At 51.2% G+C, this 71,064-nt stretch overlaps 1 protein-coding gene and 1 long non-coding RNA gene across 5 annotated transcripts; one reads left to right on the top strand and one right to left on the bottom strand.

Annotated features, from left to right (window-relative positions):
- Positions 1 to 32,471: 32,471 nt before the first annotated feature.
- SMUG1 (single-strand-selective monofunctional uracil-DNA glycosylase 1) lies at positions 32,472 to 51,907 on the bottom strand. Of its 3 annotated transcripts, none has more exons than XM_084610822.1 (3): positions 51,860 to 51,907; positions 41,057 to 41,343; positions 32,472 to 35,285 (listed from the first exon to the last, which is right to left on the bottom strand). In XM_084610822.1, the coding sequence occupies exons 2-3, from the start codon at positions 41,330 to 41,332 to the stop codon at positions 34,758 to 34,760; spliced, it is 804 nt and encodes a 267-aa protein (XP_084466948.1). In that variant the 5' UTR covers positions 41,333 to 41,343; positions 51,860 to 51,907; the 3' UTR covers positions 32,472 to 34,757. The 3 variants fall into 3 exon arrangements, with proteins under 3 accessions (XP_084466948.1, XP_084466947.1, XP_084466946.1); XM_084610821.1 differs by having other exon boundaries at positions 41,108 to 41,343; positions 51,856 to 51,907; XM_084610820.1 differs by having other exon boundaries at positions 51,856 to 51,907.
- A 158-nt stretch (positions 51,908 to 52,065) lies between these two features.
- LOC311510304 lies at positions 52,066 to 58,722 on the top strand. 2 transcript variants are annotated; one of them, XR_014709071.1, is made up of 3 exons: positions 52,066 to 52,113; positions 56,326 to 57,208; positions 58,197 to 58,722. It is a non-coding gene; the product is annotated as an uncharacterized lncRNA (long non-coding RNA). The 2 variants fall into 2 exon arrangements; XR_014709072.1 differs by having other exon boundaries at positions 58,200 to 58,722.
- The last annotated feature ends 12,342 nt before the right edge of the window (positions 58,723 to 71,064 follow it).

Below are 71,064 nucleotides of genomic sequence, written 5' to 3' on the forward strand. Positions count from 1 at the left end.
GTCCCACCATGTTGCTCTTTTGTTTGGTTTCTGGGCCATGGAGGCCTTTGTCATCATTATACAGCACCTAGCACATTCTGGATGCAACCGGAAACAAATACGTAGCTGTCCAGCCCAGGTGGGTAGTTACCAGTTGTTTCCAGCTGGTGGCCCCTGATGGAATGAGCTTGGCAGGTCTCAGGCTGGCCTCGTGTGGTCCAGTGGTGAAAGCACCAGCATGGGAGTGAGATGCCTAGGTTAGAATCATAGAATCATAGAATATCAGGGTTGGAAGGGACCTCAGGAGGTCATCTAGTCCAACCCCCTGCTCAAAGCAGGACCGATCCCCGACTAAATCATCCCAGCCAGGGCTTTGTCAAGCCTGACCTTAAAAATATCTAAGGAAGGAGATTCCACCACCTCCCTAGGTAACGCATTCCAGTGTTTCACCACCCTCCTAGTGAAAAAGATTTTCCTAATATCCAACCGAAACCTCCCCCACTGCAACTTGAGACCATTACTCCTTGTTCTGTCTTCTGCTACCACTGAGAACAGTCTAGAGCCATCCTCTTTGGAACCTCCTTTCAGGTAGTTGAAAGCAGCTATCAAATCCCCCCTCATTCTTCTCTTCCGAAGACTAAACATCCCCAGTTCCCTCAGCCTCTCCTCATAAGTCATGTGTTCCAGACCCCTAATCATTTTTGTTGCCCTTCGCTGGACTCTTTCAAATTTTTCCACATCCTTCTTGTAGTGTGGGGCCCAAAACTGGACACAGTACTCCAGATGAGGCCTCACCAATGTCGAATAGAGGGGAACAATCACGTCTCTCAATGTGCTGGCAATGCCCCTACTTATACATCCCAAAATGCCATTGGCCTTCTTGGCAACAAGGGCACACTGTTGACTTATACCCAGCTTCTCGTCCACTGTAACCCCTAGGTCCTTTTCTGAAGAACTGCTGCTGAGCCATTCGGTCCCTAGTCTGTAGCGGTGCATGGGATTCTTCCGTCCTAAGTGCAGGACTCTGCACTTGTCCTTGTTGAACCTCATCGGATTTCTTTTGGCCCAATCCTCCAATTTGTCTAGGTCCCTCTGTATCCTATCCATACCCTCCAGCGTATCTACCACTCCTCCCAGTTTAGTGTCATCTGCAAACTTGCTAAGGGTGCAATCCACACCATCCACCAGATCATTTATGAAGATATTGAACAAAACCGGCCCCAGGACTGACCCCTGGGGCACTCCGCTTGATACTGGCTGCCAACTAGACATGGAGCCATTGATCACTACCCGTTGAGCCTGACAATCTAGCCAGCTTTCTATCCACCTTATAGTCCATTCATCCAGCCCATACTTCTTTAACTTGCTGGCAAGAATACTGTGGGAGACAGTGTCAAAAGCTTTGCTAAAGTCAAAGAACAACACGTCCACCTTTTTCCCTTCATCCACAGGTTCTATTCCCAGCTCTACCATGGACCTGCTGGGTGACCTCGGGCAAACGCTTCCCCGCTCTGTGCCTCAGTTTATCCACACTCTGTCTGTTCAGACGCCGAGCTCTTTATGGCAGGGTTGGCATCCGTGCAGGGACAGGACCCTGATCGCAGCTGGGGCCTCAAAATGGTACTGGAATAAGAACTGGCAGCTTTGGAAATCTCACACAGGACTGGGGCCCTGTGGCAGTACTGGTGAAGTGTGTCTGGGGGGGTTGTTTGCGGGTGGAAGGGCCCCCTACCCCCTGAGCAGCTGGGAATTCTCCCCACGTGGCACAGCGCCCCCTGGGGGAGAGTGCAGGAAGCACGGCCTGAGCAGCCGTGGAACACATAGTGATAAATGTGCTGTCTCCAACATTAGAGTGGCCATGAGGGAGGCCCTGAGAAGACCCATGGGGAGGCAGGCGTCACAGGTCCAAGGCTTGAGCTCTACTGCAGGACAGGAGAGGGAAGGGGGGGAGGCCTGGGGCAGGGAGGGGAGTTCCAGCAGGAGGAAGGGCTGGAGAGGACACAAAGGGATAGAACCCAGGAGTCCTGACTCCCTGCTCTAACCCACTCAACCCCACTCCCTTCCCTGAGTCATGGAGTTTAAGGCCAGAAGGGGACTCCCAGATCATCTAGTCTGACCTCCTGTATATCTCAGGCCACCGACACCACACATAGGGGCCGACTTCTACGGGCGCCGGTGGGTGCTCGACCCCCCTCTGCCCCCGGCCCCAGCCCAACTCCACCCCTGCCCCCATTCCAACGCCTTCCCCAAAGTCCCCGCCCCAACTCCGTCCCCTCCCTGCCCCTATTCCGACTCCTTCCCCAAATCCCCACCCCTTCCCCACCTCCTCCCCTGAGCACGCCACATTCCCGCTCCTCCCTCTCCTTCCTGGAGCTTGCTACAGCTGTTTGGTGGTGGCAAGAGCTGGGAGGTAGGAGGAGGAGCAGGGATGTGGTGCGCTCAGGGGAGGAGGCGGAGGTGAGGTGGGGTGAGGCAGGGTGGGGAGCTTGGCTGCCAGTGGGTGCAGAGCACCCACTAATTTTTCCCTGCGGGAGCTCCAGCCCTGGAGCACCCACGGAGTCGGTGCCTATGACGCCACCCAGCACCCAACGACCTAAATGAGACCAAAGCATCACGAGCTCAAGGAGTGTGCCACAGGCTGAGAACAGGAAGGACTCTGAGATCAGAGAACCATAGAACCATAGAACCATAGAGTCTCAGGGCTGGAAGGGACCTCAGGAGGTCATCTAGTCCAACCCCCTGCTCCAAGCAGGACCAACCCCAACTAAATCATCCCAGCCAGGGCTTTGTCAAGCCTGACCTTAAAAACTTCTAAGGAAGGAGATTCTACCACCTCCCTAGGTAACGCATTCCAGTGTTTCACCACCCTCCTAGTGAAAAAGTTTTTCCTAATATCCAACCGAAACCTCCCCCACGGCAACTTGAGACCATTACTCCTTGTTCTGTCTTCTGCTACCACTGAGAAAAGTCTAGAGCCATCCTCTTTGGAACCTCCTTTCAGGTAGTTGAAAGCAGCTATCAAATCCCCCCTCATTCTTCTCTTCTGCAGACTAAACAATCCCAGTTCCCTCAGCCTCTCCTCATAAGTCATGTGTTCCAGACCCCTAATCATTTTTGTTGCCCTTCGCTGGACTCTCTCCAATTTATCCACATCCTTCTTGTAGTGTGGGGCCCAAAACTGGACACAGTACCCCAGATGAGGCCTCACCAATGTCGAATAGAGGGGGACGATCACGTCCCTCAATCTGCTCGCTATGCCCCTACTTATACATCCCAAAATGCCATTGGCCTTCTTGGCAACAAGGGCACACTGCTGACTCATATCCAGCTTCTTGTCCACTGTAACCCCTAGGTCCTTTTCCGCAGAACTGCTGCCTAGCCATTCGGTCCCTAGTCTGTAACGGTGCATTGGGTTCTTCCGTCCTAAGTGCAGGACCCTGCACTTATCCTTATGGAACCTCATCAGATTTCTTTTGGCCCAATCCTCCAATTTGTCTAGGTCCCTCTGTATCCTATCCCTGCCCTCCAGCATATCTACCACTCCTCCCAGTTTAGTATCATCTGCAAATTTGCTGAGAGTGCAATCCACACCATCCTCCAGATCATTTATGAAGATATTGAACAAAACCGGTCCAGGACCGACCCCTGGGGCACTCCACTTGACACCGGCTGCCAACTAGACATGGAGGCATTTATCACTACCCGTTGAGCCCGACAATCTAGCCAACTTTCTACCCACCTTATAGTGCATTCATCCAGCCCATACTTCTTTAACTTGCTGACAAGAATACTGTGGGAGACTGTGTCAAAAGCTTTGCTAAAGTCAAGAAACAATACATCCACTGCTTTCCCTTCATCCACAGAACCAGTAATCTCATCATAGAAGGCGATTAGAGATGCACTGTGCCCCTGCAACGTAAGGAAATGATTAAATGAGAGACACCCCAATAATCCCTGCCCAATGTGCCATTTCCAGCTGTGGCCATCCCTGAGGCTGCAGAGGAAGGAGATCTCCCCAGCAGTCAGGACTCCATGTTCCCTCTACTCTAACCACTAGATATCCCGCTCCCCTTCCCAAGCCGGGCATAGAAACAAGGAATCCAGAAACCCGGTTTCCTGCTCTAACCACTAGAGCCCATTCCCTCCCTGAGCTGGGAATAGAACCCAGGAGTCCTGACTCAGTCTGTTTCCATCCAGGCCAGGCGGCCCTGGTTCTGTCCTAGGACTGGTGGCACAGTGACAACTCCCCATAAGAGGGGTGAGCAGAGGGGTAGCAAAACAGCCAGAAGAGGTGCCGTGATTTAGGTGAGCCAAGTCCAAAGAAGGCTGCGAGGAACCTCAGGGGGACCTAAGCAAGTTAGGACTGGAAGGGACCTGCTGTGTCATCGAAACCAGTCAACCCCGTCTTAGAACCCCAATCAGAAATGTGGCAAGCTCCATCTCAGAATCAGTCTCCCCCGCCCCAATGGCTAGAAACCTTCTCATTTCCAGCCTCAGTTTACTCCTGGTCTGTTTATCCCCATGTACCAACACTTTCCTTGGGCTGCAATAGCTCTTCTCCCTCCCCGGTGTTCATCCCCCCACCCCACCTGTATTAGAGAGAGCAGTGAGACCCCTCTCAGCCTGCCTTTGGCCAGGCGAAGCACGCCGAACTCCGGAGCCAGGGGAATGGGGAAGATGCCGGCGGGTGGAGTTCAGAGCTGAGCCATGCAAAGAAGAAACCACGGAGCCCCACACAGGGTTCTAAATTGGCTGCATGATCTCAGCAAGCGACTCAGGGGTCACCATGGGCAGCTCGGTGGATGCCTCTGCTCCATGCGCAGCTGAGATCTAGAAAGCGAAGGCAATGTTAGGAGGCACCAGGTCGGGGGTGGAGAATAACGGCAAAAGGCCGATAAAGCCTATGAATCAGTGCCGTGGCGTCATGGCCTCTTGTGGAAACTATGTGCAGCCCAGGTCACCCAGTCTCTAAAAAGGAGCTTGCAGAACTAGAGGGGTGGTCAGAGGAGGACGATGAGGATGATCAAAGGCCTCACGAAGCTCTCACGTGACGGGAGATTGACAAGCATGGGCTTGTGACCTTGGCAAGGACACAAGTAAGAGGGGCCAGGCCAACCGTCTGTAAAACCATGGGGCGTTCGTGAAAAGAGAGATCAGGAGTTTGTGTTCTTCCCATCTCAGATTTAAAGGAGACATTCAGTGAAACTGAAAAGCGGCAACTTCGAAAAGCCATCTAAGGAAAATTATTTTTTCACGCCAGATGGAGTTAGCCTGTGGAACTCATAGCCACTTGAAGTTGCTGAAGCCAAGAGCTGAGCTGGGCATCAAAGAGGAATTGACTGTTTCTGTGGCTAACAAGAAGATCCCGAGTTGAAATTGTTAATGTTACAAAGAGCCTTGGAAGGGAGGTGCTTGGGGGAGATAAGCCAAATTCTAACTGCTAGAGTTCTGGGTGAGGCCTCATGAAGCCGATTATCCTCCTGTGAGGCCCTTACACTTTTCTCTGACACAGCTGGTACCAGTCACTGCCCAAGACAGGATACTAGATGGCTGGAGCAGAGGCAGAAGCAGACATTCAGAGAACTCACTACAGTTTTGACTGGATTTTGTCTGTCCTGTGCTGATGGGCTCCAATCCACTCCCTCACAGTCTCTTCGCTTCAACTTCATCCCTCACCTGCCCGCCCCCTTCTCTTCCCCGGCCCCTGACACCCCCTTTCCCTTCCCTTTTCATTTAGCTGAGTCCCCACCCACCCCATCTAAACAAACCATGGAACTAACATGCCATTTGCTGCCATATTGTTCACCCTTCTGGTGTGTTCTATGCTTTCCCCCATCAAGGTGTGTCTGGTCTATTTCCATGGACCATGGACTGCTATGTTTGTGGAGCTCAGGTGTGATCCATTCTCTCTGGTGAATCTGAGGCTATAATCCGGGCCTGAGTCTCAGGGGAAATTTCCAGCTCTCCTGGAGGGGTTGGCACCTGGAGAGTTAATGGGGAATGCGTGGCTAATGGGGGACCTGAGTTATGGTGATGACTGATGGACAGGAGGCAGCGAGTGAACAGGCCTGAGATGGAAATCTCCTCTGATACCCCAGCTAATAGATGCAGTCTTAGCGCCGAGTGACTTAGCAGCACTAAAGAGGGCATCCTTCAAGCTACACGGCACGCTGGAGACATCACCTGCAGCGGCCCTGCCAGAGCCGTGCCTGGGACTTGCTCTCCCCCATGACTCACAGCCATCAATATCATCCCCGTGCTAATGGTGCACTGCCATCCCCCCCCGGCCAAGAGCCGCTGCAATGCGGCCACCTCTGGGCTGGGGGAGCAGCCGGCAAGGGGGCACAGAAGAACAGCCATGGGCAAGGGGAATCGAGCGGCTTTCTTTGAATCGTCAGTGATCCCAACACAGAGCAGAGGGCTCCACACACATGTCCCAGTGGTGTGGCGGGACAAAAGGTCCTTTGCTTTGGTTCAGTGGCCAGGACATTAGCTTTGGTCTTAAGAGACCTTGGTTCTATTTTCACTTCTGCTGGTGACCTTGGGCAAGTCACTGGCTCCATAGCCTCAGATTCCCCTCCCACCTTTGGCCTGCTCAGATTGCAGGCTCTCATAGGGCAGGGAGCGTGTTGCCAGTTCTAGAGCTAGACACCTCAGCCCCAAAAACTGTTCCTGCATTTCTTGCCTCTTTGTTCACCGGGGCCCATTGCTGTGACATTTGCATCGACCCCACAGGCTATTTCAGGTCCATTCTGGATGCTGGGGTGGCCCCACAAAAATCCTGATAGCAGAACTCTAATTATCTAGACAGCAGCACCCAAGGGCATCCAGCCCTATTGTCCAGAAGTGGCAGGGGGCTGTATTCACCCCATCCTCTGTTGGCTGGAATTGCTCATGTTATAGACTCCACACTGCCAGCACTGAAGAGGGATTCTCCTTTGGCTCAGGGACCTGGGCTTTTGTAGCAGGATGACCTGGGTTGGAGCCCACCATGAAGGCCCCAAATTCAGGAGGGTCGGAAGCTCCCTACTTATAGGATGGGGAGTGAAGGGAGGTACAGAGAATCGGCAGGGGACAGCTGGCTCCAGGTGAGGAAGGAAGGTCCTGGAGTTCCTACCCTCTCCTAGACCCATTCCAGCCCCTCCAGGCCCCACTCTCACCTCTCCATCCCCCATCATGCAGGAGTTTACACAAGGGCAGAGCCCTCCAGGAGCACCAGATCGCCCTGTGCCCCTGGTTCCACTACCCCTGCCCAGGTTTGCTTCAATATACGAAGAGGAGACTGGGTCAGCCCTGCCCGTCCCAGAAACCCTGGGCATCACTCCCCGCTATGCAAGGTCAACCAAGGAGCACCTGCTTATCCTGTTATCTGTAACCTCATCCCAGATCCGGGCCGCTGTTGCACCAGGTGCTGCAGAGCCAGAGCAAGAGACAGCCCCTGTCCCAAGGCACTCACAGTCTGAACAGACAAAGGAAGAGGGGAAACTGAGGCACAGAGTGGGAATGTGACTTTCCCAAGGTCACCCAGTGGCAGAGATGGGAAAAGGGCAGAGGTGTTTGATTCCCCAGTCCACTGGTTTATCTGCTAGACCTGCCTGGAACCGGTTTTGCCACAGACTTTGCACTAGCCAAGGCCTTGCCGCATGCGGGTCCCACAGTCCCAGCTCTCTGCACCCCTGATTTCTGGATCAGTGTTTATTTAATGCTTGGGACCCTCTGCAGGCCTTGGCTAGCAGGGGGGCTGGGTGTCCCTAGTCAGCATGCCTGGAAGGGAGGGGGACCCTGGAGCAGGCCCATCAATACCCCAGCCCGCTACCACGACGATTACTGTGCCATGGCAGCTCATTCCGTCGCCTGTCTGAGGCTGTGATGCAGGGCCGGCCACTTGAGAGGGGATTTATGGCAGCAAAGGGAGCAGGGAGTAAATCCCCGACCCGTCGAGGTAAATCACTGCGGGTGACGCACCGGAATGAGGCGGCTGATGGGGGACGGGAGGGGCTGGCGTGTTGGGACCAGGCCACTGAAGTGTTTTACATACTCATCCATCAATCCACGAGGCGGGGGGGGGGGGAGCACAAATCCACGGAGACGGGGGGAGCACTGGGAGTTGTGGGAAGGGGAATTGGGGGCACATAAAGGGGTCTCCTTGTCTGGCTGTTGGGGGGGGATGCATGGGGTGGGGATCTGGATTGGTCCAAACGAGGAATGTCCATTTTACTGGAAAGTTCAACTTTCCACCATATGATTTCTGTCCCAAACAGAAAATACTTCGCAAATTTCCCGTGAAACAGACACTCCGGGAAAACCCCAGGGGGGGAATATTTCGAAATCCTGCTGACACTATTTTTTCCCCCCTCACTTTGAAGTTTCGTACCCCAGTGGGAATGTGGGTCAAAACCGATACGATTTCGTGAGAAATTGTGGTTTTGTCAAAACAACCTTTGCTGGCGGAAAGTTGTTCCCCCAAAAATTTCCCAACCAGGTCTGGAGGGGGTAACGTTAGGCCCGATCCTGCAGTCCAGCCCCGCCTGCACCCAATGCTGCTCTGCATTGGGCCACCCTGGGAACTGAAGATTGCACAATCCCCTCCAACTCCGCTGAGGATTGGGCCGCACAGGGAGAGCTATTATTATTCATTATTAATATATCCTAATAAAGGAATAATCAAGCAATTAAAGGCTGTGGAGTCATAAATAACAGTGATGGTAGAGAATAAATCACAATAAGGGAACAAACTTATACAATAATATCACCAAACATGCCTGAAAGAATCAAATCTAATTGCCCTCCCCCGAAAAACGATTGTTGTTATTACGTTACTGTAGGAACTTGAGGATGCAACGGAGATCAGAGCCCCCATTCATAGATTCATAGATATTAAGGTCAGAAGGGACCATTATGATCATCTAGTCCAACCTCCTGCACAATGCAGGCCACAGAATCTCACCCACCCACTCCTGCAAAAAACCTCACTTGTGCCAGGCACTGCACAGATACAGAGCAAGAGGCAGTCCCTACTCTGCAGAGCTCAGAGTCTGAAGAGACACAGGGGGTGTGAGGGGAAACTGAGGCACCGAGAGCCGAAGCCATTTGAGCCGGAAAAAGAACTCAGGTTTCCTAGCCAGCGGGCCAGGCATTCTGCCTCACTAGGCTGCTTGCACTGCAATAAAAATATCCCCTGAATGTGTTTCTGCTCCTCGGAAAAAACCCCTTTGATTTAGTCTCTGACCAGCTGTAAATGTTGCTCCTGACCTGCCAGCGCTCCTCGCCCCCACAGCCCACTCCCCTAAATAGCTGGGCGGGCAGCACTTGTTCCTATGTCTCCACTACTGAGTCAATCCCATGTGGGACTCAGTGGAAGAAAACAGAGCCCTGTGCTGAACAGCCTGAGTCCCAGGGACCCCAGTGCTCTGTGCTGTGGCCAGAGTGAAACTGATCTGGCTGCACAGAGAAAGACAGGCCCCTTGCAAAGGAAAAGCTAGTCTAGTCCTGGGGCTTCTCTGCCCCAAAGGGTGATGGGAGGCAGGGGAAATAAATCAGCCCAGGGGGAAACTGAGATCATGCCCTGTTCCCCCCACCCCAGCCAGTGCCTTTGGAGCAGAACCACACTCACTGCCCCAGTGGAGTTTGTGCTAGCAGAGACTTAATTCAAGTGGTGTAAATCTGCCAACTGGGGTGTAAAATAACACAGCCCTGCAAGATGAGAGGCTACCGTTGGCGCTGCAGGGGGCTGAGCCATCCTCTCCCGCAGTGCCTGGTGGGGGTCTGAGTGGGACATTCCCCCTCTCCTATCTGCTCCCCAGCTCAAAGCTTCCAATAATGACCCTCCTCATCCTGGATTACCCAGTGGCTTGTTCCGTAAGGAACTGAGTAGTGTGGGTGCACTGCTGCTCTCTGCTGGATGGAATCGGCTCTGTTCAGCTATGTGCCCTAGGCCCTGTAGTGCAATGCGCTGATGGGGATTCACCCTTACCTTTTGGAGCAGGAGGATCTAGTTTCTCTCCTTACTACTGAGAAGTTCTGAGTGGCTGCAAGTTTGTTATATTGTCACTAGGGCTCCAGGGCAATAGCTGGTCTAGTGTACTCTTCGGGGTGGAGTTGGGGGGGGTGGAGATGAGAGGAGCCGGGTCCTTTCAGAATCGGAGATAGGCAGGGAGATCATGGGAAAGCTGATGCCATCCCCACTCACACACACAGTCAAGAGCCACCCTTGCTGGGCTCAGCCTCATTGGCAACCTGTGCCTCGGTGTTAGGTGCAGTTCGGCTCCTGCCCATCCTCCAGCCTTGTAACTTTAGCCAGAGATCTTCTTTCAAAGCCCAGGCCCCTGAGCCAAGGGAGAATTTGTCCGGAGACCGGGTCATAGACGGTCATGCCTAATGGTTGGAGTCCAAATGCCAGAGCCCAAATGCCTGGTTCCAAGGCAGAGACTAGAAGATGGCTGGCTGCAGGGCAGGGTCTAGGCTGGGGCAAGGCAGGAGCAAGGCTTGGAGCAGGGTGAGCCGAGAGAGAGAATCCCCAGGCATGTGCACTGAGCGGCCCCCGATCCCCTGCAGCTGCTGGGCGTAAGAGCAATCCCCCTGGCCTTAGCCTGTCAGGCGGTTGTGCTGCGGCCCAGGCACACTCACTGGCTGCCTGACGACTGGGCAGCTGCAGCTGCAGGCCCTCGTTCCTCACAGAACTCCCATCAGCACGTGGGCACTGCAGGGCCTATGGCACACAGCTGAGCAGCGCCAATTCCAGCCAGCAGAGGGCAGCGGCCCACCCGCCTTGGGAGATGTCTACACTGCAGCTGGGAGCGATGGCCCAGATAGGTAGACTTGTGCTAGCTCACGCGAGCGCACTAATAATAGCAGCGTGGTGCTGCAGCATGGGCGGTGGCCCAGGCTGGCCACCTGAGCTTGGACCCGGGGGTCCAGTGGGCTTGGAGTCGGGTGGCCAGTCCCAGCCGCAGTATCCACATCGATATACCTGCCCATGGCTGTGCAGAAGGACTCTAACACCAGGGGGGAGCTGAACCTTTTGCATATGGCAAAGTCCAGTTCCATGATATTTACACTCCGAAGCATATCTCCATAAACACATGGAGTGCAACATCACAGCAGTGATCTACCCCATGGCCAGAGCTGGGGCTGCCTCCTTCGTACACTTCAGATATAGGACATCCCAGTTTAATTCCCCCCTCTGCCTGCTGTAGAGGAGAGATTTGCACTTGGGTCTCCCACATTGCAGGAGACTTCCTGAACTAGGGATGTTCCACAGTAGAAATCTCTCTTCTTGCAGCTGTTCTGCTTTTTATAACTAATTGAAGAGCCAAGGAACCACAGACTTGAACTTGGGCCTCCCATAGCCCTAGCAAGTACCCGGACTACCAGGCTATAATGACAAACCATTGTCATCATGAACGACTAGCTATGAATGACAATGGACCATCCCATATAACCCCAGTAGCTAGGGCATGCTCCTGAGGAGTGTGCTGGAAGTGGAGTGGGGGTGGAAGGGGGTAAGTGGATGTGTTTTGAAGCCCCAATGGGGTGCTTAGAGTTTGCAATACAAGATTCAGCATATCAGATCTGGGTCCAATTTATCCAAATCCCACAATGTTGGATGGGATCATTTCTGGTCATCTGTCAAGTTTGGTGTGTGACGTGCGTGCACAGACCGACAGATAGATTGGTGAGTATAGAGATAGAAAGCAGAAAGAATAAATGGACAATTTTAGAAAAGAATCCAATATGCCAGCTTTTCCAAAGTAATTAGCAAAGCACCAGATGATCTTCAAAGCTACGTGCCCCTGCCACCCCCACCCCCCCAAAATAAAAACCAACAACAACGCTGGACTATAAAAGCTGTCACGTTCCCTCGCTGAGAAATTGCTGCCGGAATCGCTGAGGTGCACAAAACCCAGGGCTGGCAGAGGATTACACTTTGCTAGCTCACAATTTTCATCATCATTGGATGTTCACTGGATTGTTATGCATTTAAATGTTATTTAATTGGATTGCAGAGTAGCTGCAGGCCAGTGCGCCAGCCGTAAAGTTGATAGCCACTAACTGGTAATCGAAATTCCCAAATAGCAACGCATCCTGTCTGACTGGGGACATTTTTCTTCCCAGCAAGTGAATTTTTCTTTTCTTTAAGTCACAAGTTCTTTTTTTCCTTTTAATGCTGCCTCCCTCGGTCTTAAACTCACACCACACACTCAGACACGCAACACACATTCACACAGAGAAAAATACACAACTCTCAGATAGAATACACAACACGCTGTCAGAGATGCACAACAGAAAAATACACAACACACACAGAATACACAACATACGCTCAGAGATCCACACAACATTGCACAAGCACAGAAACACACAACACTCTCACAAACACACACACACACACACACACAAAGGCACTCCCACCTGCAGTGTAACTCACACAGCTGCATACACAGACCCAGCAAACCATCCTCCCACTCCCCACTGTGTCTCACTGGACAGGGAGGCTGTTTGGACAGATGAAGCCATGGCCTACCAGGTGCTGGGATCCAGCCCCGAGCGACCCTTTCAAAACCTCAGACAGCTGCCCTCTTGCTCTGTCCCCGGGGCTTCCAGATAGGCTCACAGACACCAGCCAGACAACAGTGGGCAGGAGGGCTTTACAAACCCAGAGCCAGGGCAGAGCCTGTTCCCCACCCCAGGAGTTAGGGGGAGCATGAAGTGAGCCCCCAGGGGCTGGCAGGGTCACTGCAACAGGGGGGATACAGCTGATCCCCAAAGATGCCCTGCATGTTTCAGGGGCTTGGTCTCCCAGGCCTGCTAGATGGGGTCACCCAGCTACCCTGTTCTGACACTAATCCAGGGGTAGAAGTCGACTTACACGCCCATCTACTGATCGACTCATGCCCACCAATTGCTTCTCCTTGGGCTGCCCCTGGAGGGACTCCCTCCTCTGGCTTTAGCAGAGTGTCAGAGTGTTCTCTGCTTCAGAACCCTGTTCTGGGCCGAAACAGCCCAGGTCTGTCCAACTTTCAAGTATGCTGCATGGAGCGTCCCTTTGCTCAGCAGAGTGGGCACTGATGGGATCAGACCTGCCTGGGGTGGGAGGTCTGCCTGCCACAGGGGGAGCAAGTTTGGTAGGTGTGGGGCTAGCTGCAAATGGAACTTGTCCCTCATGCCTGTGTGAGACGCAGAGAGGGACACACCCCAAGAGATGATCTGAAGTGCTTTGAAATCTGCCCAGATCTATAGGAGGAAGACCCTGGTAAGCCTCGACCTCCACCTGAGCTATTTACTGTTTCCAGGATCTGGTTTCTCTGTAATGCTTTTGTTCTAATTACAATTGTACTTTGCTTTAGGAAGGCTGGTCGCTGGTTAACCCTGTCATTGCCCCTGAGAGAACAGGATGGCAGGTGCTTAAATGAAGTCAGACCCACTGAGAGGATCACAGCCTAAATTGCAGCCTAAATTCCTGGTTTAGAGAGAGAGTCAATGGACTCTGCCCTGAGAAAGGTGGTCACTAGAGACCTGACACCTAAGTGTGTGCCCTCAACGAGAGCATGAGGGGCTCAGAGGAGCAGTTACTCAGGATCTAGTGGGCATCTAGGCCAGCGGGTTGACATTTTCCCATTAAAACAAAATTTCAATGAAAAATAGCTTTTTTGGAAGAAGAAGAAAAAAAAAAGAAAAGAAAAAAGGGGGGGGGGACAGTTTTATGGGAACATTTCATATTTGATGAAATTTTCTAAAAAACAGAAATAAAAAAACAGATTTTTTTTTACTGAGAACACTAATTTTTATCAAAAACCAAAATGTTACCAAAAATCAACACATTTTGACTGAAACCTGAAATGGTCTTACTGAAAATAGCGCACAAGAACCAAATATAGTTACCAAAGGCTGATTATTATTTTTTTAACCTAAAACAGTTCAGAATCCAAAAAATGTTTCAGGTTTCATTTTTTCGATGAAAAACTGAAAACTTTTCATGGGAATTTTCAACTCAAACAAAAATGTTTTGAAACCCCTCCATGACAATTAACGCTTTTTGCAACAGCTCTGGAGTCTAGGAGGTCAGATCAGCAGCCTGTGATACAGTTACATAAATTCAAATATTAAAACCGATGGCACCAATCATTTGACTCAGACACCGTAATGTAGTGTATCTTCTAAACGGAATCCAAAAGCTTGGATTTGACTTGACCTATAAAGCCCGACATGATTTGGGCTTTAGTCTCTGAGAACTCCCCTCTCTCCCTAAGCCATACCGCTGCAAGTAAGATCAGCACAAATCCTTCAAGTTTCTCCTTCGATATAACAAGAGGGGGATACTGGGATGGACTTTGGAACTCTCCTCCACTTGATCCTGGATTTTTTAACCACACAGGCATTCTGTGTAGCCTGTCGTCTTCCTCTAGCTGGTGAGGAGAGGAGGCTGAGGCAGTATTTTTGGCCAGCCCTTTATATTTATCTATTTTAAGGAGCCCAGGATAAATTTGAATCCATAAATAAATATAGATTTGGTGGCTTCAGTGGCTGGGAATTTCCTACCCTGAAAGGGGATTCTCATTGAATGACTCTGAATCCCTGTTTAAAAAAAGACACCTACAACAAGAGGGGGGCTAGATGACTTTTAAAAGACAATTCACCTAACCTAGTCAATTTCAATGGGCACTGATGCTGAGCGGTCCCAATTAGTTTGTGCTGAGAACTCCCATCAAAGGGTCAGCCCAGCTTCCCCCAACCTGGCCTCCCCTGCCTGTGCAGGGCTGGGAGTGTAGATCCTCACAGACAGTCCCAATTGTGAGCATTAATCACTTTACAACTCACAGTGCATGGAGCAAAATTACCTTCTGCAAGAAAACAATTTCCCCTGATAAACTGTAGCTTGCAATAAACAGGCCCTGCTATTACATTTCAGCGACCTGATGCAGGGATCTAATTATTCTCCAAAATTGGGAGGTGATGCTTAAAAACAATAATTTGTCTAGTCCATAAATTTGGAGGCTAAAATATTTCCACTCAGAGCCAGGGAACGAGCGCCCACTCCTCCACTCCAATAACAAGCCCAGCAGATGTGTGAACTAGTTATAGGAGTGGTGGAACGGTGGCAAAGGGGACTAGCTGGTTCGCGGGGAGATTGGGAAGGCTGGGCTAGGGAGCTGTTCACCCCGGGAGCATCAGACCGGATCCAGCAAAGGTAATTGGTGGTGCAACGGCATCGTAAGGCTCTCGAGTGGCCTGAGTGAAATAAGTTGGGTGGGTCTCAGCCCAGTTCCTAGGGGCATCGGGGTCCCGCCACACAATCCACCCCCCGATCTCCCAGCAATGAGGTGAGGAGTGGTGCCTTACGAGGTCTACATGTTGTGGGCGATTTGTACATGCGGCAGATATTAGTCATGTTACAGAAGCACCAAGCTCAGGGCCCATTGTGCTAGGGGCTGTACAAACTTAATGAGGCACAGTGCCTGCCCCAAATGATGATTTACACAGATACAGGGTGGGAGGGGAAAAAGATCCAGAGAGGGGATCAGAGTAACAGCCGTGTTAGTCTGTATTCACAAAAAGAAAAGGAGGACTTGTGGCACCTTAGAGACTAACCAATTTATTTGAGCATGAGCTTTCGTGAGCTACAGCTCACTTCATCGGATGCATACCGTGGAAAGTACAGAAGATCTTTTTATATACACACAAAGCATGAAAAAATACCTCCCCCGACCCCACTCTCCTGCTGCTAATAGCTTATCTAAAGTGACCACTCTCCTTACAATGTGTATGATAATCAAGGTGGGCCATTTCCAGCACAAATCCAGGGTTTAACAAGAACGCCTGAAGGGGTTGGGTGGGGGGGGGGGGTAGGAAAAAACAAGGGGAAATAGGTTACCTTGCATAATGACTTAGCCACTCCCAGTCTCTATTCAAGCCTAAGTTAATTGTATCAAATTTGCAAATGAATTCCAATTCAACAGTTTCTCACTGGAGTCTGGATTTGAAGTTTTTTTGTTGTAATATCACAACTTTCATGTCTGTAATCGCGTGACCAGAGAGATTGAAGTGTTCTCCGACTGGTTTATGAATGTTACAATTCTTGACATCTGATTTGTGTCCATTTATTCTTTTACGTAGAGACTGTCCAGTTTGCCCAATGTACATGGCAGAGGGGCATTGCTGGCACATGATGGCATATATCACATTGGTGGATGTGTAGGTGAATGAGCCTCTGATAGTGTGGCTGATGTTATTAGGCCCTGTGATGGTGTCCCCTGAATAGATATGTGGGCACAGTTGGCAACGGGCTTTGTTGCAAGGATAGGTTCCTGGGTTAGTGGTTCTGTTGTGTGGTATGTGGTTGCTGGTAAGTATTTGCTTCAGGTTGGGGGGCTGTCTGTAGGCAAGGACTGGCCTGTCTGCCAAGGTTTGTGAGAGTGTTGGGTCATCCTTCAGGATAGGTTGTAGATCCTTAATAATGCGTTGGAAGGGTTTTAGTTGGGGGCTGAAGGTGATGGCTAGTGGCGTTCTGTTATTTTCTTTGTTAGGCCTGTCCTGTAGTAGGAGACTTCTGGGTACTCTTCTGGCTCTATCAATCTGTTTCTTCACTTCCACAGGTGGGTACTGTAATTGTAAGAATGCTTGATAGAGATCTTGTAGGTGTTTGTCTCTGTCTGAGGGGTTGGAGCAAATGCGGTTGTATCGTAGAGCTTGGCTGCAGACAATGGATTGTGTGGTGTGGTCAGGGTGAAAGCTGGAGGCATGTAGGTAGGAATAGCGGTCAGTAGGTTTCTGGTATAGGGTGGTGTTTATGTGACCATAGAGACTGGGAGTGAATAAGTCATTATGCAAGGTAACCTATTTCCCCTTGTTTTTTCCTACCCCCACCCCCAGACGTTCTTGTTAAACCCTGGATTTGTGCTGGAAATGGCCCACCTTGATTATCATACACATTGTAAGGAGAGTGGTCACTTTAGATAAGCTATTACCAGCAGGAGAGTTGGTTTGTGTGGGGGGGGGGGGGGAGGGAAGGTGAGAAAACCTGGATTTGTGCTGGAAATGGCCCAACTTGATTATCATATACATTGTAAGGAGAGTGATCACTTTAGATAAGCTATTAGCAGCAGGAGAGTGGGGTGGGGGGAGGTATTTTTTCATGCTTTGTGTACATAAAAAGATCTTCTACACTTTCCACAGTATGCATCCGATGAAGTGAGCTGTAGCTCACGAAAGCTTATGCTCAAATAAATTGGTTAGTCTCTAAAGTGCCACAAGTACTCCTTTTTTTCCAGAGAGGGGAAGGAACTTGCCCTAGGTCACTCAACAGCCCAGGGGCAGGAATATCACCCAAGTTTCCTGAACACCAGTCTAGGGCCCCAGTCATTGGACCACACTGCTGAGGGAAAAGGAGCAAGAGATGGGCTAAGGAACTCCTCCAAACTCCTCTCATCTCCTTAAAGAGAGTCCCTGAGTCCGGATCAGGGTCCCAGCAGGCAGGGGATGCTCTGTATGCATATGGGAGGGAAGCAAGCATGCACCATCACTGCCTGGGCTGGTTTTACTGTGTGGCTAAAGGGACGGTGTCTCCAGGGCCGTCCCATGGGCCTCTTTCGCTGCCTTCTAATCACAGGAGAACTGCCGCCAGCTAACACAGGCCAGAAAGCACTTCTCAGAGCTGCAGCAGCTCCCGGCTTTGGGAGGGGCAGGTTAGGAAGAGCCTCAGAGGCAGAGAAACAGGATGGTGAGTGAGTTTCCCTCCAGGACCCGAAGCGAGGGCACTGCTCGGGAAGCACCGCACCCGCTCCAATCGGCAGACGGACACGCCGGCACTAACGATCCAATCCAAGCTGCTCCCATTAATGAGGATGTAAATTTCATGCGGCGGAGAGAGACGTTTTGTTCCTCCGGCTCTGGGGAAAGCATCGTGCCTTGGTGGCATAACCATTAATGTGAAGTCTGTCGCCTTGAGATGAACAGAAGGATGTGGAAGGGGGAAACAGCGTAGGCAATTCGTGGTGGCGAGAGCTAGAGAAATGGCAGCCAAGCCCCGAAGAAGCTGGCCTCCAGCCGCGATCCCTGCAAACAGAGTCACCATCTGGACAGGGGCAATCCCAGCTGAAATGATCCATGGAGCAGAGTTTGCAAAACTGACATAGCAAGGGTGCTGTAGGTCAAATTTTAGGGTGCCGGGCTTACCCCTGTTATTATTCACATGACAGCAGCCAACCAACCCTGCTCTCAGCCCTGTTGTGCCAGGCTGCAGTCAGAACATCAGACAAGGCCTGCTCTGAAGAGCTTACAGTCTCCATAGACAAGGCAGAAAGCAACTTGCCCAAGGTCACTCCCCAGATTAGCAAGAGAACCAAGATACGTTGATTCCCTTGTCCCAGGCTGGGCTGTTGGAATGGGAGGAAATGCTTTTCTCCTTTAGCAGACGACGCCCAGAGTCTCAAATGTCTTTAGGCACCTAACTACCTTTGATTTCAGTGGGAATTAGGCCCCTTAATACCTTTGATGATCTAGGCCTTAAAGCACTTACTAAACAATGCACCCCTTTTAGCTGCAAAAAAAAAAAATTGCCCTTTGGGCCCCATTCCTTCATCTGGGACTCGGAACCTGCCTCCGTTGGTCTGTTGTGCTCCTTGAACAGGCTTCTGCTGGATTTTAATTTCCAAGGCCCAAACCAAAACCTTACATCAGACTGAGCCCAACCTTTGAGCATCTGGTTCAAAATTCTGAATTTTGCAAAAGTTTGGCTGGCATTTGCAACCGGCTGAAGCAACCCCTGGAGCCGGGTGTCACCTCTGGAATGAGGGACACCTGAAAAGAATTTGTGTGTTTCTGCTGCAGGGTGCTAATGGCGGCCATCAAGTGGGTCTCTGTTCTCTAGACAGTCCCAGATCTGGTTAATGCCCATGAGTGTGCTAAACACCCTTCATTCTGGCTAACTAGCAGAAGGGGCCATTTTTGCTGTTGCTTTGCTGACTAGGAGGCCTTTCCAGGACATTCAGGTGCCAATTTGATGGCATCTGTTGTGCTCATGCATGTAACAGGGGAGAGCGTGAGCAGGGAGGGAATTGCCGAACTGCGACAGTGGCACGGTGCAAACTGTTGGACATATCACGGATGATTGTCCAATCTATGCTCATCCTGGAGGTGTCGCAGCCATTCACATGGCTACGCCCTCTGCTCTGGACTGGATAAGAGACCTAAAGATCCACCTGTAGTTGCAACATTGCTTTTACTGTTTCACTATTGCCATAGGACAGAAGAAGACTGGCAAAAGCAGTTAAGCCCCATGTACACAGTGATAGCTAGAAACAATAGAAGCCACTGCCCTAGGCAAAGGGCTGCCTGGCGAGGCCTGATCAGAAGCTAAATGGTGTGGGCTGAGAGAGGTTCCCTGGTTGCAAATGCAGGGGCTGAGGGACAGTGTGGCCAGCTGTGTGGGAGAGAGGCAGGAAGCGGAGAAAGCCAACAGAAATGGAGAGACACCGTCATGAGCCTGGCCCTGACAGACAGCGGAAGGACAGAGCTCCTTGGAGCATAGGACCACCTGGAGATGCAGGCTTGGGGATTTCTGAGCAAGCCAACTGCCTGCTGCTGTTTGTTCCTGCTGCGTTTCAGGCCCAGGACTCTCTGCACATTCTTTGTAAATAGACAGAATTGCACCAGGAATAGACCTAACTCGTATAATCCATTTCTCCCCTTAATGGGAACAACCGGCAAGGCCCCGAATATTGGCTAAAGCACTCAGGCCCAGGGGGCAATGTGCACCTCCAAATGCAGAAAGCAAGAGACACTCTTGCTGCACCTGATCTTTGATCTAGGGATCTGCGAAGCCATTTGCCCCTCTCGAGTCTCCCCATAAGCGCTCTGATGGCTTCCACCCCCTCTCCCCACCCATCTAGTCCTTTCAGAGTCACGTCTCAAGTTTCCGGTTAATGTCACATGAGATGAGAGGCTGAGATGGGGCAGGGGAGGAGGTAATGACTTCAAACAGTGGAGAGAGAAATCCGTGCAGACAAGAAGGGGAAGGGGAGTGCAGGGGCAGGGGGAATAGGACAGGACAGAGGCTGAAGCTTAAGCCTCTCTCCCTCCATCAGGAGCCGGCTCTGTTTTCTAGGGGCTTTTTGATCAACACTGACAATCCCCCCCACCCCCAACAGAGGCATTCCTCCCTAACCTCCTCCCCGATGCAGGGACCGTTACCACCAATCTCGGCGCTGGCAACAGACAAAATGCAAAGGAAGCAGCCAAGCTTAAGGAGTCATAATGTACCCGCTGGGTGATCCATCATCTGGCGTCATGACTAGCCTATTAAATGCCTCCTGTGAGGGTTGGGTGCTTCTGCCAGAGGGTGGGGGCGGGGGGGTCCTCTGGCTGCGTGTGTGTGTATGGATCATGCGTGCACATCTGCAGGACACAGTGTCAAGCATGAAAGCGTCACAAGAATAATCCTCTGCATTTCATCTCAGTAATTCTCTGCATCCACCTCCAAGGGCTTTACAGCCACCCACCCCTCGAGGCCAGAGGTAGGGACTGGAGGAATAACCCCATTGTGCAGATGGGGCAGCTGTGGCAGAGACAGGGAAAGGCTCAGGACTGGCATTTAGAATATCAGGGTTGGAAGGGACCTCAGGAGGTCATCTAGTCCAACCCCCAGCTCCAAGCAGGACCAATCCCCAATTTTTGCCCCAGATCCCTAAGTGGCCCTCTCAAGGAGAGAACTCACAACCCTGGGTTTCGCAGGCCAATGCTCAAACCACTGAGCTATCCCTCAAATAGTTGAGGCAGCTGACTGGCCCAGAAAGGCAGGATGGTCCAATGGTTAGGGCCCCACATAGCGGAAAGACCTGGGTTCAAGTCTCTCCTACGATGCAAATTTGCCATAGAACTTTGAGTACGACTACACAGCAAAAAAAAAAATCTCCAGTAGCGAGTCTCTGACTCAGGCTCCATTGATTGGAGCTCTATGGTGCCAAAAACAGCAGTGTAGATGCTCAGGCTCTGAGACCATCACCAGGATACAGAGCCTGCAGTCCAGCCCAAGCAGGATTGTCTCCATAGCTTTTTTTAGCACTGTAGCATGAGCCTGAGTCAGCTGACCCAGGCTCTAAGTCTCGCTGCCGAAGGGGCTGTTTTGCTGTGTAGACATATCCTTTGGGTATCCCTACACTGCACGCTAAGCCTGGCCTCTGACTGGCTGGAAATCAAGCCCCCTGCCCAGCCACACCCAAATCGGTCTGGTTCAGCTCAGCAAGCACCTAGTAGTTAGGACCCTGCTAGGGATGGGGTGGGAGTCAGAGTCACAAGCCTGGATCCCACAGATCCAGCTTTACAGTGTAGACATACCCTTAGGCCCAGAGCCTCATGGGTATTTAGCCATCTAACTTCACTGAAATGATTGAATCAATGGGCATTAGGCAGTTCACTATCTTTGAGATTCTAGGCCTCAGGTCCTCTCTGTAACTGGGGAAAGGGGCTGTGCTATGAGGCCAGAAAGATTGAGTTGCCCAGATGCTATGGTGATGGGGGACCATATAAGCACCATAGATAGGCTGAGTTTCAATGGGATCAGGGCTCCTAATGCCCACAGGCTCCTTTGGGAAATCTCTCCCCATGTGGCCTATTATTTGGGGGACCCCCGATTTCAGATACCCCAGGCCTGAGTCTCAGAGTGACCAAGCCCCCCCACCTGTTGTAGGTCCCAGTGATTTTGTTTGGGGCTGTGGGGGTCTCAACACCTCTGGAAATCAGGGTCCTTTGTGCAGTGGGCAGGACGCCCCCAAAGTCAAAGAGACAAAGCTTCAGAGACCAAATGTTGCCGTACATGGCTTTCAGAGATTTTTAAGGCTACATGGGCCCGTTCTGCTCATGTAGGCTAGGGGTTCTCAGCCTGGGGGTTGGGGGCAGGTGTTAGGGGGTCCAAGTCCCTGTCATTATGGCTAGGTGTCTAGTGGTCCCAGAACTATTTTATGCTGGAAGATGATGGGGTCACACTCTGGAAAAAGCTGAGAATCCCTGATCTAGCCTGAACTCCCACCCATCAGGCCAGAGACCTGATAGATTCGTAGTGTGTAAAGCCAGAAGGGACTGCTAGCTCATTCAGCCTGACCTGTATAACAGAGGACATTAAACCACCCCCTTACCCAATAGCTTGTGTCTGGCTAAAGCAGCTTTTCCAATATAGATCTGAACTCATCAAGAGACAGAGAAGCCACCACTTCCCTTTGTGCCCATGGCTGAGCTGTCTCACTGATAAACGTGTCTCATTTGACTTGGTCTGGCTTCAACTTCCAGCCGTTGGCGCTTGTTCGGCCGTTCGCTGCTAGTTCAAAGAACCCTTCAGTATCTGGTGGCTTCTCCCCGTGAAGGTCCTTCACGCTGTGATCAAGTGACTTTGCAATCTTCTTTTGACAAACTAACCAGATTGCGCTCCTGAAATCTCACCCAGCTGCAGGCCACCCAGCAAGTCAGTGGCTGAGCCTGGAACAGACCCCAGCCCTGCACTCTGACCGCTAGCCAATATTCCCCCGTGACTGTCTGCATATTTGAGCATGGGTATATGGGAGTGCTGTGCACGTGCTACCTGTGTGTCGGGGTGTACGGACCCGTACCACGTGTGTGATTAGACCACGGATCTGGTTACATGGGTTGTCATGAACTTGGAAGAGCACTGTGTGTACCCCCTCCACACAACCCAGGACCCCCTCCTCACCCCCAATCCCTGCCCCCTGCCACTTCCCCTATACTGTGCTACCCCATATGCACCGAGGGAGAGGGCAGCTCCGCGCTTCTGCACTGGAGCAGAGAGAATGAGTGGGAGGAGGGAGCCATCCTCTGCCACGGCCCAGACGGGGAACTGTTCGGCTCAGAGCGAGCAGCCAGGCCAGGGGATCCAGCCTCAGGGCAATGGATCCGTGGTGCCAACCGCCCAACCCTGGGAGCAATGGAGAGGACAGGCAAACAAGCTCGGCCTGCAGGATGGACCAGCTGCAATTGGTACCGGGGTCAGAGGGGACTGGCTGGGTCATGAATGAGGAGGGATCAGGGAAAAGAGCACAGGACCTTTCTGTTCTAGGAAGCACTGGTTCTGATCTGGCCCCAGGGGGACAGGCTGGCTCATAGGGTGTTGGGGAAAGAAATTTGAAGCCACTGGTTTTGATCCGGCTCCAGGGGGAACTGGCTGGCTCAGGAGCCACAGAGTGAGGTATGGCTGTGGCCTTTCCCCTCTAGGGAAAGCGAGGGCTCACTACATGCCCCTTGGTGGGCAGAGCCTAGCCTGCCCTCCCTCCCACCCACCCCCAGCCAGAAGCACCGGGGCGGGGCCGGAAGTATAAGACAAAGGCCCTGCAGCTCAGCTGGGGTGGAATCCACGGAGGAGAAGGATGCTCCTGCTGTACTACCAGGCCCGGGAGGGGAGCCTACACCCGGCGGTCCCCTAGCCACAGAAGTGGGAGACCCCGATGAGGAGTGGCCCGGACTGCCGGCCACAGTGCCCTGGAAGTGAGCGGTACCAAACCCCGGGGAGGCAGGAAGTGGCCCAGGGGCAACCACGAAGCAGCTGGCTCAGCAGTGTGGCTCAGTCGGCGTGTTGCAGCTGGATCCGACACGGGGGCAACCAATCCTGCCTCTGCAAGGGCCCTGGGCTGAGATGTGGTGGAGTAGGGTGGGCCCGCGTCCCCCGGCCACCCCAACCCGGGGCCGCCGACTCCCTACAAGTCACAGGGAAGCTCCCGCTCTGGAGAAGGAGCCTCCTGTACCAGCTCCCTCCTAGACTGTCGCTTTGCTGGTGGCCGGAGCCCCGCGCCGGCTAAAGCCAGCCCCTGAGACTGGGTTTAATTGCAGGTAGCCTGAGCCTCCATAAGCCCAGGCCCACACCAGCTCCATAGACTGGAATTGCCTTGCTGGCGGCCTGAGCCCCACCCAGCCCCGGTAGGTGTTTGATTGCTGGCAGTTTGAGCCTCCCCAAGCCCAGGCTAGAGCCTGACCATGACGGTCGGCACTCAGCCCTGTCGTGGGGCTGGGAACTAGAGGACCTGCAGGGCCTTGCTCCACCTCGGGGTGGAGATGGGGGCCCTAGACTGTTCTGCAGCTTCGTGCCTTGGCCAGACAAGCCAGACCGAGAGATGGCCTACGCCTTGGGACCTCCCGGCCTTCCCCCTCTAGGGACGCTTGCTCCAATCCAGTCCGGGGGGGACTGGCTGGCTGAGAGGGGGTTAGGAGAATGGGATATGGGGCCTTTATTCTACAGGTGGCACCAGTTCCAATCCAGGCCCAAGTCAGGGAATGGGATACTGGGCTTCTGTCTCGAGGGTGCTGCCGGCTCTGAGCTGGGCTCGGGTCACTGGGCTTAGACGACTGGAGGGAGCTGGGTATAGGAAATGGAGCCTTTTCCTTCTAGAGCCCGGCTTAAAAGCCAGCCCTAGTTCGAGGGACTTCTGGCTCAGGGGCATTAGGGAATAGGATACAAGGCCTTTCAGCTCCAGGGCAGCAGTACATGCCTGGCCTCAATTGATGGTTCTCATGAAATGAGTTTGCTGGGTCTCAGTCCCCACACAGACAGATGACCACGTCCCACAACTCCCCAGCACAATGGGCTCATGGGGGAGGCTAGGAGGGACTGACCCCAGAGGCGCACTCCCCTTACACCTAGAGGAGTCTGAGGCTCAATGATGGATGAGGTGGGCGGGTGGTATCATGGTACTGCCCATGCTCTGCCTGCTGTGTGGGTGCCAGATCCACCGTTCCCCAGTAACCCCATGCTCTGAAAGAGCCATGCATGTGGCCCCACTGCTGACCCACAAAAACTTTGGGCCTGCAGGGGGAGGGACTCTGGCAAACATGGGGTTAAATGAGCTTCTTTAGGGTTTTCTCCCCTTCAAACTATCCATACTATGCCCACAAATGCAAGGCACTGGCAGCGCGAGCTTGTGTCAGGCAGAGCCCCAGGTATCGCTGCATGGGCTTCCCTGGCACAGCCTCTGCCAGACAATTGTGCCCTTTTACATGTTGCATTGGGAGCAAACATCTGCAGCGTGGAAGGACTGAGAGCCCAATGCAGAGAGGGGAAGTTACCCTGGCTCTCAGTGCCACTTCAGAGGCTGGCACTGGCTTCTGGGAGAGCCACACCTCTGCTCTTCAAGGGTAGCTTTGGACCCATACTCCCCTAGTTGCCAAGGGATGAACTAGACCTGTCCACGTAACCCTGCTTCCCAGCCTGGATGATCGTACCCAACATATCCTGATCTTCCAGCGATGAGCTGCTGTCTCACTGGTTGATCTGGAAGTGTTAATGCCACAAACTACCCTCAACCTCCTCCACTTCAGGGAGAGTTTCCAGACTGCCAGAGCCCATCCAGCTCATCACACTGGTAGCCTGCCTCGGGCAGGCTGGGAAGATTTGCACCAAAGGTGACTCATGCTCCTGCTGTCAGGCAGGTTCATTTGTTTCCAGCCATCTCAATTCTGGCTGTATTTGTTTAGCTGATGAATAGGGTTGTTAGCGTTAAACAGACTCCCAGCTCCGCAGTTAAGTGGGTGGCATTGTAATAAAATATTGAGAACATTTGCTCTCGGCAGCTGCGTTCCTGCCTGGATCCCATTTCAGAGAAGGCAGCCCCTCGACGGCAGATTATGTGCAAACAACAAATGTGTGCATGCGCCTTTGAACCCAGCACCTGGAATGCCCAGACATAGCTGCCCCATCCAGGGAGCGGAGACAGAGGTGAGACAGCACAAAGAAAGGGGGATTGGGTCATCCTGCACAAATACCTCAGCATGTAATGCTCAGGTATTTCCATGCTTCCAGGTGCAAAGTTGTTCAAGGGCAGGGCTCTACACAAACTGGCACCAATGTAGTTAAACCAGGGCAAAAGGTGAAGAGTACCATTTTGGTTTAAGACTGAGGTACTGTGGTTTCATAGAATCATAGAATCATAGAATATCAGGGTTGGAAGGGACCCCAGAAGGTCATCTAGTCCAACCCCCTGCTCAAAGCAGGACCAATTCCCAGTTAAATCATCCCAGCCAGGGCTTTGTCAAGCCTGAGTTTAGTTTACAGCTATTAAGGCTGGCATTGTCCCTGAGCCGGGTGATACAGCAGATGTGGGGAGCCTGCCGGTCAGTTTTCTGTTGGGGAAGAAATCAGTGACACGGAGACTGGGTATTTTCTCAGTGTAATTTGCTTAGCAATACGATATGCACCAGTCTGGGAGCAGAGGTGGCCCTGAGTGGCAGGCAGCCAATCCCCTCTGCTCAGTTCCCAGGGAAAAGCTCTGCCCCAGCAATTGCATCTAGCTAGGGAGGGTTAGCGGATGTGCCTGCAACTTGCAACAGCAGCCCCTAAAGAACTGTGCATCACAGAACAACAAGGTGGCACGTCTTCCAAGACTGAACACAGCTCCCATATGAAGAAAAAAGAACTGGCAAGACTGCGCAACAGCGCCACCTGGTGACTCCTGCCATAACACTGGGTTAAACCAAAATAAGAATGTGTACACCACCTTCGGGGCGAGTTTCACATCACACCTTAAGTTAAACACATGTAACTCTGCTTGAAGAGAAATGCATGCCCCCGAGGCTCTAACTCAACCCACTTAGCAGATGCTCCAGTACAATTTGTCTTGTCTTGACTTGAGTTTTAGGTCTTAATTAGATGGAGTTAGCTCACAGGCTTGCCGCTCTCCCATCCCAACTTTACATCCTAGGCAAGGCCAGGCCGCAGCATATGCAAGTGCAGCGTAGGCGGGTGCCTGCATGAGTTTAACCTTCTAATGACAGCAAGGTCCAAATTGCTGCTCGGACATCAACAACCTCGCAGCACCAGTTCTACACCCACATCCCACATGTCCAACCTCCATGCACCCCCCTCATGTATTTCAATTACGATACAGTCTCTAATTACATGATCACATCGCTATTTTTTCCACAGGACCCCAGCCTCACCCCATGCACAGGTTGGATCACCCAAGGGGCCTGCAATCCACTTTCTGTCCGATCCCACGTGCATAATCAGCCTGTGTTTGCAACATCACAGCCTGCTGGCAAGGGGCAGGGACAGAGACGGAGTGAGTGAGATTTGCCCCATTTTAGCAGGGGTGGTGGCTCACATAATTCCACGTATTCCTCATCTCTGGGTCATCGGGTCACCCCTCCAACAGTGCTTTGTCACTAGATTACACTGTAAGGATATAAAGCTAGCCCAAGGCGAGCAGCCTCATTAGATGTGTAAAAGCAGCTGGCCAGCTTGGGGTCAGTTCCCAGCAGTGCAGGTATCCTTATCACAAATTCCCAGGCACTAAAAGGCCACACACTGAACTGAGCTATTCTTTATTAGTATGAAAGTCCCACCTACCGTCGCACCAGGCACGGCACAGACACAGAATGAGAGGTGGTCCCTGCTCCAAAGAACTCACAGTCTGAACAGACAAATGGCTGCAAGGGAAACTGAGGCACCGAACGGGGAAGGAACTTACCCAAGGTCACAACCAGGAATAGAACCAATGTGCCCTGAGGTCCAATCTGGTGCCCTACCCACAAGCCACATACAGAGAAAGGTAGCTTAACAGAGGAAGCTTCCTCTACCACTGCGGGGGGCTAGCGAGGGGGTGTCAGACTCCCAGAATGGGACTTGGCTCTGTTCAGCAAGCCATGCCTGTCCCAAGTCCCCCACTCCCCTTTGAGCAAAAGCCCCAAGTTTGATTTGACACCCCAGGCAGTGTGGAGAAGCATCCGGCATCCCACAAGTTATGTGAATCCTTAAGCGGCTGCGCCAGCAGATCCCCGGCTGCGAATTAAGTTAGCAGGATAGTGCAGATTGCTTTTGTCCACTCCGCTTCGGGCCATCCATCACCGGGCCTTGACAGCACTTAAAGGTCCAGAGACAGAGGCGCAGCGGCACTTAGCACTGAGTTATTTGCAACATTACAGCTTGGAAAATGTTATTAAGTGGAGAGATGTTTACACTCCTGGATTGGAATAAACCTCCGATCTGCACCGCAGCCGGCTCATGTGCAGCTCGCAGCTAATCCTTCAAAGGCAACGGGTGGGGGAAGGCGTGGAGGGCACCTTTCTCCAGAAAATTATACTTTCCCTCTCCCCCCGGCATACACACAGGTCAAGGAAGTAGAGGATACAAATTTCCCCAGTGGAGATCTTTCATGTATTGCACGCTGACTTGGGAGAAATGAGGGCGGGGAACCTGAGTGCAAGGAACTGTCTCTGCTTCCTTTAAAAGGAGACTTGGAATGGGAAATAAAACAGGCCTTTGCCCCTATAAAGGACTGAATGTGTTTCCCCCATACACACAGACACCCACCTCTGCTGGCTATCTCCAGATGTCCAGTGTGATCATTCCTTTTGATTTAGTTGGGGATTGGTCTTGCTTTGAGCAGGGGGGTGAACTAGATGACCTCCTGAGGTCCCTTCCAACCCTGATATTCTATGATTTTATGACTTGGAGAGGTGAATTGGGAGCTTTATGAATGGCATCTTTAACATCTCATCTTAATTAATTAGCCTCTTACAGTTTGTATGGCAACTTCCACCTTCTTTGTATGTATATATATCTTCTTACTATATGTTCCATTCTATGCATTCGATGAAGTGGGCTGTAGCCCATGAAAGCTTATGCTCCAATAAATTTGTTAGTCTCTAAGGTGCCACAAGTCCTCCTGTTCTTTATGCAGATACAGACTAACATGGCTGCTCCTCTGAAACCTGTCTTTAACAGACACATCTTTTCTCCCAAACACTCCTTGGGCGTTTGAGCTAAATAAGTCTGGAGAAAAGCAAACCAAAAAAATTAAAGGTGCATTAAAAAAAGCAAAACTGCTTCCCCTCCCAATCAATCAAGGTTTCACATGTGTGGCATGTCTGGAGTCACACAGCTCCCCAACCTGCCACAGAGACTTCCGGGAGGAACAGGAGTACAGGCAAGAACTGACTTGTTAATGCACTAACAAGCAGGGAATAAGACTTATTTTAAAATAAAAACCAGCGTCATCTGCCAAAACAAGGGGGAAGGGGCACCACCCTATTTTCCCCCGCTTTCAGACCACTTCTAAGGGTGTCAAATCCACCTTTGCTGTTAGCACCCCAGCAAAGTCTACAAAAAGGGCCCCAGGACCGACCCCAAGTGCAGTGCCCCAGGGGTCGGTCCTGGGGCCGGTTTTGTTCAACATCTTCATTAATGATCTGGAGGATGGGATGGATTGCATCCTTAGCAAGTTCGCAGATGACACTAAACTGAGGGGAGACGTAGATATGCTGGAGGGTAGGGAAGGGTCCAGAGTGACCTAGACAAACTGGAGGATTGAGCCAAAAGAAATCTGATGAGGTTCAACAAAGAGAAGTGCAGAGTCCCGCACTTAGGACGGAAGAATCCCATGCACCGCTACAGACTAGGGACCAAGTGGCTAGGCAGCAGTTCTGCAGAAAAGGACCTGGGGGTTACAGTGGATGAGAAGCTGGATATGAGTCAGCAGTGTGCCCTTGTTGCCAAGAAGGTTAATGGCATATTGGACTGCATTAGTAGCAGCATTGCCAGCAGATCGAGGGGAGTGATTATTCCCCTCTATTCAGCACTGGTGAGGCCACATCTGGAGTCTTGCATCCAGTTTTTGGCCCCCCACTATGGAAAGGATGTGGACAAATTGGAGAAAGTCCAGCGAAGGGCAACAAAAATGATTAGGGGGCTGGGGCACATGACTTACGAGGAGAGGCTGAGGGTGCTGGGGTTATTTAGTCTGCAGAAGAGAAGAATGAGGGAGGATTTGATAGCAGCCTTCAGCTACCTGAAGGGGGGTTCCAAAGAGGATGGAGCTCAGCTGTTCTCAGTGGTGGTAGGTGACAGAACAAGGAGCAATGGTCTTAAGTGGCAGTGGGGGAGGTCTAGGTTGGATATTAGGAAACACTATTTCACTAGGAGGGTGGTGAAGCACTGGAATGGGTTACCTAGGGAAGTGGTGGAATCTCCATCATAAGAGGTCGTCAGGGTACAGATGTGGGGATCCGTATGAAAGACCCCCTAAGCTTATTCTTACCAGCTTAGGTTAAAAACTTCCCCAAGATGCAAACTTTGCCTTGTCCTTGAACCGTATGCTGCCACCACCAAGCATTTTAAACAAAGAACAGGGAAAGAGCCCACTTGGAGAAGTCTTCCCCCAAAATATCCCCACAAGCCCTACACACCCCCTTTCCTGGGAAGGCTTGAGAATTATATCCTAACCAATTGGTTACAAAATCACCAAAGACCCAAAACCCTGGATCTTGGAACAATGGAAAAATCAAGGTTCTTAAAAGAAGGGTTTTATTAAAAAAAAGAAAGGTAAAAAATCAACTCTGTAAAATCAGGATGGAAAATACTTTACAGGATATTCAGATTCAAAACACAGAGGATCCCCCTCTGGGCAAAACCTTAAAGTTACAGAAAACAGGAATAAACCTCCCTCTTAACACAGGGAAAATTCACATAAAACAAAAGATAAACTAATCCGCCTTGCCTGGTTTACCTATACTGGTTGCAATATTGGAGACTTGGATTAGGATGGGTTGGAGAAGATGGATTTCTGTCTGGCCTCTCAGTCCCAAGAGAGAACAACCAGGTAAACAAAGAGCACAAAACAAAAGCCTTCCCCCCCCCAAGATCTGAAAGTATCTTGTCCCCTTATTGGTCCTTTGGGTCAGGTGCCAGCCAGGTAAGCTGAGCTTCTTAACCCTTTACAGGTAACAGGATGTTGCCTCTGGCCAGGAGGGATTTTATAGCACTGTATACAGAAAGGTGGTTACCCTTCCCTTTATATTTATGACAGAAGTTTTTAAGGCCCGGCTTGACAAATCCCTGCTGGGATGATTTAGTTGGAGTTGGTCCTGCTTTGAGCAGGGGGTTGTACTATATGACCTCCTGAGGGCTCTTCCAGCCCTAACCTTCTATGATGCTATGAAGTCAAGGGGAATTTTGCCACAGAAAAGGTTGAAAAAAGAACTTTTTAGGCTGCGTTTGGAATCTCCAATTCCTATTAAATTTGGGAAATTCAGCTCCATCTACAGTACTTATGTGGCCCCTCATTACCATAACATCTGAGCACCTCACAATCTTCAATGCATTTATCCTCACACACACCCCTTTAAAGTATAGCAGTGCTATTACCCCTATTGCACAGATGGGGAAACTGAGGCACAAAGAGGCTAAGTGACTAACTCAATGTCACACAGGGAATCTGTGGCAGAGCACTGAACCTAGCTCTTCCATGTACCAGGCTAGCACCATAATCATTGAGATATCCTTCCATGAAAGAGTTTTTCTATCCTTTGTTTTGCCCATTTCTGCCTGAAGGATTAGCCCTGGAGGGAGTTGGCTGTTTTTGTTTTTTGCCAATTTCGCATTTTAGTGCACTTCGCTTTTACCCTGATTTTTTTCTTTTTATTAATTTTATTGCCTCTCTAAAAATCCAACAAAAACAGAAGCAGCCCAGAACCCAAACCCTGCATCTCAAAAATCTTTGATGTACAGACTCCAAAAGATTAGAGTGCATTTAGTCTCACTCTCACTCAGACTTCAAACCCAGCAACACAGGGCTGCATCTGGGAATGCTAAGATGATAGCCACCCTCTTGACCAACGCATGAGGGATTGAATCAGGGACCCCCAGAGCTAACAGTGTAAGCCACTACAGCTTGAGCCAAGTCTCTACAGGGGAACGGGCTGTAACAACTCACATCCATTGTGTATCAGCACAGAGAAGACCCTGTAACACACACTCATCAGTGGGTAACGATGACACCCAAGACCTAGGATTGGCAGACAAGTGCCAAACTGGATTCGGCATCCAGTCAATGATCAGCACATGTCTGGTGCTGGACGTCAGGCCATGACCACATTCTGGGCTGGGCTGGCAAGGTCAAAAGAGGGTGCTGGACAGGTGTGACACTCTGTAGCACCCTGGAACACCCATATTCACCACTGTGATATGATTATATGTTTGGTACAAAGTCTGTCTTGTGAGGTATCACTTAAAGAGTCTTAAGCCACTGAACATTACTACCATGCTGAACTGTATGTACGATCATTGTATAGGAAGTTGTGAAGTATTGCTCTATGATCAATACTGATGTGACGGGTTGGATCACAGAACACCCCTTGGGAACTGCCAACTGATGTGCCTAGACTACCTCTGAGCCCATTTTCCCAGCCAGCTTGGAACTTCAGTGCCCTGCCTCATTCGAGCCAGACACGCTAGCCTGCTACAAACATAGACCCAGGTCTGAACAACGTCCCCCAAAAGCTGCAGGCTTAACTGAAAACAGCTTAAGAAGTGTTCCTGTTTCCAACACCCAAATGCCCAGCTCCCAATGGGGTCCAAACCCCCAATAAATCCGTTTTACCCTGTATAAAGCTTATACAGGGTAAACTCAGAAATTGTTCACCTTCTATAACACTGATAGAGAGATATGTACAGCTGTTTGCACCCCCCTCCTCCCGCCAGGTATTAATACATACTCTGGGTTAATAAATAAGTAAAAAGTGATTTTATTAAATATAAAAAGTAGGATTTAAGTGGTTCCATGTAATAACAGACAGAAGAAAGTGAATTACCACGCAAAATAAAATAAAACATGCAAGTCTAAGCCTAATACAGTAGGAAAGTGATTGGAGATGAAATCTCACCTTCAGAGATGTTCCAGTAAGATTCTTTTACAGACTAGTCTCCTTCTAGTCTGGGTCCAGCAATCACTCACACCCCCTGTAGTTACTGTCCTTTGTTCCAGTTTCGTTCAGGTATACTTGGGGGTGAAGAGACTCTCTCTTGAGCCAGCTGAAGACAAAATGGAGGGGTCTCCCAGGGGCTTAAATAGACTCTCTCTTGTGGGTGGAGACCCACTCCTCTCTCCTATGCAGAATCCAGCTGCAAGCTGGAGTTTTGGAGTCACATAGGCAAGTCACATGTCTATGCATGACTCAGAACTTTACAGGTGGCAGCCATTGTTCACATGCTACTTTGAACATCCCCAGGTAGACTTCTTATGTAGATTGCGGTCTTCCAAGGTTCCATTGTCCATTAAGTGTTTCTTGATTGGGCACTTAACTTGCAAATTCCTTTCTTAAGAAGCTGACCAAATGCCTTACTAAGGCTACTTAAAATCAAACAAGTACACAACCAATATGCATAACTTCGAATATAAAAGTGATACATGCATACAAATAGGATGAATATATTCAGTAGATCATAACCTTTGCAGAGATACGTTACATGGAATATGTAGCATAAAACATATTCCTGTTATGTCACAAATACATTCATAAGCATATTTCCATAAAGCATTACGGGGGGCAACATCACAACTGAGATACGTGGTAAGTGGGAAACGCCCACTGCTGGCCTTTCAGCGGCAACAAAGGAACAACTGACAAGACAGATTTACATCAGGACCAGCCAGACATGTGTTGATGGAGCCATCAAGAAGAATTCACTCTCTGAGACTCCTCAGAGAGGCCACATACCCAATGGGAGCTGCCTAACCCCCATGTCACAGCAAGGATCTTTCTAGCACCTGGAAGAAAGTATTAAAAAAAGGACAGTGACATCATCATTTGTCCTCTCTCCTCCCCTACCTACACTGAAAGAAATAAGAATGCTGGGAAGACAAAGGCTTTGAACTGAGGAGACTTGTCCCAGGCTGACAGAGAGATCCAGCCTGTGTATTAAGAACTGTAACCTACCTGCAACATCCAGGGGGGTAAGAAAAACTGTTTGATGTAAATCTTTCTTTGTCTGTTCAAGTTAGAATTTATACTGCAAGTCTATTTTTATTTCTTATGTAACCCACTTTGACCTCTGGGCCTAAACACTGATAATCACGCAAGTTTATTAACTATAGGAAGATAGATTTTATTTTAATATTTTATCCTTAGCAATGAGTTTGTCTAAAGTGCTTGGGGAATCTGCTCAGATTACAAAGGCTGGTGAATGTCCCCTATCCTTTGACGAAGGGGTAAACTAATTAATGAGCTTGCACGGTTCAAGAATAGGTCTTGAGCAGTGTAAAACAGTATATTTCTGGGGTGCAAGGCTGAGGGCTTGGGAGATGTGCTGGTGTTTCACTCTGCATAGTTCAGGAGTGGCTTGGAGACCATTCATGCAACTTAGCTGAGTGTGTCCCTGCATGCTGGTGCTGAATGATAACAGCCCCTGGAGGGGTTTGGCAAAACATGGTTAAGGGGGCACAGCAGTCCCACAGTTTCAGGTCGTACCCCAGGGATCCCATCACAACAGGACACCAGAGGGTGGATCTGGGCTGGTGTAAATTGGTCAGAACTCCAAGCTGCCTCCTGATGTCAAACACCAGCTCATCTCAGTGTTAAGGGGGCCGAGCGGCATGGGAACCAAACTGGTTTCTAACAAGGCGGGGGTGGAAGGATCTGACTTGCCCTTCCAACCAGGACTGGTCCCAGCCACAGCAGGTGGCAGAACTGAAGACAGGCCTGAACCAAACCCCCACCCTGTGAGGATCTGAAGGCTACAGTCCTTGTCTCCATCAGACACCAGTTGAGAGCAGAACCCAAGGCCACCCCTCTGCAGTCCTCTATGGGGGATGTAGATGTGGGGTAACAAGATCCCAGGTGGTGGTATGGGGAGGTAGTGTTGGTGCAGGAAGCCCCAGCCTTCAGGACAGGACTCCTGTTATCCGTTAGTCAGAGGCTACGGCAATAGAACTGTATGTCCTAGGTGGCCAGGAGCATCAGCCATGAATGAGACCCAGTGAGTGTCTTCAGCAGGGGGTGCCCTCCCTGCCCCAGGCTCAGCCCATCAGCAGGGGCAGGACACACAGCTCCTCTAGCCTGGCCTTGGCAATGGCCTCCCAGCCCCTGTTGGCCAGGGGGTTGCGGGGCGAGGGGTGCATCAGGCCTTCCACCCGGACCTGGAGGCCAGCCGAGGCCAGGGCCTTGCGGGCCCGCTGCTCGGCGAAGCGGCCCACGCCGATCACCATGGCAACACTGAGCAAGCGCACGGCCTGGGCCAGCCCGTCGTCGCAGATCTGCAGCAGGCGCTCACGCTGGGCGGCTGGCAGGTCGGCTGGCGTCAGGTTCTTGCCGCTCTGGCTCATGAAGAGCAGCGGGCAGTGGTTGTGGACGAAGCAGCGGCGGAAGAAGGCCTCAGGCTCAGGGCACAGTGAGCGGAAGAGGCCCCAGAAGCGGGCACCGCTCACCTCTGTCTGAGGGCACTCCAGCCCCAGGACAGGTCTCTTGGGGTGCTCCTGGGCTGGCTTAGACACCTGCCCGCGGATCTGCAGCCACTCCCGGACGTGGCGCACCTCCCCAAAGGGCACCTGTGGGGGAACAAGAGCAGGGTCAGAGAGGAGCCTGACCAGCAAAACCCCACCTCCTCCATCGGGGGAGCCACGGAGCCGGAGCCACGGAGCCGGAGCCATTGATGGGCTAAAGCCAAGAGCCCCAGGGAAGCCAAAGGAGGTAGACACCATGGGAGGCAGTGTGGCCTAGTGGCTAAAGCATCACGTTAGGAGAGTTGTGTGCTGGTCCCGTCTCTGCCATTGGCCTGCTGGATAACCTAGGGCAAATCATTCCCCCTGCTCTGTGCCTCAGTTTCCCCTCCCACCCTTTGTCTATTCAGAGTGCAAGCTCTTTGGGGAGGGCTATCTCTCAGTCTGTGCAGTGGCCAGCATGCTGGGATGGTTGAGTCCCCATTCTGGATCTGGGCCTCTGGCCACTCCTGCTATACAAACATTGTCTAAAAACAACACTTATTTTATTCTAGTCCTTGGAATGGAGCCCAGGATTCCTGGCTCAAAATTCCCCACCCCTGCTCTAACCACCGGACCCCAGTCTCCTCTGAGAGCTGGGAACTGACCACAGGAGCCCTGACTCCCAGCCCCCTTTATCTAACCCCTCTCCCCTTTACCCACTTGGTCAGAAAAAGCAGAGACAACCAAGCCCCCACCCGCAAACCCTCTGCCCCAGCAAACAGCCCCCCATGGAAGATCTGCATGGTCCCATCCCCAGAGCCATCCCTGCCAGGCCTGAGCAAGCAGCCAGGGCTCTTCTCTGCCCCTCCTCCCCCCCCTCACCACCACCAGTTATGCAGCCAGGCAGAGGAAGGAAGCACTCCCTGGTAGGAAGTGGCCCCATCTCTAACAAGCTGGCATTAGGATCCCGCTGTACAACAGCCACAGAGAATTGATGCCACCGCAAAAGGGGCAGGGAGGAGACATTGCTTCACCCTTCTCCGTCCTAACACAGACACAGGCCAATGCCTGGGACTGACTGGGTGCCCCACTTGCCCGAGAACCCCCCATGCAGGCCCCCAGAGCAGGACTGGGGAGGGGAGACTTGGTACAATTACCCCACTCCCAATAAGGAGGTAACAGGAGTCAATCCCACAGGGCAGGATTTATCTCTCCCCACTGAACCTCAATCTGCTGGTAGCCCCCCACCCCCTCACCACCAGGGGCACCCTCCCCCAGGACCACCCCCCAAAATAATAATGCAGACTGTTTACTGATGGGCCAGATGGGGAGAGAGTGAGAATCACACTCAGCTCTACCGATGCCCCTAAATCCTGACCCGCAGCCCCCTGCTACCCCAGCTCTGGGCTTCCCCACCTCTCCCCCCGCTCTGCCAGTGTCCCTCAATCCCAATCTGCAGCCTCCTGCTACCCCAGCTCTGGGCTTCCTCCCTCCCGCCCCCACTCTCCTGGTGCCCCACAATCCCAATCCACAGCCTCATGCTATTCCAGCCTTGGGCTCCCCCCAGTTCTGCCTATGCCACTCAATCCTGACCTGCAGCCCCCTGCCTCCCAGTCCTCAAGAGCTCTTAAGTGGAGACTCCCAGGCAGCTGCCAGCAAACTTATGTCACCTGGGGCCAACAACAACCTGGACCCTTTGCAGCTAGCTGAAAGGCTAATGAAGTGGGGCATGGAGGGGCTGTGCCGGCCTGGGGAGTGCCATTGGGATGCAGAGCATTCCACCACTGGGACCCGACCAGGTTCGGATTCAGTCCAGGGTCCCAGGAGGAGGCAGCTCGGGACCCGGGAGCCGCACTCCAGATCCTGGCGGGTTCATTTGCAGCTGCTCAGGCCGATGGGAGTTGTGGGGAGGGGCAGTGGATCTGTAGCCACTGGAACTCTAAAAATCCACTGCCAGGGGCCTCCATCCCAGCCGGTCCCCCTTGCCAGCAGCCTCAGCAGAGATGCCACCCCCCGCCCCCCATCATATCCCCCACCCCATACACTCACCCAAAAGGAACCCAAATGCTCTCTGCTGGATGGGACCTGACACAGAGAAGCTGCCTTAGGACCGTTGGGACTGAGCACCCGGCTCCCTGCAGGGAGCAGCCCATCAGCGTCAGGCCAATGGGGCAGGAAAGAGCCTGTAGAGGCTGCATCTGGCTGGAGATGAGTGCGGGGAAGAGAGAGATTTGCAGGCAGAGATCAGAGGGGAAACGGGGGGAACTGTTACCATATTGGAGCCGTAGAGCTTCCCCCCTCATGCCGCCCGCATTGAGGGGTGACATGCTAGGCCATGAAGGATGGGGGTCAGCGGGGACCCAGCTGCAGAGAAGAGAGACTGGGTGGGCTATGTTAGCAGAGCAGCGGAGTGTGGGGGGGTGTGAGAGGAGACACAAGAGGCCACGATTTCCCCATACAAGGCACTTGCTGGTCTCTGCTGGTGCAGGGTTCTGTAGAGGATCCTGGTTATTTTCTCCTTAATGAGAATTTAGTGGCCGCCAGGCAGTCAGCTCTGGGGGCTGGAGTGCACAGCTCAGATAGCAGCGGAGCAAGCTACGCACACAGACTCACCATTCGTGGGCTGCGGCTGCCGTCCACCTGTGGCCGGAGGGCAGTTAAAGCCCAGTCCAACCTTTGACTCTGCTGAGATGGGCAAGGAGGCGGCCAGTCAGTGCCCACTAGCATGGTGCATTAGATGGTGCAGCCACCTCGGCCCTCAGTTCATTTCACACGGGCCACCAGGCCAGACCTGCACCCTGGAGGTCAGAGGCTGCACTCAGCCCACTGCCATCTGGTCACCCGCGAGGGGCATGGTGGCTCTGCTCCCTGACACACACACACACAGCCCATGGGATGGAGGTTATTTGGAAAGGGAGCAGAGAAGGAGCACAAAGGCTGGAAGCATCTACGTTGGGTGGAGGAAGGGGAAGGAGGAGACTGGGGCGGACAGTACGGGATCTGACCCCGAGTTGGCCCCCGGGGGAGGCCCAGAGCTAACAAGTGCGAGATCTTCAAGTACGCGGCATGTCAGGAGCTGAGCTCTTTGGAGGATCTGGGTAGGAGCATCACACTGGGAGCTGTGGATCTGGCCCTGGCGTGGTAGGAAAAACAAAACCTTCCTGACTCCTACAACCAGCCTTCTCCCTGGAGCATGAGAGTTGCTATCTATCTCAGGCCTCCATCACCACAGCCTCTGAGCGCCTCAAAATTTCAGATGTATTTACACACACAGCCCCCTGGCAGGACTATTATCCGCATCTGGGCAACTGAGGCTAAGGGACTTGCCCAAGCTCACACAGGGAAGTCTGTAGCAGAAGAAGGATTTGACCCCACATCTCCTGCATCCTAGGCTGGTGCCCTAACCACTGTGCCATGCTTCCTCACCCCTGAAGTGCACACAGACTCCTTGTTAAAAGGAGGCTGCCCCGAGAGCCGGACAGGGGAAGCCACACCGGGGAGGGGCTAGCATGGCAGGGGATCGGAAGGGAAGAAGATGGAGTCGAGGGAAGATGCCCAGATGTGGTTTCTGGAGGCAGAAGGGGGATTGGGAAAGCTGGGAACAAGGGCTGAGTGCAATAGACAGGGGCAATGGCATCACAAGGGGGTGGAAGGATCCTAACCCACAGCCCCCAGCACTCACCCTGGCTACAGATCTGCTGCCACCACCCACAGACTCCCAACCCTGCTGGCCCCCAGAAAGGAACCATGGACAAAGACACCACGGCCAAATGAAGCCGGCTGCTGCATTATTCGTCAACCCCCCCGCCCCCAAGTTTAATTGATACAAAATACCATGGGGTCCCACCCTCTCCCAGTGCTGGGGTCCTGCCGCAGCGGCCCTCGCGGTCCTGGCCCTGCGCTGCCCTGATCTGTAACCGTATTTCAGGAGAAGCCAATCTCGCCCTCTGCAGCCCCCACAAAACATCCCCCCCCGCCCTCCCCAGTCTATCGATTGCCCCTGGGTCTAATGTCAAGATAATGCCTCCCCTCACCCCTGCTTGCCAGATCTGCCAATTAGCAGCTGGACAAATGCAACTTGGCGGGAGACATCCCCCTCCCCAACCCCCCAACATAAATTAAAGCGCATTATTGAATGATTTGTTTAGCTGATCCTTTGACCTCTGACCCCAGGACCAGGGGCTGTCAGAGGGGATCAGTGATGGAGCAGCTGTCAGGCACCGGGAGGGGAGAAGAGGCTCTGGGGAGGGGGTCTCCATCTTGCTCTCCCGTCCCCTCACATCATCCAGTGAGCGAGACATGGGCTCCTCTCCCATTTTCTGGCCCTCTGCAAATGGATTCAACTATGGGTAAGTGGGTGGGGGGGAGGAAGTAGTCACAGGGTGCTGCCTCTCCCCCTCTGCCAGTCACTTGGATAAACTGGCCACCCTTCTATTTAAATACCCACTGAGATCCTGAGTGTCATACAGGCCGGATCAGGCCCTAGAGCTGGGACTGGGAGGGAGCTGGCTGGACAGACCCCTGGGTGACAGCAGGGCTAAGGTGTTACCCATGATGCTCCTGTGACATGGTTTTCCTGGTCAAACTCCATTATTCTTGTTACCTTAAAATCCCTCCCTGCAGCTTCGTATGGACAAAGGGTCCTTCTTCACTTCCTTTCCTAAAGTGCTGCTGTTAAACAGCTGCTGCATCCCACCCCAGAGGTGGCTGCATTTAGATTGAGAGCTCTTTAGACCAGAAACTGCATGCACTCGCGCTTTGCAATATCTTCGCAAGCCCTGGACTCTGACAGCAGCTTTCCGCTCTGCTCTGAAATGTGGCCTCCGCTTCCTGGCATGGCATCAAAGCAGGAGTGGATCTGCACGGCCCCCGACCAGTCAAACATTAGGGGAGGCGGCAGGGAACACTGGTCCCGCCTGGGCACAGGGAACCAGGATGTTAGAGCCTGCTATACAAGCAACACTTGAGGGAGCTGCAGCTCTTTGGGCAGATGAGCATTAACGAGCGGGAGATCCTGCTGCAGTGCAGGCGCCTAATTACTCCCCGAATTAATGCCATTAATATTAACCAGCTGCATCGTATCAATCAAGCGGCTCACGGCTCCCAGCTGCAGCCACTGAACAAAGCAAGCTTCTGGGCTACTGCTCCGGGCTATCCCAGTGTGGGACTAGAGGTATATCGTCAAAATGTGTCATGGTCCAAAGGGTACAGCACCTGACCAGGACACCTGGGTTCTATTCCCAGCTCTGCCATGTGACCTTGGGCAAGTCCCCCTCCATGCCTCAGTTTCCCCTCCCGCTCTTTATATATGTAGATCATGAGCTCCATGGAGCAGGGACGGCCTCCCGTTATGCGTACGCGCAGCACCGGGCGTACATCCAGATCTTGGTTGGGGCTTCTAGGCTCTGCTATAATGCACATACTAATGTTATTTGACTCCATGGAGCTACGGCTGATTGACACTCGTGGGGGTCTGGCCCCATTGATTTCCATGGAGCTATGGCCGATTGAGACCCACTGGGGATCTGGCCCATTGGTGCAAATGTGCGAGGTCTCATCCCCCCGCCCCCCCGAGCAATCACCCAACACTGGCTGTGGTCAGTAGGTACAGGAGCATCTCATGGGCACTTCCAATGCACCCACCATGCAACTCAAGACACGTCCCAATTCTCCCCCTGCCCACAAGATTCCAGTTTGAATGTGGAGAGACTGGTCTTGCCTAAAGCCTTAAGGGGCTCTAGGGCCCATAACAACCCGGGGCGAGATCCTGGCCCCACTGAAATCAAGGGGCAAATGCCCAATGGGGCTGGGACGTTGCCCACAGTCGTTGCTCCCAATCCTCACCTTCCCGTTCGCCCCCCTTGCCCAGGTGCACCCTGTGGGGCAGGCTGCCTTACCCCGGTCTGTGCCATCCCGAAGGGGCCGGGGTTCATGCCGAGGAAAAGCACCTCTTTGGGGGAACGGCAATATCTCCTCACGTAGTCCTCGTGGGGCTCCCAGGCGTATTCCAGAGGGTTGTAGATGTAGCGGACGGGGTCGAGGAAGGAGAGCTCCCTGAGACGCACATTCTGCTCCAGCTCGGCCTCCAGGAACTGGGTGGCCAGGACATCCCCCTGGGGGAAGGCCGGACCCACAGCGGTGGCACCGAGGGGCACATGCAGCTGCTCCATCATGCTGCCATCTCCTGCCAAACAAACACTAGCTAGTAAGAACCACCCGGCAGGAGAGGTGGGGGAGACGTGTGACGTTTGGGGGCCATTTTCAAGATCCCTTGTGGGGGAACAGATTCCCTCCCCAACCCCTTGCTTATCCACAGGGCTTGTACAGCTCCAAGCGCCTGCTGCCAGGGTGAAGAGGGGAGCTGGGTCATTGCTGGGGTTGCCAACAGAGGACCAGCTATAGTGGCAGCTTTGGGCACACGCACAGCTTGGTCCCACTCCGAGTCAGCACAAGACCAAGCAAACTTGCCTGACAGAGGCCGCTGTGGATGGGTCATCCCCGCTGACCCAGGCAGATGGGAGCTGGCGCCCTCAGGGTCAAAGACTCCAGCCCAAGCTACCCAGTCCTCCTGGCCAGGAACCTGATTCAAACCTACAACCTCAAGGTGAAAGGCAGCACCGTCCCCTTGAGCCAGCCGGGTCCTGACCTGGGCCAGATTTTAACATGTGCTCTATACTGAGCACCCTCAAGCATCTGATGCCAATGACCTGGATTGGAACTGGGGACCCTACAGGTGAAAGGCCCCATATCCCATTCCCCAGTCTCTCCTAAACCAACCAGTCCCTTGACCCTGAGGCAGATAGGAGCCAGTATTCCCAACAGGAAAGGCCCCATATCCCATTACCCACCCCCTTGAGCTAGTCAATCCCCCAACCCTGCATCTGGAACACAACCAGTCCATCCTCTTCCCCCGTGCCCCAAGGAAAAAAGCCCCATATTCCATTCCCTGATCTCCCAAGCCATCCCTCCGCCCCCCACCAGCAGCCTGGGGCCAGATTGGAACTGGTGCCCCCTAGAGGAAATAGGCTCCATATCCCATTACCCCATCTCCTCTGAACCAGCCAGTCCCCCCACTCTGGGGCCAGATCGGAGCCGTCGCCCCCTAGAGGAGAAAGGCCTCGTATCCCAATCCTACGTCCCCAGGCAGCCTATTTTGTACCAGAATTCTTTCTGTGCTGTAACTCAGATGAGTGATTTCATTGTAGCCCTGGTTACAAGTGAACCAAGAAAGGCCTCCACATAGATCCCTCCACGGGGAATGTGCTTTTTATAGCCTTTTTTATTACTGTAATTAGTAAAGCATTCGCTCAGATACAAACCATTACTGTAAATAATCTATAAATGCTTTGTGCTGTGATTAAACACACACACACACAACCTACAAAACCCAGATTCGCACTTCCGCACGTGAGGGAGGAGAAAATTAACCTTCCAAGAGCCCAACCATCAGGCGCTTGCAAGGAGCATTATCACTCAATTACGGTAGCACACAACAAAGATCAGGACCCCATTATTATTATTATTATTATGTGTATTACAGCCGCGCCTGGGAGCCTCAGTCATGGGCCAGGACCCCTGTGCTCTAGGCACTGTACAATATTTATTAGGTGTATTACAGTAGCATCTCAGAGCCCCAGTTATGAGCCAGGACCCCATTATGTTAGGTACTGTACAATATATTTAGGTGCATTATGACAGCATCTAGGCCAGGACCACACTGTGCTAGGCGCTGTACGTTTATTAGGTGTATTACAATAGCACCTAGGAGCCCATCAGATGAATGTGCTGGGAGCTATCCAAACAGAGAACAAAAAGACAATCCCCAACCAGAGAGCTTTCAGTTTAAACAGACAAGGGACAGCAGGAGAAACTGAGCACAGACAGGGGAAGTGAATTGCCCACAATCAGCAAGCAGGCCGAGCTTAGGGTTGCCAACTTTCTGATTGCAGAAAACTGAACATCCTTGCCCTGCCCCTTCTCTAAGGCCCCGCCCCTGCCCTCTCCCTCCATCGCTCGCTCTCTCCCACTCTCGCTCATTCACTCATTTTCACCAGGCTGGGGCAGGGGTGCAGGAGGGTCTGAGAGCTCCGGCTAGGGCTGTGGGGTGGGACTGAGGGGCTTGGGGTGCAGGAGGGAGTTCCAGGTTGGGGCTGAGGGGTTTGGAGTGTGGGAGGGGGCTCTGGGCTGAGGGTGCAGGCTCTGGGGTGGGGCCAGGGATGAAGGGTTTGGGTTCCAGGCTGGGGCCGAGGGGTTTGGAGTGCAGGAGGGGGCCCAGGGCTGGGGGTTGAGCCCTGAGGGAGGGGGTGCAGGCTCTGGAAGGGAGTTTGGGTGTCGGAGAGGTCTCAGGGCTAAGGCACGGAGGGCATTCGGGGTGTGGGCTCTGGGCAGCACCTACCTAAGGCAGCTCCCAGGAAGCAGTGACATGTCCCTCTAGCTCCTAGGCGCAGAGGTGACCAGGGGGCCCCCCATGCACTGCCCCCATTCGCAGGGGCCTCCCCCACAGTTCCCATTGGCCATGGTTCCCAGCCAATGGGAGCTGCGGAGCCAGTGCTCAGGGTGGTGCCTGGACTGCAGGCAGGAGCACCACATGGCGCCCCCCTGGCTGCCCCTCCATCTAGGAGCTGGAGGGACACGCCAGCCGCTTCTGGGAGCCGCACAGAGCCGGCCGCTGTGGCCAGCCAGACTTTTAGCGGCCCGGCCAGCTGTGCTGACTGGAGCCTACAGGGTCCCTTTTCAAAAACCATATGCCTGGCAACCCCAGAGCACGCAGGTCTGCTGATCCCTAATCCACTGTCCCAGCCACTAGGCCAGCATTTCTCAGCCTTTGCAGTGCGGCAGCCCCTTAACGGAATCAAAAATGAGCACGTTTACTTTCAGAGTAAAAAATGGATCAATGCAAACAATGCTAGGCCTGTATAACTGATGCTTTGTGTGCGTTTCGAGCCATGGAGAGACAATACTTGATCTTGAACCGTCAGGAAGTGTGGGGGGCGGAATGAAATTTTCTTTGCTTAGATTGTAATAACATTTTCAACCCCTTTCATCAAACTGGTGGAAACGAGGCGGCTTTGTTCCCAGATCCAGAGATTCTAAGGCCAGAAGGGACCACTGTGATCACCTCATCTGACCTCCTGTATAGTACAGGCCAGAGAACTAACCATCAAAGGAGGGCAGTTCAGGACCAGTCTCCTTAGGACAGTGGGGGGCAAAGGACCTAACTAGTGTGAAGAGGGAGCTTGCTAAATTTCTGAATGGGCTTATCTGATGGGGTTGCTGAGACAGCAGGGACCGGATGCTGTGTCCCAGGAGATCTCAGCTGGTCCTCCATCCTACCTGAAGCAGGGCCAACAGGTGATGCTTCCAAAGAGACTGACACAACACCCCCACAATAGTAGGTTGTTTTCCACCCCCTCTTCCACTTGAGGATTTCTAAGCAGTCTGCAAACAAGAGTTAGTCAGGGTTTAAGCTCTGATTCAGGAATATTTTTCATAGATCCCAAGACCGGAAGGGCCAATGATCCTCTAGCCTGACCTCTGCATAACAGAGGCCACTGAACTTCCCCACAATCATTCCTGTTAGAACTAGAGCGGATCTTTTAGAACAACGTCCAACCTTGATTTAGAAATTGCCGGTGATGGAGAACCCACCACGCCCCTTGGTAAATCGCTTTGATGGTTAATTACCCTCACTGCTAATAACATGCACCTTAGTTCCAGTCTCAATGTATCCAGCTTCAACTTCCATCACTGGGTCTTGTTAGACCAGAGATGGGCAAACTACAGCCCACGGGACCGTCCTGCCAGGCCTTTGAGCACCTACCTAAGGCAGGGAGGCTAGCCCCCAGCCCCTCCCCTGCAGCCATGCCGCCAAGCAGGCAGCATGGCTGGCTCCCGGCTGCTAGTACTGCCGCTCCGAGCAGCAGGTTGGATAAGGGGCAGGAGGTTCTGGGGGGCAGTCAGGGGACAGGGAGCAGGGGGGGTGAGATAGGCATTGGAGTTCCAGAGGGCCTGTCAGGGAGCGGGGGTTGGATAGGGGTCAGGGCAGTCAGGGGACAGGGAGCAGTGGGGTTGGATGGGGAGGTTCTGGGGGGAGCAGTTGGGGGGGTCCCGGGAGGGGGCGGTCAGGGGATAAGGAGCAGGGGGGTTGGATAGGTCGGGAGTTCTGAGGGGGGTGGTCAGTGGGAGGGGGCAGATAGGGGACAGGGGGCCAGGCTGTTTGGGGAGGCACAGCCTTCCCTACCCAGCCCTCCATAGAGTTTCACAACTCCGATGTGGCCCTGCTAAACCAAAAAGTTTGCCCACCCCTGTGTTAGACATTTGCCTGCTAGACCTGGATCCCCTGTCGACTGGGATCAAGTCACCCCTGAAGAGTGCCAAATTCAGCTGACTAGGGCTTAGACCACTCCAGCCCTGGGGCAGACAGGCGAAGGCACTCGGCCTGATGCAGCTGACCCCGAAGCAGGCATGAGCTCTCCCAGAGCAAACTGCACTGGTGCAGCTATGCCGGTTGTTGGAGTGGGAGCCACACCCCAGCCTAGAGAGCGCCTAGACTGTGGAGTACATGTTCCTCACCAGCATCTGGCCAAGCACCGGGCATGTGGCAAAATAGGAAGGCCAAAAGCATCACTGATTTTACCCCCCGATGATGGCCTGTTGCAGAGAGCAGGGTGTTTGCGAATGGGACATTCGTGACTCTCCTGTTCAAAACATTTGTGTTGTCCACTGGGAGGAGAAACAATTTGCTGGAAAAGTGTGATCCAGCAGAACTCCTGGGTTCGATCCCTGGCTCCGTGAGGGCAGTAGTGTCTAGTGGGTAAAGCAGGGGGGCTGAGTGTTAGGGCTTCTAGGTTCTATGCCCAGCTCACAGAGGGGAGGTGGTGTCTGCCAGTAAGAGCAGGAGACTGGGCACTATTCTGACCCCAACACTGATTCTCTGTGCAATTGTGAGTAAGTCACTTCCTCAATCTGCGCCTCAGTTTCCCCACCAGTAAAATAGGGATAATGACCATGGACCTTCCTTTGTAACACACTTTGAGGTCAAGGGATGAAAATGTGCTGTCCTATAAGCGCACAGAATTCGTTGCTGTTATTAATAAGTGATCGAGCAGCAATGGGTGCAGTGGCTGCACTGGCCTGGGTCTTAGGACAGCTGGGTTCTGTTCCCGGCTCTGCTACTGACCTGCTGTGTTACTGTGGTAAAGTCACCTCCTCGAGCTGGGCCTCGGTTTCTCCTCACATCTCTGGTCTATTTAGACTGTGAGGTCTTTGGGACAGGAACTGTCTCTGTATCTGTCCAGCACCCAAGCACAGCAGGGCCCTGATCTCAGTCTGGGTAATATCATTAATCATGAGCTCAAAAAACAGAGCAAAGAATTGATTCTGCCCTCATGGGGGTATCCTGCCACCCGACCTCCTCCTAATCCGGAGAACCTCAAACCCTCAGTGCAGGGGGGAAGGGGTTGTCCCATCATCAAACGCTCTGCTTGCACTGAAATGTAATATCCTTGCCAGTTGCGCAGGGTATAAAGCCATCTGCCCCAGATGAAAACCACCTAGGAATGCCATGCTCCTAGACGATGCATTAGCACCATCCCACCTGCTGGAAAAGGGGATGCCTTCAACTTCTAACATAGGAAGGGGATGGGACACAAGGTTAGCGGAACAGGTTCCCCACAGAGCATCAGTCACAAGCCACTTCCCCAGCAGGGGATGGGGATGGTCTAGATTTGACGGGCTTTGGAGACTCTCGAGACAGCCAGTCCCAGCTTCCTCCAAAGACTAGATTTTCCTTAGTCCCTCCCAGTTCCCTGCAAGCCCCTGTCCCACAATATTCCAGTTGGGCTGACTTTGTTACCACTGGTCAGCTAAGTCACATGGTTTGGGTACAGGACATTATTTCTGCTGTCCAGTGGCGGAGGAAGCTCCCACCCATTTGGGTCATAGATTTGAAGGCCAGAAGGGACCATTATTGATGGGGTGTCAAGAAGGAATTCCCACCCACCCCTGCTCAGATTGGTTGGGACCTTGGGGGGGGGGGTTCGCCTTGCTTTGCAGCATGGGGCATGGCTCACCTGTTGGGATCACCTGGGCATATCCCACCAAATCAGCTCCCTGCCACTACAGGGGCCTCAGGCATCAGTGGCATTTCAGTCTCTCCCGTTCTCTGCCTGTGGTGCACAAGGATTTAGGATCTGTCTACTTGGGTGAGTTACTGCACGGCCAGCCAGGGTGTGAATCTCCAGGGCCCCAGCTTGCCACACAGGAACGTCCCGGGTGGACACTGCCACACGGCAGCGAACGTCGCAGCTTGGCCAAGTGCCCCGCACTTTCATGGCCACACATCCCCTGAGGGCAAAAATGGTTTCATCTACCTATTGCCATTGGGCTCAAAACAGGAGTCACTGGTGACATTGAATGGCCTGTGACAGAGAGGCTCTAATGGACCCTTCTGGCCTGAAACTCTACCCTCCTCTGTAGCATCAGCCAATCTCACCCACTAATTCCTGCATGCAGCTTTCGGATCCTATCACAGGATGAGCAGTGCATGAGAGTCTCGCTATTTCCTTCTGTGGGATCCCCGTCCATCTGCACTTGGTGACTCTTGCCTACTACTCAGATGGGCAGCTCCTTGGGGCAGAGAACATTTTATTGTTCTGTTTGCACAGCGCCTAGTGCAGGGGGTCCTGGCCCGTGACTGGGGCTCCCGGCATGTGACTGGGGCTCCCAGGTGCTACAGCAATAAATAAATCAGAAAAGTAGCCACACTACAGAAAGCTCAGGCCACCTCTCCTAAATCGGTGGCTCCCAGGTGCTGGCTCGCACCTGAGCTACATCATTGTGGAAAATCCATTAACTGGATCTTTACCCGACTCCCAGCCAGCCCGCCCACCCACTAGACCTCATTCCCCTGCCGCAGCCAGGGTTAGAACCCAGGAGTCCTGACTCCCAGTCCTCTGCTTTCGTCACTAAATTGCATGCTCACTTCCCCATCTGAGTGAATTTAGGGGCCCGATGGACACAGCGGGAGAATGAAGTTGCCAGATATTCACAAAGCAGGTACAGCTAGGTCAGCCCCCCTTCCCCATCCTCAGATTGCAGCTGAGCAAATAGGTTGCAATGAATAACTCTGCCTCGTTCCCTGCAGCTGCCAGCCAATCAAAGCTTCCTCCAAATAACTGGATTTTCCTTAGTGCCACCTGGTCCCCTGCAAGCCCATCCCTCAATATTCTAGCTGGACTAGTTTGACTACGATTGATCAGCCAAATCACATGGTGTGGTTCGGCTTCCCTAATTGGTTGAGCCGGCAAAGCACTCCTAGGTTGGATGCTCATGTTACAGAGTGCAAAATAGGGTGTCAGCAAATAACCCCTGGAATCTGCTTCCCCCAAACACCCAGGCCAAGGCAACAAGTGCAGAATCCCCTCCCACATCTCAGCTGGGATGGGGGCTGAGTCTCCATGGCCCATCCAGCCAAGGCCACTCTGCTGGGACTGCCCAACTGGGGACAAGTTTCATGATGGGTTTTATGCCTTGTACATCTGTCTAGTGAAGCTAGGCTGAGGTAGCATGGCCCAAGAGCAGGGCACTGCCCAGGGATCCAGGACACCTGGGTTCTATTCCCAGCTATGCCACCAACTTAGGTCCAGTCCCTTCCTTTCTCTGTGCCCATAGGCTAGGAGCTCTTTGGGGCAGTGACATCTCACCATGGATCCGTGCAGCCTCCAGCATAATGGGGAACATAGATGGGTGGTCTACATGCTACTATAATACAAATAATGTTGAGACCTACCAAACTCACCATCATTCAGTGCTAACAGCTCTTCATCTCAACAGGACTGATCTGAACTGTTGACCTAGCTGCCAAAGGCCCCAACCCCTGAGGCAGCTGGCCTCTGCCCTGCTTAGTCTTTGCAAAACTAGTTTGTCCAAGGCCTAAGGGCTGTTGACATCGGCTGCAATGCAGCTCCTCTGACCTGGCCTAGATTGCAAAACAGGCCCAGAGGGGTCACTACCAGCAGATCAGATTACTTGATGGGCCAGCCTTAAACATCTGACAGGGGCACCACTCAAACCAACAAAGTGCACTGGGAATGGGTCCCTGAACCTTTCATCTCCAGGTCACTGGTGCAAACCCAGGCAGGGCCCACAATGACACAACCATGGGAGTGCTGCTCAGTGGGGAGTGACGGGGCAGCTGCTGGTTCAGTTCCTTGGGGGGACAGGAAGCCACATCGCAAACCCCATCAGCACAAGGAGCACTAAAGGGCTCCTTCCTTGGGTCCTTGACCCCCTGCTAATGGGCTATGAAGATGAAGTTCCCCTCTGTCAGGGGTCTGGGGAGCATAGATGAAAAGAAGATTCCCTAGGCATAGGGGCAAGCAGGGAGGAGTGTAAAAACTGCCCCCCAACCGAACTCCTGGCTAAAGCCAGACTGTTGCCTACCATTGGGAGCTCCAATATCACAAAAGGCATCAGACGGCACCACCACCCCTAAGTCAATGGCATCGCACCCCATTTTGCCTGGGTCCTTGGCATCATCCTACAGCCCCCTATGTAGGTGGAATGGGATGCTCTGCTCACTACACCAGGTCTTCACCAGTAAAATGGGGGCAGGGAAGGGGCCGGGGGCACGCACAGAGCCTTCAGGGCCTACATTATGTGTGTCCTCATCCTGGGGCAAGGCCGACACCGAAGTGTGGAATGTCTGAGGGCCTGTCATGGAGACCCTGTAACGGCAGCTGGATCAGCAGGCCTAAGGCTGAGAGGGAACATGGTTTGGCGTGTGTCTGCACTCTCGCTGCTGGAATGGAGAGGAGTGGGAGCTGCCTGGATCCGCAGCAGGCCTCCTCTGGATCCCTTTTCCAGCCCTGGGTTCAAATCCACCCTTAATTCTCTGCTAGTCCCTACCGCAACACACTAGAGATTCTAATTCAATACCCAGTCCTGACCTCTTACTCCCTGTCCCAAGCGCTGCAGGGGAAGAACCCCGAGTTGCTCTAGGGCACCACCTCTAGCCAATCTAGACACTGCACGGATGAATCCCAACCAGCACGGGTCGTTTTGTGCAATGGAGATGGAAAGATCTTGTAAATTCCATCTGTAGCAGAGCTAAAATTGGGGAAACATTTGGGACTCATGAACATTTTCATCCATGCAAATCACGTCCTATCACAGAGAACCAAATGCGGCACTTTCTATCTGTGAAAATACTCACCCGTCAAACTATATCCGTTGGCCCAGCTATGGTGCAGTCTTTGCTTCCCTTTCACAGATGGCCAACATTTTAAACAAAGACCCTTGATTTCAGGTGCCCAATTTTACACCACAAGGGGCTAAGCAGCCAAAGGCTCAGCTGAAATCCACAGGAGCTGTGGGCTCTCCACTCTTCTCAAAGAGCAGGCCCAAGGTGTCACAATCTGGGCATCCAAAATCAGCAGCCAATTTCAAAAACACAGACCTAACCGTCTTGCCGAAGGTCACACAGCCAGCCAGAGGCACAACCGGTGGAAGCCAGGTTGTCTGGTGCCAAATCCCCCGCTCTAACCCCAGCACAATCTTGATTTTTTGCTGCCTGGAAATAGCCCAAGGCCTTGTCAACTTAGCAATGTGTCCACCGGAACAATCAGAGATGGTACCACTGGCTCGGCCCCACTGAATTGGGCTGAGCATAGTAGGGCAATTCTCAAATTTTTCCATGCCAGGGATCCCTCCTCAAGACTCTTGGAGAGGCTTTCTGGTTCTGATCCCACGCTGTCCGTGCAGCGATTGAGACTTGGTTATGTATATAAAACTACTAGGGCAGGGCCAAGCAGCCAAAAGGAAGAGAAACTCATCTTAATGGAGCAGTGTGGCTGTCGGGGCTCATGAAACCCCCATTCCTTTGTATCTGTGGTGTGTCTGCCCGCTCCACAGGGGCGGGGCTCAAGGCTGAATTTGCCCCCTATTATCTGCAGGTCACTTTGCGCGTTGGTCTCCTGCCCATTTGCTGCCCCCAGATTTCTGTGCTGCTGATAAAGCCGAGCATGCTGGGTTCACGCCATGAGAAACGGAATGATGCAGACAGGGATGACTTGCGGGAGGGGAGCAGGGTGAGTCACATCAAGGAGCCTGGCCCAGGCCGCAAGCTAGGCCAGGGCATCACACTCAGGGAGGGGCAGCTCCAGAGAGCTGTGCCAGAGAGGGTGCTCCACCTCCCCACTGAAGGGGGGGGGGGGGGAGAAAACAAACTTCCTCTCTTCTCTCCCCTTCTTAATTCCCCCTCCCAGCTTCTGCCTCCCAACTCCCCCCTCCGCTTCCTCCTTCTTCACTCCCCCTCCCAGCACCCCCTTCTCTACCCCATCTTCACTCCCCCACCCAGCACCCCCACGGCTTCCTCCTTCATTCCCCCTCCCAGCCCCCTCCCCAGCTCCCCCCTCCACTTCCTCCTTCTTCGCTCCCCCTCCCAGCCCCCTTCTCTCCCCCTTCTTCACTCCCCCAGGTCCCCCCGTCTTTGCTCCCCCCCTTCCCTGCTTCACTCCCCCTCCCAGCCCCCCCATAGCAGGGGGGGAGAAGGCAGACAAAGGGGGAGCTGCATTCTCTTTCCCCACCTCCCTTTCTTCACCTTCACCCACCCCCACGGGCAGCATCCAGCTCTTCCCTCCTGCCTCACCCTACAGGCCCCAGGGCTCAGCGCCGCCCCCCCTCGCCCGCCCCTTACCTGCCTCCTCCAAGCTCAGGGATCTCCCCCTTAGTGACCAGCTTCCCATGTGCCCTCGCCATGGTCTCTGGGAGTTGTAGTCCTTCCGCCTTCCAAGCCCCCTTGACACTCAGCTGCAGCCCTTCCACCCTCGCACTACAGCTCCCAGCAGGCTCCTGAGAGCCACGGGGGATGCTGGGAGATGTAGTTCCGGGGGGGCAAAAGCATGTGGATGCCTTGTTCCCTACTACAGCAGCGTCACTTGGCGTGTGTGTGTTTGTGAGTGTTAAGGGGACACACTGCTGGGGGTGTGTGGGTGTGTTATAAGGACAAATAGGTGGGTGGGTGTGTTATAAGGACACAGGTGTTGTGTGTGTGTTGTAGGGACATGCGGGGGGGGGGGGTATAGGGACACAGGGGTGTGAGTGTCACAGGGATACACAGGCGTGTGTGTTATGAGGACACGGGGGGGTTATATGCACATACAGGTGTGTGTGTGCTTGTTTTAAGGACACAGGATTGTATGTGTGTGTTGTAGGGACACACAGGGTTGTGGCTAGGTTAGTGTTATAGGGACATAGGCAGTTAGTTGAACAATAGAACCAGATACTTTTTTCTTAAAGAAAACCCAGTTTTGCCCATTCTCACAATTTTATCACAAGTCTCACAATGTTTGATGTAGATTGCTTTTTTAAAAGACCCAACTTCTGAAGTCATAGAATTACATGAGAAAGAAGAGCAAGTTTCTATGCCACATAATGCAGTTGCAGTGGGGGAGGTCTAGGCTGGATATTAGGAAACACTATTTCACTAGGAGGGTGGTGAAGCATTGGAATGGGTTACCGAGGGAGGTGGTAGCCCTGGCTGGGATGATTTAGTTGGGGTTGGTCCTGCTTTGAGGCGGGGGTTGGACTAGATAACCTCCTGAGGTCTCTTCCAATCCTAATCTTCTATGATTGTATGATTCTATGCTGAGAAAAGCTCAAACACATGACCCTGGTGTGAGCCTAAAGGCTCAGCAACGAGAAGGCAAAAAAAAAAGAACCCCAAATCAATCGTTTTTGATAAAAATCTTGTGCTTTTTTAAGCTAGTCTTGTGATTTTGCAAGACCTGATTAATTCATGATTAATTTTAACAGTTGGGGTCAGTCACACTGAAAATGTCCTTCCATTTGTTACTCTATAATCTCATAAAGACTAAAAAGGGGGACATCTTAGACATCCTAGGTGAGATTTTTCCAAGCCACCTACAGGATATATTATTGCTATCATTTGTATTGCAGCAGCACAGGACCCCCTTGTTCCAGACACTGTACAACCCCCCCACACACACATACACACACACACACACACAAACACAAAAGATGTGTACTGTATACAGTTAGATGTGTATGCTAGGATTTATAGAGAGGGCTCAGAATATGGTTCCCACAACTAAGAAGATGTGTTGGTGTTTGAGTTCCTGTTTAAATTATAACTTTAATGCTGCTGGTGTTTTATTGTACAATCAAGGATGTGTTAGGGAGGCTTAAGCATTGGCTTTTTATTATTTTAAATCTAAATAAACAATAATACATCATGGCCAGCCCCAGCAAATCATGAGACTGATTTAAAAATTATGAGGTGTTACAATGCAATAATTCATCTGTGGTGGTGGTGGTGGTTGGGTTGTTTTGTTTCTTTTTGTTTTTTCCTCTGGGTTATGAGTCTTTATTACAAACTTGAAAACATGACCAGTAATCTGGCTCCATGATCTGAAGCCTGAAGAAAAACAGCAAATGTTTTGAGATTCATGCTAAAATCACAAGAGTTATCTGTCCTGGATTGTGGCTGATTATAGGGTTGTTCTGTGTTTGTATGGCACAAAGGGGTCTGGTGCATGACTGAGGCTCCTAGGTGCTACCATAGTACAGTAATAAATAATAGAAAGAGGTACTAAAGGCTTGGAAATTTGGCCTGGAGATTTTTTGAAAATCTGGCCCTAATTCCCTGGTATGAAGTTTCTTGCTCCTTTTTCTGAAGCCTCAGATATATCTGAATCCCTGAATCACACTTGACCCTCACCCAGCAGAATCCAGAGTTGCTATGCACAATCTATGCTTCCCTTTCGGTCAATGAGACCGGGAAAAGCAGGCAGTCTCACCAGGGGCTGGGAGATTCACTGTGGTTCAAAGAACCAAGTCCAGGCAGAATGATCCTTATTCAATTATCCCATGAAAATGACCCAGTCTAATTATTCCTTAGGTGAAAACCAATTTAAAACAGGAGTTAAAAATTCACAAATCACCCTAATGGATGAACGATCCCAACCGCTAGGTCTGCTTTAAACCGGCCTGATCTCCCCACAGACAAATACTGCATTTCCACGTGCTTTGAGAAGGGAGTGGGCAGGGGGTAAGAAAGGGGGGAGCTATTTGAGGACCCCAAGATCTTGTTGTGCAGAGGACAGATGGAAGCAGATTTACATCTCACACTTAGACCAGCAAGCAGGTGAATGGGGGCAAAATGCGCCCCTGCCACTTTGTAGATTCAGAGTTTCCAAGGCCAGAAGGGGCCATTGTGACCATCTAGTCTGACTTGGGGTATAACACAGGCCAGAGAACTGCCCCAAATTAATTCCTTTTGAGCTAGAGCAGATCTGTTGAAAATAAAAAAAAATCCAACCTTGATTTAAAAATGTTTCATTTCACTTGAAACAAAAAAAATCGACTTTTTCATTTCACTGGAAAATTTGACATGTTTTTGTTTCTAGGCAGCCTGAAGCAAATGAATTCCCCCCCCCCCCCCATTTGAGTGCGGTTTGGTCACCAAACCATTGGTTCATAGCACACCTCTAATCTCAGTGTAGATTGTAAATTCTTCTGGGCAGGGACCATCTTTTTGTTCTGTGTTTGTAGAGCACCTACACAATGGGGCCCTGCTCCATGATTGGGGCTCCTAGGTGCTACCATAATACCCCTAATAAATAATATACAGTGCCTAAAGCCACAGGGTTGTGGTCTATGACTGGGGCTACTAGGCGCTATCGTAATACCCCTAATAAATAATGTACAACGCCTAGCACAATGGGGTCCTGCTCCATGACTGTGATGGGGGCTCTTAGGAACTACCAAAATACACCTAATAAATAATAATAATAATAATGTCAGACCCCTATATGCAGAGGCATCACAAATAGCTAGTCACTTTTGAAAATTCCATCCAGATTAAAAAAAAGACAGAACAAGCCCCCACCTCCCCCTCACCCCGTAACTCCAAAATGCCTGAAGGGATTTTGCTCCAACATTCACCAATGGACAAAGACCAACTGTGAGGAAGTTGCTCCCAAAAGCTGAACGCGTGGGAAATTTAGGAGCATGTTGAAAAACAGAAAAGTGTTTTGTAGCTTCGCTTTGCACTGGCTGACGGTGCGACTACTTTGATACATAACTGGATTCCCACAAGTTGGGGTGGGTAGAGCTCTGGGCTGCCATTTGATCACCTTTCTAATGGAAGACAAGAATCCGGGGACTTTCACTCACTGCTGGCTCTTTCCATTCCATGTTCTGCTCTGATTAGAAAAAAAGAAAGAAAATAAAAAGTTCTGGCATAAATACACCAGACCTGACGATGAGCAGAAATGACTGGATCTAATTATTGCTTCTGTCAACACTTAGGACTTATCAGCTGGGTTGGAGCAGTGGCCTTGTCCCCTTCCCCACAGCTGCCCCTCTGTGCGTGTGTGTGTGTTGTTAGCAGTGAGATGATGTTTAAAGGCCCAGGCCGAGGGCTCACCAAAGATCCAAACATTTCAAAGCATCAGACACCCGCAGCTTGCTCTGGACTTTCTCCAGACAGGGGCTGTGCAAAGCAGTGAAATGCAAGACTCAAGTCTGGAAGGAGGCATATTCACTCGGAGTAGCTCACAGCTAATGGCCCACGTGGAGAGTACATTCAGCAGTGTGGGGGTGGCAGTGTGGCCTAGTGGCTAGAGTCCTGGACTGGGACTCACAATACCTGCATTATATTTCTAGCTCTACTGCTGGTCAGCTGCTGTGCCTCAGCTTCCCCATCTGTCAAATGGGGGTAATGATAATGAACTCGAGATGTTCAGATACTATGGTGCTGAGCACCATATAGAATCTTAGGCCAGAAGGGAACATTGTGGTCATTGCTGACCTCCTGTATATCACGGGCCATGGAACTTCCTCAGAAGAATTCCTAAAACAGATCTTTTAGAAAAACATCCCATCTTGAGTTAAAAATGGTTAGTGATGGAGAGTCCACCATGACTCTTGGTAAATTGTTCCAATGGCTAATTACTCTCACAGTTAATAATGTGCACCCTATTTCCAGAATTAATTTGTCTAGCTTCAACTTCCAGCCATTGGATTGTGTTATACCTTCCTCTGCTAGACTGAAGAGCCCATTATTAAATATTTGTTCGCCATGTAGGTACTTACAGACCATGATCAAGTCACCCCTTAACCATCTCTTTCTTAAACTAAATAGATTGATCTCCTTGGCCTGGTCTACACTACGAGTTTATGTCAGATTTAGCAGAGTTAAATCGAATTAACCCTGCACCCAACCACACAACGAAGCCATTCTTTTCGACATAAAGGGTACTTAAAACCGATTTCTGTACTCCTCCTCGATGAGGGGATTAGCGCTGAAATCGACGTCGCCATTTCGAATTAGGATTAGTGTGAACGCAATTTGAATGTTTTGGCCTCCGGGAGCTATCCCATAGTGCACCATTATGACCGCTCTGGATAGCACTCTGAACTTGGATGCACTGACCAGGGGTACAGGAAAAGCCCCGGGAACTTTTGAATCTCATCTCCTGTTTGGCCAGGCGAGCTCATCAGCACAGGTGACCATGCAGTCCCAGAATCGAAAAAGAGCTCCAGCATGGACCGAACGGGAGGTACTGGATCTGATTGCTGTATGGGGAGAGGAATCCGTGCTATCAGAACTATGTTCCAAAAGACGAAATGCCAAAACATTTCAAAAAATCTCCAAGGCCACGAGGGACAGAAGCTACAGCAGGGATGCAACACAGTGCCCCGTGAAACTTAAGGAGCTCAGACAAGCGTACCAGAAAACCAAAGAATCAAACGGACGCTCCGGGACAGAGCCCCAGACATGCTGCTTCTACGCTGAGCTGCATGCAATTCTAAGGGGGACCGCCACCACTACCCCACCCCTGTCCGTGGACGCCGATGATGGGGTACTCTCCGCCATGCCTGAGGATTTTGCGGACAGGGAAGATGAGGAGGAGGACAAGCTTGAGGAGGTCACACAGCACACTGTTCTCCCGACAGCCAGGATCTTTTTATCACCCTGACCGAAATACCCTCCCAACCCAACCAAGCCAGATAAGGGACCTCTGGTGAGTGTACCTTTTAAAATATAATATATGTTATAAAAGCAAGCGTTTTTTAATGATTAAGTAGCTCTGCGGACTTGGGATGCATTCGTGGCCAGTACAGCTACTGGAAAAATCTGTTAAAATGTATGGGGATGGAGCACAAATCCTCCAGGGACATCTCCATGAAGGTCTCCTGGAGGTACTCTAAAAGCCTTTGCAGATGGTTTCTGGAGAGAGCAGCCTTATTCCGTCCCCCATGGTAGGACACTTTACCACGCCATGCTAGTAGCAAGTAATCTGGTATCATTGCATGACAAAGCCTGGCAGCGTATGGTCCCGGTGTTTGCTGGCATTCAAGCAACATCCGTTCTTTATCTCTCTGTGTTATCCTCAGGAGAGTGATATCATTCATGGTAACCTGGTTGAAATAGGGGAATTTAATTAAGGGGACATTCAGAGGTGGCTGTTCCTACTGGGCTGTTTGCCTGTGGCTGAAAAGAAATCCTCCCCGCAGTTAGCCACGCAGTGGGAGGGGGGGCTACTGGCGCTGAGCTGTTGGCGTTTGGCTAGCAGGGATCTTCCCTGATACCAGCCATGCGGTGGGGTGAGGGGTAAAGCGATCATCCCAGAGAATTGGATGTGGGGGGGGGGTCGGGGTTAGTTTGGTTTCTGCTGCTGCACGTTAACAGGAAAACTGCAGCACTAAATGGCCAACTCAACGTGCTTTACTTGGTATGGGAGAGGAGGGGGCTGCTGTTATGAAGGCTGCAGAAGCCGAAAGGCTATGGCTTACCATGACCGCCTGCAAGCCAAATTCTGTTACCTGGCACTGCGTGTGTGATCGCTAACTCCAAAGCCACAGGCACTCAATATAAGATGCAAAATGCGACCTTGTACCAAAATCACATGTGCTATGTAATGTGAATAGTGTTGTCCACCATGAAAGAGTATAGCCATTGTTCTGTAAAATGTATCTTTTAAAATACTTCACTCCCTTTTTTTCCTCTAGCAGCTGCAAATGTTTCAAGCCTCCCTCCTCCGTCCCAAAGGCTATCTCAGATAAGGCAGCGAAAAAAACGCACGCGTGATGAAATGTTCTCTGAGCTCATGCAGTCGTCCGGCACTGACAGAGCTCAGCAGAATGTGTGGAGGGACAAAATAGCAGAGTACAGGAAAGCGGCCGATGAACATGAGGAGAGGTGGTGGCAGGAAGATCAGAGGAGGCATGAGGCAACGCTGGGGCTACTGCCGGATCAAACGGACATGCTCTGGTGTCCGGTGGAGGTTCATGAATGGCAGCAGGATCACAGACTGCCGCTGCAGTCCCTATTTAATCGCGCTCCCTCCTCCCCAAGTTCCATGGCCTCCTCACCCAAACACCCAAGAACGCGTTGGGGGAGGCTCTGGGCACCCAACCACTCCACCCCAGTGGACAGCCCAAGCAACAAAAGGCCGTCATTCAACAAGTTTTGAAGTGGCCTTTTCCTTCCCTCCTACCCTCCTCCCACACCCCACCCGGGCTACTTTGTGAGTTATCTCCCTATTTTTATAATCAATTAATAAAGAATACATGTTTTTTAAACGATAGTGACTTTATTTCCTTTTGCAAGCAAGCTGTGATCGAAGCAGGGAGGGCAGGTGGCTTACAGGGAATTTAGAGGCAACCAAGGGGGTGGGTTTTCATCAAGGAGAAACAAACAGAAGTGTCACACAGTACCCTGCCCAGTCATGAAACTGGTTTTCAAAGCATCTCTGATGCACAGCGCTTCCTGCTATGCTCTTCTAACCACCCCGGTGTCTGGCTGCACGTATTCAGCAACCAGTCGATTTGCCTCAACCTCCCACCCCGCCATAAACGTCTCCCCCTTACTCTCACAGAGATTGTGGAGCACACAGCAAGCAGCAATAACAATGGGAATATTGGTTTCGCTGAGGTCTGAATGAGTCAGTAAACTGCACCAGCGACCCTTTAAATGTCCAAATGCACATTCTACCACCATTCTGCACTTGCTCAGCCTATAGTTGAACAGCTCCTTTCTACTGTCCAGGGTGCCTGTTCATGAGCCAGGGCTTTAAGGGGTAGGCTGGGTCCCCAAGGATAACTATAGGCATTTCAACATCCCCAACAGTTATTTTCTAGTCTGGAAATAAAGTCCCTTCCTGCAGCCATTTAAACAGGCCAGAATTCCTGAAGACGCGAGTGTCATGAATCTTTCCCAGCCATCCCACGTTGATGTTGGTGAAACGTCCCTTGTGATCCACCAGTTCTTGCAGCACCATTGAAAAGTACTCCTTGCGGTTTATGTACTGGCTGCCCTAGTGGTCCAGTCCCCAGATAGGGATATGCATTCTGTCTGTCGCCCCACCACAGTTAGGGAATCCCATTTCAGCAAAGCCATCTAGTATGACCTGCACATTTCCCAGAGTCACTACCTTTGATAGCAGCAGCTCAATGATTGCATTGGCTACTTGCATCACAGCAACCCCCACAGTAGATTTGTCCACTCCAGATTGATAACCGACTGACCGGTAGCTGTCTGGCATTGCAAGCTTCCACAGGGCTATTGCCACTCGCTTGTGAACTGTGAGGGCCGCTCTCATCTTGGTATTCTTGCGCTTCAGGGCAGGGGAAAGCAAGTCACAAAGTTCCATGAAAGTGGCCTTACGCATGCGAAAGTTTTGGAACCACTGGGAATCATCCCAAACCTGCAACACTATGCGGTCCCACCACTCTGTGCTTGTTTCCCGGGCCCAGAATCGGCATTCCACAGCATGAGCCTGCCCTAGTAACACCCTGATCTCCAAATTTCCGGGGACCATGGTTTTAGAGAAATCTGTGTTCATGTCCTCATCACCGCACTGCTGTCGCCTCCTCGCCTGGTTTTTCAGGTGCTGGTTTTGCATAACTGCACGATAAAGTGCGATGTGTTTACAATGGTCATAACTGCTGCGGTGAGCTGAACGGGCTCCATGCTTGCTGTGCTATGGCATCTGCTCGGGCAATCCAGGGAAAAGGGCACGAAATGATTGTCTGCCGTTGTTTTCACGGAGGGAGGGAGGGTTAACTGATGACATTTACCCATAACCACCTGCGACACATTTTTGACCCCATCAGGCATTGGTAGCTCAGCCCAGAATTCCAGTTGGCAGCGGGGACTGTGGGATAGCTACCCACAGTGCACCGCTCGGAATGTCAACGCTTGCCACGGTACTGTGGACGCACACCGCCGAATTAATGTGCTTAGGGTGGACGCATGCACTCAACTTTATACAATCTGTTCCCAAAAATCGACTTCTGTAAAATTGGAGTACTTTTGTAGTGTAGGCATGGCCCTGAGTCTATCACTATAAGGCAGGTTTTCTAATCCTTTAGTCATTCTCGTGGCTCTTCTCTGAACCCTCTCCAGTTTATCAACTTCCTTCTTGAATTGAGGCACCAGAACTGACCACGGGATTCCAGCAGTGGTCACATCAGTGCTAATTAAATAGGTAAAATAACATCTGTACCCCTGCTCGATTCCTCTGTTTATTCATCCAAGGATCACATTAGCTCTTTTGGCCACAGCATTACACTGGGAGCTCATGTTCAGCTCATTGTCCACCATGACCCCCAAATCTTTTTCAGAGTCACTGCTTCCCAGGATAGTCTCCCAACCTGTAGGTATGGCTAACATTCTTTGTTCCTAGATATATACTTTTACATTTAGCTGTATTAAAATGCATATTGTTTGCTAGTGCCTCATTTACCAAGCAATCCAGATTAATCTGAATCAGTGACCTGTCCTCTTCATTATTTACCTACCCTCTATTTTTGTGTCGTATGCAAACTTTATCAATGATGATTTTATATTGTTTTCCAGGTGATTGATAAAGATATTAAGTAATGTAGGGCCACAAACCGATCTCTGCAGGGTCCCACTGGAAATAGACCCACTCGATTACGATTCCACATTTTCAGTTACATTTTGAGACCTATCAGTTAGCCAGTTTTTAATCCATTTAATGTGTGCCTTGTTAATTTTATATTCTTCTAGTTTTTTAATCAAAATGTTGTGCGGCACCAAGTCAAACGCCTTACTGAATTTTAAGTGTATTACATCAGCACCATTACCTTTACCAAACAAACTGGTAATCTCATTAAAAAAAGATACCAAGTAAGTTTGACAGGATCTATTTTCCATAAGCCCATGTTGATTTGCATTAATCACATCACCCTCCTGTAGTTCTTTATTAATCGAGTCCCATATCAGCCACTCCATTATCTTGCATAGGATCAGTGTCAGCCTGATTACTAGAGTCATCCCAATGCTCCAAGACTTATTGAAAATAAACATTAATTGTCCAGGGATTCAGAGTAGCAGCCCTGTTAGTCTGTATTCACAAAAAGAAGAGGAGGACTTGTGGCACCTTAGAGACTAACAAATTTATTTGAGCATAAGCTTGAAGTGAGCTGTAGCTCACGAAAGCTTATGCTCAAATAAATTTGTTAGTCTCTAAGGTGCCACAAGTACTCTTCTTCTTTTTATTAATTGTCCAGTGAGCTCCTTGGCCAGCTTTTTAAAAACCGTTGAATGCAAGTTATCTGGACCTGCTGATTTAAAAATATCTAACTTTAGTAGCTTGTATTTAGTATGCTTCAGAGATACTAGTGGAATGGAAAGAGTGTTATCACCATATGAGACTATATCATCTGCTTTTTCCCCAAATGCAGAACAGAAGTATTTATTGAACCCTTCTGTCTTTTCTGCATTATTATTTATAATTCTACCATTCCAATCTAGTAATGTACCAGTGCTGTTGTCAGGGTTCTTTTTGTTCCTAATATATTTTTTAAAAACTCCTCCTTATTGTCCTTAACTCTGCTGCCAATGATTTCTCCTTGTGTCCCTTGGCTTCCCTTATCAATTTTCTACAATTCTTAACTTTTAATTTATATTCATTACTATCAACTTCACCTTCCTTCCATTTGTTATATATTATTTTTATTATTGTTTTTTGCCATCTGCCTTCACTTTATCTCTACACCACATCAATTTTTTAACCAGCACAGCCTTCTTCCTTGATTGTGGGATTGTGCCTATTTTGGGCATCTAATAAGGTGTTCTTAAATGATTGTCAAGACCTAGATAGACTATACAGTCTTAGGACACCCAACAGGGTCATGCAGACATGCAGAATGGCTCAGACAGAGAAAAGAAAATGGCTCTGCTCTAGATTTAACAGAGGTGTGTTCAGTGGGATTACTCTGGTAGATCATTCATGGCCACTAGTGGTGAGGGCTCTGCACTGGAGCAGGAGAAAACCCTTGTGATCAAGGGCAAAGTTCCTGTGACCCTTGCTGGGTCTCATTACAGAGTAATACATCCAGTTTGTCAACAGCCCTGGTGGCCAAGTTAAAGAGGAAGGACACTTCTGTGGTTCAGGCACTGGCCTGTGTTACAGGAGATCTGGCTTCAAAACCTGGCTCTGCCACAGACTCCCTGTGAGACCTGGGGCAAATCACTTAATCTACCTGATGCCTCAGTTCCCCCATCCATGAAAGAGTAGGATGCTGGGCTGAGAGTCTGGACTCCTGCATTCTGTTCCCAGGCGTGACCTCGGGCAAGTCTCTTCTCCTTTCTGGGTGTCTATTTCTCTTCCCACCCTTTGGCCAGTCAGACTCTGAGCCCTTTGGGACAGGAACTGTGTCTGTGCAGGGCCCTGATCTCAGCTGTACCTGCATGTTATTATAATATTAATAATAATTAGCTGCCATTTCACTTGAAATGCTGATGGCCCAAAAGGATTTTGCACCTGAGGTCCTGGTTTGTAACGAAACCTGAAATTCCTGGCGAAGGTTTGGCAAGAAATCAGCCCCATTCGGCAGAGCCATCCACGCTGCCCGGCATTTCCACGCCAGTCACCAACAGCAAGTTCCATCTGCCACCTTGGCAGATCTCCCCAGCCTAGGGTTGCAGTTTCTATGAATGAGGCCATGTCCTTTCCTCCCGTAAGCACCTTTTAAATAATACCCAAAGCCCTCACTCCGGCAATTCCCAGAGACATCAGGAGGAAATGCCGGGGTGAAAGTTCAACTACCCACTGGTTATAAATGAACTGCTGCCAGAAATCAATACAGCATCAGGAGAACAGCTGACGCCGACACAGCTCCCTGGGGCTGGCAGGGAGATGCTGGCTGATTTCAAAACTTCCTGGGTTTGGGGCAAGGTTGAGGAGGAGATGGGCTCTGCCAGAGCAATTCCACCTTCTCCGTCCTCTGATTGCTGGTGGGTGGACAATAGCTCCTAGGCCAGATGGGGTTCTAAGGGTGAGGAGCTGGGTGCAAAAAGGCCGTCATCAAGCAATGAGGGAAGGAAAATCTGTTTCACGTGCCCTGGTGTCTGATTGCCAGCCTGGGAGCCTTAGGGCCTGTGTTTACCCCAGGCCCCCAACAGTGGTCCAGCAAGTTCCTTCCCTGGTCCCACCCAGCCTGATGTGTGCCAGACACCCCCTACACACTAGGGCAGGGAGGAGGGTTCACACCCCATGATCTAGTCTGTGTCCCTGGCTTCTCTGCTGAGGCTGACAAGCGAGGGACAGGAAGGGTCCAAGCTGGCCAATTCGTGTCACACCGACCCCTCGGCAGCCGTGACGGTCGAGTCTGACCTGGGCAGAGGCATAGGCCTTGTGTGCTGGAGCCATCCAATCCCTCCCCAGGTAAAAACAACCTTTGTGGGACCTGATCCTTCTTCCCCTCTGGACTGGGGTGGAGCTAATGGTTTGCTCCCTTTCGCTGGGGTTTTCCCCCTCCCTGGTGCAAAGGGGCGCACAGGGCTGTGTCAGCATTAGAGCTGCTTGTGTAATGTTTGCAACCAGTTTGTTTAATAGAAGCAGGGGCTGGCTCATGCTAACGTCCCTTTTCTTGTTCAAGGCAGTGTGGTGCAGTGGATAGGCACTAGGACTCCCGGGGTCACTTCCTGGCACATAGCGAAATGTCAGTCAAGTCACACCATCTGTGCCTTGCTTTCCTTGTCTGTAAAATGGGACTAAGGACACTGATCCTTCTGGGATGAGAAGAGGCAACTAGTGCTGAGTGGCTGGAGCACTAGACTGTCACTCAGAAGTTACGGGTTCTAGGCCTGGTTCTGCCATCAGCCCAGTGGGTGACCATAGGTAAATCACTTTGTTGCTCCATGCTCAGCTTCCCCACCTGTATAATGGGACTGATCTCCTTTGTGAAGTGCTTTGAGATCTACAGATGTAAAGTGCTATATAAGAGTTAGGAGGTATTATTGCAATGTTAATTTTATTTGCATACATAGTGCCACCAAATTCCGTGTCCAGGAATATTTTCCAAGAGCCAATCCCCAGGCCCTCAGACCCAGAGACAGAAATTGCTTGGGGAAGTCACTTTGAAAGATGAGGTCATTTAATTGGGGACAGGAAACAAAGTCATGTGACTGAGGCAGTCACTCACAAGGGTCGGAAGGTGGGTTTCCAACATGGAGCTGTGGGTTGACTAGATTGCTAAGAGTCCTGTAAGGCGAGTGGGGTAGGGAGACAGGGAAGATGTGGTGGGCACTTGTTTGAGGAACAAGGGCTTCTTTGCTGGCATCCAGAGGAGTCACAGGGGCATGTTATTTGAGTTTATTGATGTCTATGAAAGTCTATTGTAACTTCATTTTGAACCAACCCTGTTTCACAAATAGGTTTGGTTTTAATGAACCTCCTGCCATGAAAAATTATTGGGGGGGGGGGGGAAATTTGGAAATTGTCGAAATGCAAAGATTTTTGAGCTGAAAAGAGTTTTCATTTTGAAATTTAGACTTTAAAAGGTGGGGAAAAGAGAGAAAGGTCAAAATTGAAACAAACCCTTTGTAAATCTCAAAACAAAACGTTTCAACTGACCCGAGCTGAAAAAAAAATTCAGATGTTCAGTTTGCAAAAATTTCGAGATTTGACTTTTCATCTAATTCAGGACATGAAAATTTGTTTCTTATCATAAGAACGGCCATACTGTCACACCAATGGTTCATCTAGCCCAGTACCCTGTCTTCCAACAGTAGCCAGTGCCAGAAGCTTTAGAGGGAATAAGGAGAATTGGGCAATTTATCAAGTGATTCATCCCCAGCTTCTGGCAGTCAGAATTTTAGGGACACACGGAGCATGGGGTTGCATCCCTGACTGTCTTGGCTAATAGCCATTGATGGATCTATCCTCTGTTGACTTATCTCGTTTTTTAAACCCAGTTTTACTTTTGGCCTGCACAACATCCCCTGGCAATTAGTTCCACAGGTTATCACTGAATTGAGTGAAGTAGTTCTTCATTTTGTTTGTTTTAAACCTGCTGCCTATTCATTTCATTGGGTGACCCCTGGTTCTTATGTTACCGGAAGGGGAAAATACCACTTCCTTCTTCACTTTCTCCACAAAAAGAAAAGGAGTACTTGTGGCACCTTAGAGACTAACCAATTTATTTGAGCATAAGCTTTCGTGAGCTACAGCTCACTTCATTGGATGCATACTGTGGAAAGTATAGAAGATCTTTTTATACACACAAAGCATGAAAAAATGGGTGTTTACCACTACAAAAGGTTTTCTCTCCACACCATTCATGATTTTATACACTTCTATACATCCCCCCTTAGTCATCTCTTTTCTAAGCTAAACAGTCCCAGTCTTTTTAATCTCTCCTCTTACAGTTTCATACCCCTAATCATTTCCGCTGCCCTTCTCTGTACTTTTTCCAATTTTAATATATCTTGAAGATTTTCACAGCTCAGGAAAGCCATTTCCTGTCCTGCTTTAACTGTAAATTTGCAATAGGCCAGTTTACACTGTGAGCTCTTCAAACAGGAGCTGTTTCACAGTCCAGCACCGAGCAGCACCCAGCATGATGGGGCCCCGGGCTCGGCTGGGACTTCTGAACACATCATCATCATCAGGCCAGTGACTGGAAGTTTAAGCTAGACAAATTCAGACTGGAAACAAACTGCCATTTTTTGAACCAGGAGGGTAATTAACCATTGGAACAACTTCCCAAGAGCTGTGGTGGGGTCTCCATCGCTGGCAATTTTTAAGTCAAGAGGGGCTGATTTTCTAAAAAGCTCTGCTCTAATTCAAACAGGGATTAATTCAGAGCAGTCCTAAGGTTTGTGTTATACAGGAGGTGATCACAGGGGTCCTGTCTGGCCTATGAATGCCCCTACAGGTTGCTGTAGACACCATGAATGCATCTAAAGAAATAAATGTTTGCAAAAAGTGCCGGAGCCGAAGGGTAAAAACCAGGATCTGATCACCGGCAGCAAGGGTCTAATTCTGGAGTTTTCAAAGGGGGCCTAAGTGGCTAGGAGTCAATGGGATTCAGGCACCAAACTTCCATCGGCTCCTTTGTAAACGCCAGCAGAAATACGCCCAATAAATCTCTGCCCTTGAAAAAGCTCGGCTGGCCGGGTCGGCACCGAAACAACCTGAGGTTTGTGATTGACAAAGATCCAAGAGGTTGCTAAACCTGGTGCAAGCTGTGAGGGAGGCCGGAGCTCAGCCCCTTCCCCTCCCCCTCCCGCCCTGTCCCAGCCGGCGTCCAGGAAGGGGTTAATGTTTTCAGCTTCAGCACCAAAGGATGTGTCCCCTGTTGGAGCTGGGGAAAGTGTGTTGTGCAAAGGGCACCATCTATCGCTTGAGTGAGGGAAGTGGGGCTGGAATGCCCGGCATGCAGAGGCTCATTCCGAGGGGAGGGCGGCATCTCAGGGAGGAACGAGGGAGGGAGCCTCTGTGTGTGTGTGTGTCTGTGTGTGTGTGTGTGTGTGCACACGCACATATTATTGTTTGGTTTTGCACGCGTGCACATGCATGTTAGTGCGTGTTCATGCACATGTGCACTAGTGTCCACGCGTGCACGTTCGTGGATGTTTGTGTATGCAGGTGCATGTGTGTGCCCACATGTATTATTGGTATTTTCCACGGGATGCGTCCGATGATGTGAGCTGTAGCTCACGAAAGCTCACGCTCAAAGAAATTGGTTAGTCTCTAAGGTGCCACGAGTCCTCCTTTTTCTTTCTGCGGATACAGACCAACACGGCTGCTACGCTGAAACATGTATTAGTGTGTGATTTTGCAGTTGTGCGTGCACGCCCATGCATGCGACTGTGTGTTCGTGCGTACGTGCGTGCGTGTGTTCACGTATATTTGTGCATGCAGGTGCATGTGTTTGCTTGTGCGTGTACACACACACGCACATGTATTAGCGTGTGCTTTTACACGTGTGCACACCTGCCCATGTGTGTTACCATGTGTTTGTGCTTGTGTGTGCATGTATGCATTAGCATATGTTTGGGCACGCGTGGTCATGAGTGTGCTCATGCATGTATGTTTGTACTTGTGTGTTTATGCATGTGTATATGTGTGAGCACGTTTGTGCATATGTGCCTGTGTGTGCATGTGCAGTATTGCTCACTCCAGACATTCAAAAATCGTGAGTCAGACCCCCCCCCCCAAAACTCATGAAATTGGCCCACAACTCAGGAGCTTTTAAAAAAATATTAAATCCTGTTTGGGGCCTGTCTTCTGACTTTTGACCTCCTCGCCCTTGTGAGTGTGATAATCACAATGTTGCCAGCTCTCACAAATAATGTGGTTGTAGCCTCTACTACTGGAGCTCTTAATCGAGGCTCCAAATGAGAATGGGGCCCCACCGGGCCAAGCGCTGCCCAGAGAGAATCCCTGCCCCAGAGAGCTCACGGTACAATGCAGAGCCTAGTGATGAGCTGGTCATGTGAGAGCTGAGACTGGAACCTACCAAACTCATCTCATATCAGGGCCATCAAACAGCCATTAGACGGGAACAACTTTCAACCCGTGCTATGCTGGGGAGGATAAAAACTGGTGACCTACATGTGAAAGGGTCCATGGCTCATTATTTAGTGACAGCCTGCGGTAGCCAGTCCCCACTAGCACTGATGTCCCACCTTGAAGAATGAGTCTGTTTTCCAGAAAGATCAGGTTACTAAATCAAGTTCTAGCCTTTTGAAGACTCTGTCTCAAGGTCCCTTCCAGTCCTACAGTTCTATGATTCTGTGCGCTACAAATATCTACCCCACCCTGTTGTTAAAGGGAAAGAGCCCATTAACCAAAACAAAAACATTAGAGAGCACTGGACTGGAACTCAGGAGACCTGGCTCTGCCATTGGCATGCTGGGTAACCTTAGGCAAGTCACTTCACCTCTCCGTGCCTCAGTTTCCCCATCTCTAAAATGGGGATGATATTGCTCTTTGTAAAGTGCTTTGAGATCTACTGATGAAAGGTGCTAGAGAAGAGCTCAGGTATTATTATAATAAATGCAACAAACAAATATTAGCAGAACATCCGAATTCATTCCGGTAAAATCATCCCACCCATTATTCCAGGGTTCTAAGTCTGGCTTTTATAAATGCATCTCCCACGTTGCCCAGTGGGCAAACGGCAGAGTCTGAATGCACAACCATTAAATCCAGAGGACAGATGTCTGCTGCTTTAGCTACAGCAGTAATTGGCAGGGGACAGCATGCCATTATTTTTTCCTGGATCAGGCCATATGAGAAGATGCAATATACAAATTGCGGTCAGTTACACATGAGTTTGTGAGACAGTAGCGGTGGGACAGTGGGCATCGGGATTGTTGCTGGTCTCTGTGCCTGGCTCTGGGAGCAGTGTTGTCTAGTGGTTTCCAGAAGCGCAGCCAAATGTAACAACCACCCTGTTTGGGTTGTCCGCTGGGCGTGACACTGGGATGCATGTAAGCAAGAACCACTTGAGGTAAAGAACCAGGTCTCTGGAGGTAGCAGGGCAGTCACAAGCCTCAATATGTGCTCTAGCTCCTAGAGAGCAGCATGGAGGTTACAAAAGGGGGTTACAGAAGCACCCGGGTATGGCATGCTCCTTCTGAAAGGCAGCGTGACTGAGACTTTGCTGTTACATTAGCAACCTGCATTCTACTCCTAGCTCTGCTTGATATGATTTGGTGCAAGCCCTTGGTCATCTTATCTGTAAAGATGGGTGAATGCAATAGGAAGACTTCATTATTACAGCTTGTCATGGGAAGAGTTGGCGTGGGAGCTAGACCTCATGGTCACTGGGTGTGTAGTTAACCCTAGCCTACAGCACCCCACATAGGCAGTCACATGCTCCCAACCCTCTATGCTTTGCTTTTCAGACATGGTATTCAGCTTCTTCCGCATCCTTACAAAGAATGAGGTTGAAAAAAGCTGCTAATGTTGTCCTCCCATTAATGTTATTTAGTGTTATTTGATGAGTTCATTATTTATTCTCTGCTGAGTGCCAAACCCACCATGTCTGTCAGAGGCAGCGTGGCCCAGTGAGTAGACTCAGGACACTTGGGTTCTATTCCTGGCTCTGCTAGGTGACCTTGAGCAAATCACTTCCCCACTTCACCCTGTGCCTCAGTTTCCCTTCCTACCCTTTGTCTGTTTAGACTGTGGGGCAGGGAGGGTCTCTCACTCTGTTGACTGCAGTGCCTGGGTTGAGGCCTTCTGGGACCTACCACAAAACCCTGGCAACCTAAAGAAGGAATATTTGTCCGCCCAATGTTTGCTTTAAATCCGCTCACTGGGAAATTTGCGGAGCGCAGCCACACCAGGCACAGCAAACTCAGCTTTTCTTTAGCGGAGTGGAAATCCTGACAATGCTCCTGCACAGTGGTGCTCAGTCCCAGCTACAGGGGTGGGTGAAGAGAGGAAAATTCCCTCCTCCAACGAGCCAGCTTTGCTCAGCTGATGCTCTGCTTCATGCACAAGTCGCTTTGTTCCCTCCTGTGATGCCACTTGTGTGGTGGGGGAAGCCCCTGTTGAAATCCACAACATGACCTCTGCCGTCTTCTTCGAGTCCTGCATGCAGGAAAGCATGGCCTAATGGTTAGGCCCCAGTCTGGAGCCCAGAGGACCGGCGCGGCTGCATGACCTCACACAGGTCTCTCAGGGTATACCTGCATTGCAGCCGAGAGGTGTAACTCCCAGCTCAGGTCGATCCACTTGAGCCAGGGTGCTAAAAATAGCAGTGTGGACAGGGCAGCTCCAGGTTCGCTTCCTGAGCCCAATCCCATCTGAGATCATAGGTACATGTTGCCAGTGCTGTGTGCCAACTCGATCCACGCTCGCGTGTGCCTATATCCTTGAGCTGGAAATCACACCTTCAGCCGGACCCGTAGCCTCTCTGTACTGTGGGGAGGGCAGCCCTGCCTTGCCTCACCAGGGAGTGGTGAGGATAAATACTATGAAGATTGCAAGGGGCTCAGATGCTGCGGTTACCGGGACCATATCGGTACCTTGGTAAGACAGGACATTGCCATTCTCTAGCAGCTAGAGAGGGGTGAGATCTTGTGGGTCCTGGCTGGTTAAACATGGTGTGCAGAGCTAGTCTGTACTCCACCGCAGGACTGTTTTGGTTCTGCCCACTTGTTTGTATTACCCACCTGGTAGGACTTGTCTATTTAGACTGGAAGCTCTTTGGAGCAGGGATCATCTCTGTGGTCTGTGTTTGTGCAGCCCCCAGCACCACGGTCTAGGACCTACCATAATGCATCTAATAAATAATGTGCAGCACCTAGCACAATGGGATATTGGTCCATGACTGGGGCTCCTACGAGCTACCATTATACACTTAATAAATAATGTACAGTTTCTAGCTCCATGCCTGGGGCTCCTTGGCAGTACCATAACACACCTGTGATGGGGTGTACCAGGCCCTTTCAGGTTCCCTGCTGGAGGCCCCACAGTCTGATCCCCTCACCCCAGGAAGGAGCAGTGAAGGTGGGGTCTTTAGGTGTGCCTAGAGAGGCCTTGTGGAAGCAGCTAATCAGAACCCAGCAGGCTCAGATAAAAGCTGCAGGGCTTGACCAGATTCG

Source organism: Lepidochelys olivacea, assembly GCF_965140295.1.
Source record: "Lepidochelys olivacea isolate rLepOli2 genome assembly, chromosome: 20".
Lineage (NCBI taxonomy): Eukaryota > Metazoa > Chordata > Testudines > Cheloniidae > Lepidochelys > Lepidochelys olivacea.

Coding starts and splice junctions, on each gene's coding strand:
- SMUG1 (XM_084610820.1), bottom strand. CDS start 51,904: ATGGGAAGCTGGTCACTAAGGGGGAGATCCCTGAGCTTGGAGGAGGCA. Junction 41,344..51,855: donor CCTGAGCTTGGAGGAGGCAG/GTAAGGGGCGGG, acceptor TTTGTTTGGCAG/GAGATGGCAGCATGATGGAG. Junction 35,286..41,056: donor TCGGGATGGCACAGACCGGG/GTAAGGCAGCCT, acceptor GTTCCCCCACAG/GTGCCCTTTGGGGAGGTGCG.